Source organism: Calonectris borealis, chromosome 4 (genome assembly GCF_964195595.1).
Source record: "Calonectris borealis chromosome 4, bCalBor7.hap1.2, whole genome shotgun sequence".
Classification (NCBI taxonomy): domain Eukaryota; kingdom Metazoa; phylum Chordata; class Aves; order Procellariiformes; family Procellariidae; genus Calonectris; species Calonectris borealis.
In genome coordinates this window covers 28,847,039-28,919,127 of record NC_134315.1, presented here as the reverse complement: position 1 = coordinate 28,919,127, position 72,089 = coordinate 28,847,039, and positions in this window count along the sequence as shown.

Here is a 72,089-nt window from a genome sequence, read left to right as displayed (position 1 = left end):
AGCCTGCAGAAGCCTCTCTCTCTTGCTTTACATGACATAAGATGCTTTAGGAAGGACCCTGACTGCCTGATGGTGACCACATGATGTCACCACAAGAAAAATATTTTGGGAGGTGGGGGGGCTTGGCTAGGACAGGAGAGTCATTGTTCCCATCCACATCGCGACCGAGTGGTGCCAGACGTTCTCCTCCAGCATGATGCAAACCTGCATGTAACTACAGCTTGTCACTGAAGTACTCTGATCATGAGACTCTGAGCTCAACCTCAGTCACAAGCTTCAGATATCACACAGACTACCCTTATATCTTGCACGTAGACATAGGAAGCTCGTGCGCTGCTGGCACTTAAATAGAGGGCTTGATTTCCAGAGATGTCAATAATTTAGTGATCTCAGTGATGTTCACTGAGAAACTGGTGCTCAGAATTTTTAAAAATTAAGGCATTAAAATTTAAGTGGCTAAATATGAATTTAATCACTTAACTACAGACAGAAAATATCTGAATGTTTCTTCTTTCATTCTCCCTAATATTAAGGAAAGTATTTTTTTCTCATTATAATAATGACTTCAGCAATATACCGTTAAGACTCAGTCATGTAATTTGTACTCCTGTTCCAGGCGTTCAGGTTATGCTTACATATCACAGTGCAGTACCATATAGAAACAAGCAGGTACTCTCTAGAGGAACTATGCTGGGACCTGGAAATATTAGGGCCTTTATCGTTCAACACTTTATTGTGAATTTTATATCCTTCATCTGACAAGTACATGTACCCTGCATGGTGTTATGTGTATTTATTAGCAGTACTTAACACAAAGAGTTCCACACTGGAAGGACTTTCATGGGTAAATATTCATTAAAATTATCAGAGGTTGCATCATTAAGTCTTAACATCATAACAGTTTTCTATGTTTATACTTGCAAACTCATTTCTACTATTGTACCAATTATTTCATGTATTTTAACAACTAGACTCATTCAAGGTAAGCTCCTTGTTAAAAATTTGCATATACAATTGCAAGTTTATATTAAGTTCGTTATCAACGTTGTATAAAAGCCTTTAGCTTTTGCATCAAGGAAGTTCTATATAGGGCCAGATCCTGATCTTCCTAGTCATGTAGGTATTCCTCTTGCTCCACATTAAACTCACCCCATGAGTAAAAATAAAACTGTTTAAAGATCATTCAGGGAACAGAAAGGTTCCTCTGAACATTTTGAACCGTTCAATAACATCCCTATTTTGGAATCACCTTGTTTCTATTTCACTTTTAAAACATTTGACTAATGCTGTGTGTAGCATGGAACCATTACTAGAGTTCTACTTGAGTGCCTTTTCAGGGAACATTGCAAGCAACCACAATTAGCACTGGCTAAGGGCCTGTCTGGAAAGATAGACCTTCATATCATAATCTGGAATTTATTACATCAAGAACATTCAAGTGGTACTTATCTTGTTTCCAACGTATACAATACTAAATGAAAATGAAAATGAAAAAGTCACTGGCAAGTTAGTGGTAAAGAAACAATGATACTTGAAAAACAAAAATGCCCTTTCAAATTTTACTTAAAAGTCATTACTGCTAGGGAAAACCTTGCTGCCAAGATGCTTTTAAAACCAACCCTTAATATTTCCTGTTCCCACATAACAGTATGAACACTGAACACTTGAAGCCTACTGTGCTGTCAAACAACCCAGAGCAAAATATGCAACACATTGTTCAGTTTCCTAAATGTAAATCTGTAGGAGACAGAAGAGCTATTGCAAATCTTCTTTGAAACTATCAGCTCCTCTGAGACATGGAATTTTGAAGAAGACTCTTAAAGAGTGATTGTGCTTTTTCTCTCAGAAACCCAAATATCACTCAAGAGAAAAGAGAAAGCATAGAGAGCTCAATATAGCTTCTGCAGAAATAGTCGATAACAGTATACTTGTCACGATGACTACACAGTTTACAGGCAGAGAGCAAGAAACTAGGAATTCTTTTGTTGGTGTGTGGTTTTTTTTTTTTTTTCCAGATCTGTCATATTTGAACAGTAGGATGAAAAGTCTCTATCTAGACCAGTAGTTTGGAAAGAAGAAACTTCCATTAGGAATTTAGGAAGGATCAATGTGTTTTTGTGTGACAATATGGAAGTGAAATGTTGCAAACTGCTGGCTTTTAAATCCAAAGAAAGACAGGGAGCAGGAAAAGACATGGGACCTCAGATCTTTTCTTAAAAATTACATACTTTCCTACATTACTTTAAGAGGCAGAAAAGCCAAAGAAATTTGAGAGGTTAGTAGAGGTGTATCAAAGATACTTGCCTAGTCTTTGGTATATAGTCTTTCCATCTTTCTTAATCCACAAAAGCAAGTGATTACAGATTTTTATTCCAGGCACATGTGACCTGTATAGACCTATCATCTTAGTCTGACTATTTAAAAATGGATATGATTGGAAAGGTCTACTGTGTCAATGGGAATTAGAGTATTAATGGCATAAGGGGATGGATTTTATGCAACTCATTATGAATTTGAATATTTTAAAAATTAAAATGTTTTACAATACTTTCTACCCATAATGATAATGCATATTAAGTATGAATAAAAAAGTGTTCATACATAATACTTGCTCTTTATTAACCTCAGTCCCTGGGCATTTCAGTTTTAAAATTAAATTATTGTGTGTGGTTCTTTTCTGAAACTGATGTCATAGCACAAAGCCATTGTAATATAAGCATTACTGAAAGAAATACCTGTTGAATTCTATTTGTTTTTTAAAATGTATATAATTCAGAATTTGTGACAAATCAAACATAATTGTAGACTGCAGATTTTCAGATCATAAGGTCTGAAAGTGAATTAAAATCTTCGTGAAGATAGTACTTTTTTTTTTTAATGTCAGGGTCAGATAATAGTTTTCCAACTCTGCTTTTAATGACCATTTTAGCAAATAATAAGAAAAATAATGTCTTTTAACTATGTCAGGACTTTTCTTTCTGAGACATATGCACAATCGAAACCTAATTTGATTTTTTTTTTCCTAAATATGAAAAAAAGTACAGAGGGACTTTGGCCTGATACTGAGATCACCTTCAACAGCAAAAGAGTCTTAATGTTTTCTGCCAGCTATGGCTCACACCCTAGACAGTAACAGTGACCCAGGAATTGTGCCTAAGAATATCTATATTTTAGGACAACTTTGTTCTCTTGAATATTCATCCTATAACTGCTATTTGTCAATTGACCTATAGTGAGTCAGGCTCTTTCTGGAAAGATGTTTGCTGCACAGAAAAGCACACAAATCATAACTGGTATAATAGTGCATAAACAGAAATGAACACAGAACAAGGGAGAAAATGGGAGATGATGGCTTCAGCTTGCCTATTTCCTATTTTGTTTGAAAATGCTGAGTTTCCTCTTATAAATTAAATAGATAGATTAACTGGATCTTAAAAAATAAATGAGTGTTTAGCAAGATGAGGGTCTAACAAACTGGTAAATGAGGTGGTCAAAGAGGCATTCCAAAATAAGGCAAAGAGATATCTGTAAAATGAAGAGTTGAAGCTGATGTAATTGATGGAGAGGACTGAGGAAAAGGAAACTTGAGCTAGCTAAGGGTTACAGACAGCAGCGATGGATGCAGAGCTTAGGAATCAAAGGATGTTTTGAAACAGCTGCTCAGCATGGTGCCCAGGCAGTGAACTAGCGCAAAGAGAGCCACGGCAGGGCCTGTGTTCATGGGAGCTCAGTATGAGGAGCTGAAGAGGCTCCAGAGGACATATAAGCTCACGCCCTCCAGGGGGAACAGTTGGTTTGGTTTTCCAGAGACACAGCAGATAGGCAGTTTAAAACATCTTAGGAGATTTGGTCACAATCTCGACATGGAGAATAAAGGGAAAAAAAAGGATGATGAATTCATTCTGTATTTGATAAGCTGTTCATTTATGTCATACTCTTTCATAAAAAGCAAAATTTTACATGATTGGTGAAAATTCCCACTGGTATGGCAACAGAAACCAGTAGTATCGCTCAAATATTGCAGTAGATTTCAGAGTTCAAATGTGACAAATTCAGTTACTACTGCAAAGAGCAAGATTAGTCAAAAGAAAGGCATAAAATAGGATCAGCAATAGTGCTCAGGTAGCTTGTCAAGGCTTGCTTCTAGCATTCTAATAAAAAAAAAAAAAAAGTGGAAATGAGCTGAATGTTGATGTGTGATTAAATTCCAGCCTTCATTTTCTCTTCAGTTTTTGTTTTCTCTAATCTCTGTTTGGAGGGACACGTTGCAACTTGCTTACTTGCAACCTGTACAAGATGCACATGATTTAATATACACTGTACATAAGCCTGATTCCAAATTTGTAAATCAAGCAATTTTTTATTTGCCTTACTCTGTGAAATGTGGTAAAGTGAGTTTATGTTATTTGAAGTGCGAATTAAGGGATTTATATTCCACTTGACAATACATTAGTGCTAAACATTTGATTGGTTTTTGTAAGATCCTATTCTGACAAAAAATAAAACTGAGTTATAAATTATATTCAGTCACACAGGAAAACAGCCAAGACAACATCTTCAGAACCATGAGCACTGGACATGCCCCAGCTAATAGGTATGATATCTATTTCATTCTACCTGCAGCTCTTTGAAATGAAATGCATTATTATATGGTGTATTTCTAAAAGATGCTATCATGGTTTAACCCGGCAGACAGCCAAACACCACACAGCCGCTCACTCATTCACCCCCTCCCAGAGTGGAATAGGGAAGAGACTCAAAAAAAAAAGTAAAATTTGTGGGTTGAGATACAGAGAGTTTAATAGAACAGAAAAGGAAGGGAAAATAGTAATAATAATAATGATAAAAGAATATACAAAATAAGTGATGCACAATGCAATTGCTCACTACCCGCCAACCGATGCCCAGCCCGTCCCGAAGCAGCAATTGCTGCTCCCCAGACAGGTCCCCCGAGTTTATATATTGAGCATGACATCATATGATACGGAATATCCCTTTGGCCAGTTTGGGTCAGCTGTCCTGGCTGTGCACCCTCCCAGCTTCTTGCTGGCAGGGCCTGAGAAGCTGAAAAGTCCTTGATGAGTGTAAGCACTACTTAGCAACAACCAAAACATAAGTGTGTTATCAACAATATTCTCCTACTAAATCCAAAACACAGCACTATACCAGCTACTAGGAAGAAGATTAACTCTATCCCAGCCGAGACCAGGACAGCCCTACTGTCCTAAAGATTTCTTCCCCCACTCTTTTTTCTCTTTGAGAAGTGTGAATTTGCAGCAGTAGGTTTTTTTCTTTTCCCCAGCCCAGTGCTCCAACCTGTGTAAATTTTCTCATTTGTCTGTACCCTGGTTACGATATGTCCTCTTTGACTCAGCCGAAGAAACTATTAACGGCCCTGGAGAGAGAGTCTCTAAGCTTCGTCTTGGTGCCTGCTGTTGGTCTCCAGCCAGCATGGAGAACTCTGTTACATTCAGGTCACTCATGGTTTCTTTCTGAGCCTCTGCCATCTGAGGATACTGAGTGTTTGGGAGAGTTGGAATCACTTCGCTCTGTCCAGGAAACTAAATATAAGTTCTGCAAAGAGTGAAGTCTCCCTCAGGTAAATAGTATTCTGAATTATGATAAAAAACCTAGATGCAACTTTTTGTTGTTATTGGGTTTTTGCTTTTAGAAGGAGTAAAATATCAGAATATTTTACTTCAAAGCATTAAATAGTTTCCCATGGAAGTCATGTGGGGATGACACGGTCATCCCAATGGATCTGGGATGGTCAACTCAGCAGTTCCCAGATGACATGCTGAAAAAGTGGGGAACCGAGAATCGGTAGTGTCTGAGTTACCTACTTCCTTGGTATGCTTTCTACCTTGGTGCTACAGAGCAATTAGCCTGGAAACCCTAAGAGTTTGTAACCTAAAAGATTCAAATTTCTGGGAGGTTGAGGCCCTACATCTTAGAAACCAGGAATCCTGGTGTGCTTCCCCAATACCTTCTCCATGAAGACACACACAAGCCTGAAGAAAGTGTTCCTGGAAGAAAAATAAATTGTGATCTGCTGGCAGCAGCCCCCTGTAGCAAAGGACATAGGAAGTAGGGAGCAAAAGCATCTCCTGCTCAGCCTGTCTCTTCAGCTTCCAGTAAGTGAAATTCCAGAACCCACTTTGACCTGATCTAACCTCGCTTAAACTGGTGGGAAGACTGCATAGAGTCTAACTTCCCGAAAACTAAAACTTCCGAGTATGAAGTTACCAGAACACAAAAACATTTCTTTTACTTGTCTAAACTCTGTTTTGTTATTACCTGTAACTTGGTATGGCTTTATCACATTCTCATGGTGTTCAATTAGTTGTGGTTTATCACTTTGATCTCCAGCACTTCCAACTCAGATCGCCAATCTCCAAACATTACCTCTCTCATCTGGAGTTTTCTCTCACCAATGTTTAAGGTTGCCCTGCACTGTTTTTTCACTATGACGAACCTCAGGAAGTCTGACCTCAGCTCAGCTTATTGGCGGTTTTTTAATCTCATAGATGTAATGATAGAGTGAACCATGGCCAGCTAGTTTTCACAAAACCAAATTTTTATTTTTGTTTATTTAGAACAAAAATTTTCTGAGAAAACATATCCCAAACCAAGTTTACTATATATTATGTGCTATCCATATGGGACTCTGAGAAGCACTCAAGCACTTACTCAAGCACTTAATTTCCTTTATTATTCAACAGTACACACATCCTACCCCCTCCCTCAACCTTTAATATTTCTCTAGCATTAGGAAGCCAATCAGAGAAGTACATATTATTTCCCCCATGGATAAGTCTTGTATTTAGAAAGACAGATTTATTTCTGTGTTAAGAGCATCTCTAACATCTCTCCAGAATATTTTTTGAAGTTCATCAAGATGTCAAACTAGGAAATTCATATCAGTCAACTCAGTCGGTTAGTTTCCCTAAATGCAAGAAAAATAAGCACTTCCACAAAACATCTTCAGAACAGAAGCTTAACTTATTAGTTCTATTGATATTTCCTTATGCTATATGTCTCTAATGCCTAAATATTACTTGTAACCTTTACTTTTCATTTCTTATCCCCCTTCAAGTACTCTAAAGAGTCTTGTCTCACACAGCCAATTTATTAGACACAGAACCCCTGTAAATTTAAATTATTGGAAACTGGACTGGAATACATAAAATTTTATTCTACTGTTTGTCTGGTTTTTAAAATGCAGCTCCTGAATGTGTTGGTGATATCCTTACCATGCATCTTGTTATAAAATTTTCAAAAAGTATTTCCAAGCTTCACGACCATTTCCTTTTATTTTTTATGAACAGGACATAAGAAAAATTTCCATTATTACCAAATGTAGTATACCTACAATGTCAGCATTTATCTTTGTTTTGTTTTTTTGGGGAGGAGAGAACTAAAAGGCTGATAATTCCCATGCCAATATAATAAACAGAATGGAGGGCAAACTGTATCCAACTTACATTTCTTGAATACCTACTTCATCTGAAAAAATATGTTCTCCTGGATCACCATATCAGATACTTTCACAGGTAGATTACAGATACATTAGGTTTAATAAATTTAAATTCATTTAAATTGGTCTAACACAATCTACCTGCAATAGAACTTTGTTGTATTTTATCCCATTTTCTTTTCATCACCACATCCTTCATTGAGCTTCCCTTAGAATCTGTTCTAAAATCTTGTGTAGCAGTAAGGTCAAACTAGTAGGACTTTCATATTTTTGTTTTTTCTGTTCTACAGGCAGAAGATGTTGACAGGTTCTTTGAAAAATCCTTGCTAATGAACTTTCAGCATCATATGCCATTAATATTATAACCTAATAAGTATTGTTTCCTTAAAAATTTGCAAGTATTTGTGGACAAATGGCAATAAAATCTTTCCTTGCCTCTTTCACTTCTTGTGATTCCAATCATATGTCTCAGCATAATGAAAATATGTGGGTCCGAAGGACCTTCTAAAGGTCATCTAGTCAATATTTTTTTCTTCAGTGCAGCATCAGTGCATGTATACAAAATAGAATCAGCATACCATTTTGTATTTATGTTCAGGTTATGATATAAGTACCATTCTTGACAGATACTTGTCTAAGACTTTCACCGATGCAGACTCCATGCCCCTGTCAGGCAATCTATTTTGATGCTTTTCTTAATATCTTGCCTGATTATTACTTGTTTAGTTTGAATCTTCTGCCTGCTCTATCATCTTTCGTCTGGTCAGGAATTTATTTTCTGTCTCTTTGCAGTTATCTTTTGCATATTTAAAGAAGATTACCTTTGAAGCTTCTGTTCTTATAGCTAAGCAATGCCCGTACTCTTTCCTCACACATCATCTCTTTCAAAACAGTCTTATGGTCTGTCCTGTGGTTTTATCATTTAGTCCATACCTTTTTTGATGTGCAGTGTCAGAACCTTGACAAAATATTCACTGAAGCTTTATCAAAGTTAAGTAGAATGTAATATTTCCAGCATATATTGTATTGGTTAATTTCCTGGTTAGAGGGAAAAGTAAGCTGTAAGTCCTCTATTGGAAATAGCATACCATTTTGTATTTATGTTCAGACTGGAATCAACCACATTCAGATTTTGTTCTGAAGACTACTGATTCATCTAGTTCTGTGGTGTCTATTTACACAGTTAATTACTCCAGTTTAAATGTACAATTTTCCACTTGTCCCATTCTAGAGATTCAGCTCCTTTCCAGTTTGAAATTGCTTTGAGTTCTTGTCCAGACGTTTTGTCTCCCAATTCTTCCCAACAGCAGCTTGATGTATTCTGTAAGTATAATGAACATACTCTCTGTCCTGTCACTTAGTTTACTAATGAAAATATTAGTGACAATGGAATCAGAGGTGAACTCTGATTAAGCCAATTCTTTACACTTTAATTTTCACTGTAAACCATTAATACTTCTGAGTAGTTTTCGAACCAGTCATGTATTTGAGAGTAGTTTTTTCTGTACTGGCTTATTACTGCTCAAAGCTTCCTCGGTTTACTTATGAGAATGTCATGTGGGAGTGTGATGGGCAAAATCCTTACTGAAGTCAAGTTATTTTTCTTTTTTGTACAGCTCTCGTACCTTCCTAAAGAAGAAAATTAGGTCAAATTTTTCTTGACAATTCCATGTTAACTGTTACTCATCTAAGATGTTTTCTTTTAGGTGCTTATAGATTGTTCTTGTCCATTTTCTAGGAATTAAACTGAATACCCAATCTTTAATTCATAGAATAAAATAGAATAGTTTGGTTTGGAAGGGACATTTAAAGGTCATCTAGTCCAACCCCCCTGCAATAAGCAGGGACATCTTCAACTAGATCAGGTTGCTCAGAGCCCCGTCCAACCTGACTTTCAATGTTTCCAGGGATGGGGCATCTACCACCTCTCTGGGCAACCTGTTCCCGTGTTTCACCACCCTCATTCTAAAAAATTTCTTCCTTATAGCTAGTCTAAATCTACCCTCTTTTAGTTTAAAACCATTCCCCCTTGTCCTGTCACAACAGGCCCTGCTAAAAAGGCCTCAGACTTCTTTTCTTTCCTCCCCTTTTTGAAAACAGGCATTATGTTCATCCTCCACCAGCCATTTTTGCAATTAATTACCCCTCTTTTAGGGTGAACTGAACTCAAAATGCAATGCAATAGAATAAGTGGGAAATTCTACATTTAAATCAACTACATAAATGAAGAACAGGAAAGTAAGCAGTTGTTCCTCAGAACAGAATCTGAGCACTCAAAGGCAAACATTAAGAGATTTAAGAATCCTTCATCCTTTTCTTTTAACATTTAGAGACAATGTATCAGACCCCGGCAATCTAAAACATGGATCTTGCCTACATATTCTTTTTCCTGTTCGTATACTATTCCTGTATGAAATCTTCCCGGTGAGTCAGTGGTAGCAATTTCATTAGCCACATGATTGTGTTTTGTATTTTCCTGTAAACTCGTGAAAAGTGGCACTGAACACTGTGATTTTCTTTGTATCATCTACTGATAGCTTTCTCCTCTGCTCATAGCAGAACAAAGATTTTCCTGGACCTCTACAATATTTGCATAGTTATTTATTTTCACTTGTGATATCCCTGGATAGTTGAATATCTTCCTTTGCCATGGCCTATCTAGTTTTGTCCTTGTATATCTAGCCTTTACTTTTATTTGTCTTTAACAATCATCTGATCAAGTTTTTGCTTCCTGCATGCGTTGTTCTTGAACTTGAGCTCAGGGATCATTTCATGGTCAAATTGTTCTCTTTTAATACCATTCTGATCTTTCCTCTCCAGTGGGACAGTTTGTAGTCACGCCTTTGTTACTGATTCTTCAAAGAGATCCCAAGTCTTTTTAAACACCTATTTCCTGAGACTTGCCTCTCAACTTTCTTTATCAATTCTCTAAGTTTAATGGGGTTTGTCTTCCTGCAATCTAGTAGTCCAATTTTGCTCCTTCAATTTTACTTCAAAAATGTTTTCTAGATGTCCTAGATCTTTCCTAAAGCCTGGGAATGTGATATTATTTTTTTCTCCTCAATTCTTTTTTTCCTTCAAATAAAGACCTTATTTATGTCTTACTTATTTAATTATATCTTCTTTATCAAAAATACTGTAACCAGTGGATCACATGAACCTGTTGGAGACATTTTTTCCTCAGTAGTATTCTTTTCCAGGAAATATTTAGATAGCTAAAATCCTCTATAACCTCCAACTACTGTGCTATGTATCATTCGATCAACTGCTCAACGAAAAGCCATGTCCTTACATCTTTAATAGTTCTGTTATCTATGTCCCCTCTTTCAATCTGATACTTATTTTCCTCTTCTTCTCTAGTGCCATTCATTACTCTCTGACTTTTCGTTGCCATTTCTTTGTGCTGTCACCTTCAGTTACCCAATTTCTGTATCATACTCCACTGAAAAAAACAGTTTAGAAAGCAGTAGGACCACATTTCCATTTTAAAATCTAAGGCTATCTCTGTGAGAAGTGAACTTTAGAATGGGTTTCAAAAATGTTTTTCCAAGAAGTTAAAAATATTTGTACTTTACTCTTTTTTCCTATAATAATGCTTTTTAATATTTTTTTTCCTTTTTCTGTTGCATATCTCAATGATATGTCACTATTGTACCATAGGTATTACAGCCATTTTAGCTTGATTTTTCTCTGTTTTAAGTAATATTCATTCATGTTGCTAAATATTATGTATAACTGTACTGGTACCACTACTTGTGATTTAGGTACCTGACTTCATTTTAGAAACTACTGTTCATAAGAAGTACTCATCTTGGGTTTAGAACACGTAATGGATGTTCTTTCTGCAATCTCAGAAGAGAAAGCATTGTTCTCCAGAATCACAGAAATGTGTATGTAACATCTGTAAGAGAATCTCATCTTCAGATTAAGAGACTGTCTTTTGAACTGAGCACAGGACCAGGGAAATTATACAAACACCCAATCCCTTTGAGCAGAATCTCTTCTCACTTCCATCTAATTTTCATAAGCAAGGGAACTGACGATATAAGCTACACTGTGGAGACAATATTTTTCTTCAGAAGTTCACAGACAACAGGGCAACCCATTACACTATTGTACCTTTTCCGTTGCAGAATTTTTTCCCTTTATATCTAGTTGGAATTCCCCTTGCTGCAAACTGTGACTTTTGCCTTTGTCCTTCTGCTGTGCATCTCTGAGAAGAGACTAGTCCTGTAATCCCTCCTACGTCATGAAGACAGCAGTTAGACTCTCCCAAACCCTATCAGCTTTTTCTTCTCTAGGATGAACAAACTCTTATTGTACATCATGGGTTCCAGTCCTTTCACCACCTTGGGCATCCTCTGCTAGACTCTGTCCAACTGGTCTGTAGGGTGCTGGGGGCTTGAAACTGGGTATAATACTCCAGACATGCCCTTACAAGTACTGAGGAGGGGGAATAATCATTTCCTTTGACCTGCTAGTTATATTGTTCCTAATGCACACCAGAATACAGTTAGCCGCCTTCACCAAAACAGTACACTGTTCATTCCTGTTCAACTTGCCTGCCAAGACAAGGCCCCCAGGTCCTTGTTTTTTAAAAACTGCTTCACAACTAGTTGGTCCTCAGCCTATAGTTTCCACTTTGAGTTAATGCATTTTGAGTACCTTTACATTTGCCTTTGTTGGACTTCATGCAGTTTCTGCCAGCCCATTCTTCCAGCTTGTCAAGGTCTCTCTGAATAGTAGTCCTAACCTTCCAAATATCATGTCATCTGCAAACTTGCTCTCCTCTTCATCACCTAGGCCACTGTGCCATTCACCCTCACCCTCAGAGTCCTGTAGTTGCACTTGAACCTATCAAGGTCTTTCTGGGGAGTATGATTTCCTATAACAGCATCCAGGCCATTCCTTGTAGACTATTCTGAAGCTCTTTAATCAGTCTAGATGAAGCGCTCTGTTTTCCGCAGGCTAACAAAATAATCATTGGAAGAGAGAGGAAGAGAAAGACTACATTTGAACAGCAGCAGATATCATTCAGTAGGTGGGAGAGCAGAGCACTGGTATCCGCTTAGCTGTGTATTAAAATACTGTGTATATATAATTAAGCCTTTATTCAGATTTTAGATATTGCTAGCTCAAGACTGCTGTTCAAATTTCCAGGTATAGACACAATCCACTGCTGTTCTGAAGCAGTGATGAAACTCTACTGAGACTCCCAATTCAGCTGAAGATCAGGCTGTAAAAGTGAATCTATAATAAATCAAAGGGGATTTTTTTTCTTTCTAGCTCAAGTGGTTTAGATTTCCAGGAATCCTTTTTTGCTGATGTATTATACAAGCTAGGATTTTTCGTTAATTTCAGAAAAGACTGGAATGAAGGTTAACATCTTTCACAAGAATGTACAGTAGAAAATTATTATGATTATTAAAAAGTATTTATCCAGGCAAAGTATTCCTCATTTGTGAACATAAATTTGCAAAACCTTACATTTAAAACCTGGGGAAATTTAGAGGAATAATATATTGGTTCAAAAGGTGTATATTCTGGAATCTATTAAACTATTTTATATACTTTTATGAGATTAAACTCATTAAATGTTATTGCTTTTGTTGCAAAGTTCTGAAGCTTGCTTGCAGTTGAACTCATTACTTTGATAACATAAAAATATTCTGTGTTTAAAAGTAGTCTCGAGAAAAAACACATTGCCCTCAATGAAAAATCCATTCTGCCAGTCAACACAGATTGTTTAACCTCAACTGAAAGAAGATGGGAGAGAAAAGTCTTTATTTTATCTTATGATTACTTTGCCTTAACTCTCTGCCCTAAAGCAAAAAATAAAATTCAAAGAAAGGCAATGAAAAATAACAGTGAAAATGAATCACCAAATGACTTACGGAGTAATCACTGATGGAAGAACAGAGACTGATAAAGGCAATAACATTTCACTGTCTTCTTAAAAGAACCTGAAATTAACTGGTAAATACTAAATTCAACCCAAAAGATAAATCTGTGATTAAAAATATAGCTACTGTTCCATACAGAATTTTTTGTTTCTACAGACAAGCATTATATATGGTTGAAAGAAATGGTTTCAGAATGTTACATACCAGGAATGCAGAAGCAGCCAAATTCCACTCAAAACCAGTATGACTGGCTATGCTTAGGTAGCAATACAGCTTACAATCTTGGCCACACTGAAGACAAAGGTATAATTTCTATTCTTAGTATCAACTCAAAATTCTTATGGAGGCTTTGACACCATGACTCAAACTACAGCTAATTGGTTGCTTGCTCTTCCTTGAAGGTTTGTCATTTGTATTAGCTGGGGATTCCTGACCTCCCTAACCACAAACTCAGATTACACCAAATTCATCACTTAAGTTTCTTTTAATGAGGCAGTATAACACGCAGCAAGGCAGAGTACCAAGGTACTGCTGGACAAACTGTAAACACTGTCTGTCCAACAACTGGGATCCAAAGATGCTAGCTACAGCTTCCTAAACACAAAATATTGCTTTCCAATAAATATCACTACATGGTTGCTAATTGGCTAGAAAATAAATGTAAGTATTTGTCACCTACACAATATACATTAATCATATATAGGCAAAATATATGGATTCTTGGCTTGTTTGTACCTATCATAGGAGGGAAGTGACCATTGGAATTAGGTCTGTAACGCTCTGAGTTCCAGCTGAGTTCAGCTGAATGCTGGGATATAGTTATCATTATCTTCTCGACATTAATATTTCCTAAATACCTAATAAGTAGGTGAGACCTTCCCTGCAAATTATCATATACACTTTTAATGATCAGTTATGCACATTTACATCAGTCAGTTAATGATGTACACAAATATCTGTCCATACCTGAAAACAGCTACTTGAGTTTGTGAACACATTCTACTTTCCCATATAGATATGAATTTCCATTTTCGCTCTGCAAATTATATTATAAATCTATATGTAACGCAAGTCTAACATTTTCAACATTTTGTGTATGCAAATTGCTTGTCTGGCATGCACCATATTCTAGCACTGTAAGGAACATGGAGTAAAGTAGTGTTTCTGTCCTAATTGCTGGGAACCTAATCAGCAAACCTGGCACAAAAATAATCAATAAGTGAAAATGTTCCATAATTATCTTTTTGTTTGATTATCTAGCTGCAGTTAATAACAAACAGCCAAATATTAAAATTGATAATTCAGTTTGTATAAGCCATGAAAATTGCAGTTAATCATACTCCCAAAGTTTCTGAGCCTTTGGAAATTGTCTTTTTTGTCAAAAAAAATTAATCCCTTAATTAATGTTTTTTTTTCTGAAAACAAACTCTGCAGTGAGCCTTCCTTAATTTAATGGTTCTTCAGCTAGATTAAAACAGCGTCTGGTGGAAAAGACTGTTTTCATTCTTTTTGGGATACATCATAAATTCCAAAACAGTTCTAAAACTCATAATTCATCTTCTGATCTGGCTTTAGTTGTTCATTACTAACGCCTTAGTCATTATCTGTTTTGATTACTGCTGAAATGAACATCTCTTAGATTCTCAACATATGTATATGTGTACGTACTTAATGTAATACTGTAACTAGACCAATCAAAGGATCTGCTCTGTAACAAAATATAATGAGTAAATGATGCATCTTGTACTGTAACACAGATATCCTTTTACAGGATTATGCTATACTGTGGAGGGATTCCAGAAGGGTGGAAGTATAGAATTCTTTTAATTCAGAAAACACTTTGGTGCCAATATCATTATTCTAGCTGTTTTATTCATCATATAATAATCCGGTTTAGCACAGGTCCCAAAAATTTTCAGACCTGGAATGTCACCTTACCAAAACCATTCCCTGTTTTTCATACTTTTTTTTCCATTCTTTTCATTCAGTTCCATATACTCTGTAAGAGAATTTTTTTTTTTTTTTTAAACTTAAACACTTCAACCATTGGGTTTCAATCTGAGTTTGCATCTTATGAAGTTCTGCAGTTTCTTATCAAATGTATGGGTTTGCATTTGGTAATCAAATGTGGTTTTATGTTTAGCTTTTAGAACTAAAATAGTACTTCACTGACCAAACAGACCAAAATATCCTGCCCATACCATGGCCTGCTAATGACAGAAGGGACTGAAAGTTGTAAAATCTCTTTTTGGAGAGTTTTGAATGCACATCACACTTGCTCCAACTTTCACAGGCTCAATTACCCATTTAGCTTCAGTCAGACTCCCTTAGGCTCACACCCACTTACTGACACATAATTACATTTCATTTCACAATACCTCTGATATGACTCCCGGAATCCAACTGTGTCAAAAGGTCTAACTCACAGGCCAATTGTAAGAAATAATTGTGCCGCCAAAAAGAAGGAACCAAAAAAAATTAAGTGTATGTAAATTACAGCCGAAGAAAGCGCTTATACTCCTCTTTTTTGGACCTCCTAAGATTCAGCTTTGAGTGACTAACCCTCACAGAAGATCTCACACAAATTTGTGCCCTGAAAAGTTTTTCGGATTATTTATATGATTTGCATTATCTTTTGCTTCTTCATACATGTTGTTCTTTCTTCTTCCTTTTCATCTTCTTTTGCATTCCAACCCACAACATGTGGCAAGATACAAAATAAATACTATTTGGAGTTAAATAAATTGATACATCTTTGAGATTTAAGAAGAGCATTTCATACTGAAATGCTGAAGCCGTAAGCAGCATGAAGCAGGTGTGTTGATGTACGTATGGGTGTTACATGGATGAGGGAAATATGCAGCCCACTGATGCAATGGGGTAATATTAGTTGCATGTTACTGTTAGGCAAAGGCAGACTTTGACCTGTGATGATGAGTGAGGCCATTATTTAATGGACTGCATGGTTCAGTAGTAACTATTTCACTTTAACTTGATCTAAAGTCACAATAATGCTTTTTTCTTGTTCATATGTATATTTTATTTTCGTTAAATTAAAAGTTCAATTTCATTGCTGTGTTAGTATGTTATGCTATAATTGTGACAGTGACGTAAGAACCCAAGAAAGCAGGAACAAATGTCATACTTCAAGGACATCCCACACCAACATACTTTCCCCGCTAGGGTGCTTGTGCTGCCAATTCTCAGTTCTTTACAAAGAAGCACAAGAAATTTTGGATGAAACTCAGATATCAGAAATGTGATCCAAATTTTTCAACACATTCTTGACAGCTTCAGATACATGATAAAAGTGATTTTTCCTGTACTGAGCTCATAGTATTATTTGGAATCCAGCTATGGGATCAGCTTCCAGCTTCCCAGTGAGAACCCTCTGTAGGTTTGAGGCGGGCAGAAGCTGTCAGCCTCCCAGGCTGACAGGAAAGAAACCTGTATTGCGGCATAGTCTGGAGATTAAGGAATAACTTTATCGTGACTTTTTGCCCTTAGCACAATCAACTTTGATATGCAAATCCAACTTTAATTTGATAATATTTGGCACAACTGCTGATACAATATTGCTCATTGCAAATGGTAGGTAATGCAATAGATTCCAGTCCCTGTACTTCTCTGCTTATTCTAAAAGAAGAAAGGGACAATAATGAGAGAATTTCATAGGTAGCTATGATAGAAGATATACGCGAATATTGCTGCCTGGGACTCTGAAGGAAGAACATGTCATGTAAACTGAGTAAAGTTCTTATTTCATATCTAGCAGGAGAAATTCTGATTGTGATTTCTAAAATTGTCACTGGTTTCTTGTTGGCTGCCGGGATTTAGATTATACAGCACTATGCAGAAATAAAGAAATATTTAACTAAGCTCCTCATATTATTCATCAGTTTCTGACATTCAGTATGCTTTTACTTTCTTAAAAGTAGTAAGCTGAATAATTGTTAATTCCTTATTTTGCTAGCATCCCACAGAACCAAGAGCACACTTAAAATTGTAGCTGTTACTTTACTGAAAGAAATCATAAGCTCTTCTTGATCACCAAAGTTTGATAACCTTCTGTGTGTACAGTCTGACACAAATATTCCGATATGCATTTTTACTAAATCAGATATATTTTTTCAACCATTTTGATTTATATGATACATTAAGTGTGTATAGTCTCTGGGACATTAAGGAGAAAATTCAGAAGGTTAGTTAGTCTTCATGTTCATTTTAGGGTTCTCAAAAAGGCTGATAAAAGTATTAAGAGCTTGAAACTATGGTTAAATTCCATCCCTTATTTTCAGATCTGGAAAGGATATCTAAAAGTATAGATTAATCCTTTCAGAAGAGCATGAAAGTGTAACTTTCCACTTTGATTTAAAAAGAAGCTTTACATTTTCCAGGGCAGGGGGGAGGGGTGGTGGGGGGGGTGGGGTGCGGGAAAGAAAGAAAATTTAAACCTAAGACATAAATATAGTCAAAATCAATTTTTGGTAGTAATGTTCAGATTCTCATGAAAAAATGGAAACATTGCAGTGCATTTGTGATCAATGACTGAGTCATTCTGTAAAATAAAAAATTTTGTGGGACAGAAAGATAATTGAAGAGAAACTTGCAAACTTGTTTTTAAAAGCACCATCTCTAACTAGTATTATAAAGAAATCACACCAAGATAAGGATAATATATTTCAGTGAATTAAAATCAAAATTGGAGTGCAAAGGATGAAAAGAATATTAAAAAAAAAATCTTAAGATAAAAAGGGTTTAAAAAGCTCAACAAGTAACAACTAATTACAAGTGTTACACCAGTGTTTCTGAAAAAAAAAGCAACTCCTAACACAATAAAAATATTTTCATTTATGTAGAAAATACATCAAAGAGTTTATTTGTGTTGAAATTAAGAAAAGATAATTAGTTGAGAGAAAAGAGTCAAAAAGAAGCTGTCTTCAGTAAAAATCAAGATTTTCACAGTGATCTTTCTTTTAATACCCTCATATTTAATAAAGTTCACTTCAAACTGCTTTATGTGACTTTCCATCTATATTTACATTGTAGGTCAGATACTTCAAAACAGTACTACTTTCAGAGCAATGGCTAAAACCAGAGCAGTGGTATACTTTTGCCTCTACATAGATACGGTCCAACGCAACAGGAACCATATTACCCAGACCTAAGAACTGACATGCTGTTGTGAGTTCAGTGGGATGGACATAGATACAGAGATTTTTAAAATAAAGCAGAAAGAGTAAGAGAATAATTGATGATACACAGAAAATGAAATAACTAAATTTAAAACCCAACAAGTAACAACGGTAGAGAAATCAATCAAACTACAGAGGTTTACATATTAATATGCAACTGAAAGAAAAAATCTTTAACAAGTCCTAACAATTGGTATAACAATTGACATATTTGATAATGGTCTTCAGTAACACAGTTAAAACAGACTAGAAATGTGGTAGCCATGATATGCCTAAATACAAGGTTTTCATTAAGGTTAGCTATTTCATTTTGCCAAATGAACAAATGCCATCTTTGTCCATATATTTGCATAATTGTTATTTCATTAGCAATATTTCTCTGTGTGGGGGGTGGGAGGAAGGAAAGGTGAAGAAGGAAAGTAAGTGGGAAAGATGACTCAATAAGAAAGGTAAGGGTAGTTATACTGGTTAAGAAAAGGCAAAAACCAGATTTTTGATAGTAAAATACTTCAGGTGTTGTCTATATCTTTGTGCCTTGAATCAGAAAATAATTTAAGCTGGAAGAGAGTGCTAGAGATCATCAGGTCCAACCCTCTGCTCAAAATAGGGTCAGCTTTACAGTACTTTTCCCTAGAAGAGAGAAAATGTGTTCAAGTGGTCCTAGACAGTGTAAGGGAGTAATTGATACAAAGGGAATGCAAGTAATGACAAAAAACTAATCTGTTGGTGTGGAGACCAGATTAATACACATCGTGGGGAGGAGCTGTCGCTACATGTTCAGCAGAAAATCCTCAAAAGGAGGATCCCATTTTAATTTCTTTGGCAGGAAATGAGATATACACTTGATCTTATGGCTTACAACTTCAAATTTCCAGTCAGTTCAAGTTATCCAAGATTAAATTCAACTGCAGAAGTTCTACACTGATTCATTTAAATTACTAAATACAACGACAAACTGAGTTTCCAGTTGTATCACATCAAAATTTATTGTCAGAAAATGCTGAGATAAGTACTTGTAAAAGCATAGGGGACACACCTATTTGCCTTAAGATTTTTCTTGCTTTCCTTTTTCCACATCTTTCCCACCGCAGAAGATATGTAAACAATCTTTTACATTAGATACCTTTCTTTTATTACCAGATGTTCTTTTTTAATTTGTTTTCTGCACTCTTTTTGGAACTGTACAAAGAACTGGAAAACCATTTTTGCCATTGTATAAAATGTGATATAAACAAATCGTGGCATAATCAAGGGACTGAGCGTAAATGTGACAGTCACCCAGGAACCGCACGATGACTCACGATCACTGGAGCTGCAGAGATACACAGCACTGGCAGCTTGTTTAAAGTTAATCCAGTTTCTCTCTCATTTTTATCAGGCTTGGCTGATGACTTCAGAAATAGTCCTTGGGAAACAGAATACAAATCCAGAAAAGAAAAGGGGAAACACTGAAAATGGCCTAAGCTGTTTGTCATGTAGTAACAGGGACATGACAAACCAGAACTGCCACTTAGGAGAGGTGCCATTTGGAGTGAGTGTTATCTGCGAGTGTTTTCCATTGTCACTGGCGAAGCGTAAAGCTTTCCTTACATGGGCCTCATGCTCTTCTCTAAAGCTGAACTGCAAGGGAAGCTGAGAAATAATACCTTTGATGTAGAAAGCACAGCTATAGCCCAGCAGGCTGCCAGTCATTTTCTAGTATTGTATTCCATTTTTTGGTTATTTGTTTTTTAATCAATAAATTTGAAAAAACACAGACTCTGAAATTTTTGTCTTCCTTTATTCATCACAAACACTTACAAAGGTTTTCAATAGTTTTATAATGATAAGTATGGATCTTCTGAATTGCAAACCCTATTTATAATGCCTCTTGCTTTTACTGTTCTGGTAGGATATTCTGGTGCTTAGCAAAGTTTAGAGCATGCTGATACTGTTGTTTAAAAAAAAAAAAAACAGTGCTGGAGTGCACCAGAGTATCTTGGCCAAGTTTTGGTTACTAAATTACTTTGAATGCTGTGATGAGCAAATAGCATCTTAACATGGGCTATTTACTATGTGTTTAACGGCAATTTAAAGAAAAATCTAAGCAGTGATCTGTGAATCTTTCCTGGTTTAAAAATCAACAATGAAGATTATTAAGAATTTAATGTGATCTAAACAGTTCTATTGCACACATGTTCTTCCCCCAAAACTATGAACAATTAGTTTGTGAAATACTTCCTAAACCAGAGTCTCAAAATGCTCAAAAATCCAAAAAATCATGCTCAGAATAAGGTATTATTTTCAACGTGCAGGAACACTACTATTCAAAAAGACCTTAAAAAATTGATACAAATGTTATTGAACCATACATCTCTAAGGGACTGTTCAATACTACTCATCATAGTTGACGTATGAATCTGCTTTTCTTTAAAAATGGCTTCTTTCACACAATAGATCTTAAGTAAGCAGTATTTCTTTGATATAAAAAGGAGATACCACACAAACAAAATATAGCACAAGTTGTGATCAAATATTTATCAGAAATGGAACAAATGTGGCACACACCATGGAGGTGTGCTCTCAGCCTGTTCTATTTCTAGATTTGAGAAAATATTAAGTACTACATTGCTTTCTTTACTTTCTTAGGTTCTGCAGTTTTTGATTGCTGATCTGTGACACAATCAGATTTAATTAAACACCAAGAATTCCATTAGCTAGACACCTGGGACATTTCTAGAATAAAAACTTTTTTGTGGAAAAGAGATTATTAATAAAATGAAATTACTACAACCCAATGAAATTATAGTGCTTTACATAAAGGATAACATGCTTTTCATCTACATTTTTTACATCTTTACACCCATTTACACTTTTAATCTCTGATTTTTTCTACAATAAGTGCAAAATATTAAAACCAGGTAAAGTTTTATCTTTAACTCTTGCCAACTGCCAAATTGTTAAAACTGGAAAAAAACAAGCACAGTTGGGAGCTTACTGATAATTACATATTCTTAAATCTGAATCTAACTATATTTCCACTATAAGCTAGTCCTTGAGAAATCATTGAAACTGTATACCAGATAAATGATGAAAGCATTAAGCAGGCACACAAAGTATACTAATTTACAAAGGAAAACTAAATTAAGTAATTAAAACTATTAGGTGAAATTCTGTTTAACAACTGCTAGGTTTGCCTTTCTTCATAGATTTACTTTCAGTTTAATGATTCAGTAAGACAACCAACGACTCTCTCATACCAGTGTGATGGGTTACAAAGAATATTTCATACCATTAAAACCTTGCAAACAAGCTTTAAATGATCCATTCTGGCAGCTCAATATACTTTTCAGCATTTTGAGAAGACTTGTTTTGCTGAAAATAAGCTTGCAGCATTAAGAGAATGACCTAGCTTTTCTGTGACCTAGCAGATTCTGTCAGAATTCTGCACTTTTCACAAAACCATGAAGACGACTGATACAATGTGTTTTAAATCTGGCATCATAAATAATCTAAAAAAGCCTCCGTCTCTTTCTGGATGTGACAAGCTGATCTGTCCTCAGCTGTTGTCAAGAATATTGCTAAATTTTACCCCATAAACCGAGCTGCAATCATCATTCTGGTTACAGCAAATTTAACTAAAAATGTGATGTCCGTTTTCTCATCCTACTCTGTGGGCTTTTTTATTGGAAAAGTGTCATTAATTGCTTTGCTATCATTATAACTATGTGCTTGATTTTGCTTCCTAATGTAACAGCCAGGAGTCAGACGATTGTCACTGATATGAGCCCTAGAGGATGGAAATGAGACCTCTAAGAGCCAGGGAAGCACTATCAGAAAGCGTGATGGTACAAATAGGAAGTTCCCTTCCAGAATAATAGTGAGCATATCATTATAAGCAGGATGCATCATCCAGAATGAAAGCAAAACAAAAACAACCCCCCAAAACCACATGGTAAAGCATGGGGTTTTTTTTTGTTTTAGGAGACATGATGAATCGATTTGGAATGCAAGAAAGAAGTTGGTGCCAATAAAAATAGATAAAATTGTTTTTTTTCTGTAGGAAGTTGTCACCTGGATTTCAATAATGGTAGTTATGAGTGCTTGTCTTAAGTATAGAAAGCAGAGGACATAATTTGCAAGTCAACAAAATGAATGCATTCTCTAAGCAATGTTATAGACTATTAACTTTTCAGGTGTTTTATTAAGATGTTTTATTTACAAAATTGTAACTTAAAAGCCATTGTGAAACTCATACAGCTGCATTACACAGAACACAAGAACAGGTTTCAAAGCAAACACCTTTTTGTCAAGCAAGAGGCAGTCAAACACAGTGGCACTGACTTTCACAGCCATATACAATGATGCCACAAAGTTTTTATCAATAGAAAGTATTGATACCTATAGGAAAGTATAGTACAAATATACAAAAGGTATAATAGTACTCCGTTGAAGGAATGAGTTTGTTATGCTCTGCTCTCTAGAGGTATATTTCATATTTACCCCTACTAGGTATATTAAAGCTCCTTGATTCTTCTTAGATGAAATTTGCCAGATTTTAAAAATGTTTTCCTGATTTCTGTCTAACTAGTTGAAAACGTGGTTCTTATTTTTCACCCAGCACCCTGTTGTGCTGGTTTTGGATGGGATAGAGTTAATTTTCTTCACAGTAGCTGGTAAGGGGCTATTTTTTGCATTTGTGCTAGAAACAGTGTTGATAACACAGGGATGCTTTAGTTACTGCTGAGCAGGGCTTGCACAGAGTCAAGGCCTTTTCTGCTCCTCACACCACCCCACCAGCGAGCAGGCTGGGGGTGCACAAGAAGGTGGCAGGGGACACAGCTGGGACAGCTGATCCTCACTGACCAAAAGGATATTCCATACCATATGATGTTATGCTCAGCAATAAAACTCGCGGGGAGGTGGGCGGGGGCAGACTGCTGCTAGGGGACAGGCTGGGCATCAGTCAGTGGTGAGCAAATATTTTCATTTACATCACTTATCTGTGTTGGGTTTTATTTCTCTCTCTTTGTTATTTTCCTTTTATTTACTACTACTAATAATAATAATTTAAAAAAGTATTTTATATATAAATAAAATAAATATTTTATTTAAATTATTAAACTGTCTTTATCTTAACCCACAAGGTTTCTCACTTTTACCCTTCCGATTCTCTCCCCCCATCCCACTGTGGGGGAGTGAGCGAGCGGATGGGTGGTGCTTAGTTGCCAGCTGGAGTTAAACCACAACACCTGTCTTCTGCAGAACAGGACTGCTCAACTAACATGATTTGGACTTTCTAAGTGTTAAAAATATGAAACTACAACCTTCAGAAGAAGCAGCAGTACCTCTTAGCAAAAATACTGTTATGTGTTTTGAATGAAAATAAAATAGTTTCTTCTGTTTGTTTAAGGGTCAACTTATTAACATTTTGAAACAAAATATTTCATTAAAAGTGTTCAAATAAAATACAGTGACATCTCTGAAATGTTTACTCCATTTCTGGAAGCCAAACTATCTGACTTCCATTTTACTCTTCCTTGTACCCTGTTCATAAAACCATTTTTTCCTTGCACTCTGGTAGGTTTATCTAGGTAGAGGACGGAGACACAAAATTATACTAACTGCAGAGAGATCACAAAATCAAGAAAATGCAATACAAACTTATCTCTGATCTTTCTGTCTCTCTGGGCTTTCAATATAACTTTCCATGAAAGCATTGGGTGAGTTTTAAGAAACAGTCAGAAAAGAAAGCTGAACGTCAGGAACTACTGATAAACAAATAAAGAATGTAATTATGCCACAGTGTGGATCCAAAGTGTGGATATTGTGTAGAATCCTGGTCAACCCATCTCAAAAAGTACTTACTAGAACTGGGAAAGCTTTGGAGAAGGGCAGCAAGGATGGCAAAAGCTGTAGGTCAGTCCCCATGGAAGGAATGACTAAACAGACTAGGTTTCATGAGTAAGGGGCAGAGATTACAGGAAATATATAACAGCCATGACATCTACAAAATGACGAGTGGCATGACAAGGGCAAAGAGGGAGTACTTGTTCATTGTCTTTTCCAAGATCTGAACTTAGAAGGCATCCAAAGAAGCTAACATACATGCAGTTTAAAGCAAACAAGAGAAGCTTCTTCCTGTATTAGGTAGGTAAACTGTGAGTCTCCTTGCCACAGAAGGCTGCGGGTATTAAAACTTTACATGGTTCAAGTGGAAACCAGACAAACTCATAGAAGAGAAATCTGTTGAGGATGTTAAAAAGTTTCTTCTAGCTCAGGCAGAACCTCAGCTACTCATTGCTGGAGTTTGGAAGAGTATTTAGGACCAGGATCAGTATATTTTTAATCTGTTCTTATAGTCTTTGTTAGGCACCCCCTCTTACCCACTGTCAAAGGTGATACTAATCTTGCTCTGACTCATTATAGCTATGCTTAGAAGTGTGCCTACCTCTCATTACCAGTAGCAGCACCAACATACATGTGATATAATACAGCTGAACTTCAGATTATCCTGAAAGTCTAAATGATACATAGACAATTGAAATATAAAAGATTGGTGTCGGAGAAATTTCCTTTGCTCCTTAGCCAACTGTGTAACATCCAATACAACTGGTCACAACATCAGTTTACAGGTGAGAAGAGAGGAAAGAACTTCTACAAAGTGATTACAGCACACCAATATGTTCTCTATAACAAGTTCTCTATGACAGCCCTTCATCAGAAACACTCATTAAATCAGGGTCATGAAGCTGGGGTGGCACTGAGTCCCTGAGGATATTTGCTTTCCACTGTGCCTCAGTGAAGCTGACAAGAATAAAACCCAGAACCATCCAAAATAGACTGCCTATGCCTGTCCACAAGAGACAACCCAAATGCATTTCTAGACTAAATATTCTATTTCAATAGTCCCTGTTGTGTGATAAGATCCCTGAATATAAGGCAAGAGTGATGTCAATGCAAACCAAAATTGCTGTTAAGGTGGGTGGGTACGCAAGCTGTTCCTGCTAGAGTCACAGAGGTGTATGTTTTCTCCTTCAGATAAAATATTTTTACTATTTATCCAAAACATTAAAGGAGGTTCATTAAATTATGTGTGAACTATTTGCATAAATTGCTGACTCTATACTTTTTTTGAATCACTGTCAAAAAGTAGGTTGCTTACAAAATCTTTAGCAAATTGTTAACATGTTTCTACCAAGGGTCATTTATTATTTGTTCCCTTGTTTTTTCTTTTGCTTTTTCTTTTCTTTCCTTTTATACATGTACCATTTATCAAGGCATTTTAAATTATAACAAGGCATTCAGTTGCTGTAGTATATCATCCGTAGCAGCATCAAACATTTGTTTTTTACAATCATGGCAACTCTGGCAATGTCAAGGTTCAGAAGAAAGTAATAGTAATGAACATCAATATAACTGAGACATTCTGTAAGTATTTCTTTTATATGAAGGCAGATTAAAACTGCAAACAGACATCCATATGAGATCAGTTTTTCACTTTCTAATGTTTCACAAAGATCTATGAATTTGACCTCTCATCTGTCAAATAAAAATAGTGCTGTTATTGACACTGCTGGGTAAAACAGGATTTCTTATTAGTCATCTACCTGGAAATGATGTTGACTCATTCAGTCAGTGGCTATCAAACTAAGCTTAACCAAACAATCTCCACTTCCCTCAAGGCTTTTTTTTTTTTTTTTTATGAGCTTGCTCATTGTTTCTATATTTATTCAAATAATAGTGACATTGTAAAATATCTTTCTTTCAGGTTACATTACTAGACTTCTTACTGTTAGAATTTTTAAACCTACTTTGAGCTCAATTCCAGCCTCACCCAAGTAAATCTATAAAATATTCTTTTATCTGTAAATTGTTTCTAAACAATTGGTCAGAATAATTGTGCAACAGTTTTTATAGGCATAGTTTGAATGATAACTCAAACCATCAGTGTTTATTGCATATTTTAAGAACTCTCCTAATAGGATTCATAAGGTTGCCTTCCAAGAATGTACCTCAAAAACAAAGAGGACTGTACGGCCATCACATGCTTGAATACATTGACACCCAGAAGAGAGAAAATCATCAGTACAACAATTAAAATTAACTAGAATGAAACCAGTCCAACAGTCTAAACAATAACATTGTCAATCAAACTTATCCACAAGATGTTATTGCCTGCTGGGAAGAAACAGGTTTCAAAATCACAAGACTTCACCACAACATAGAGTCCAGAAGCCCTGCCTGGACATAAAAATCAGTAAAAGACCAAAGGGTTTCTCTTCTATGTGGCCTGTGTCACTGACGAGTACAATAATAGGTCACAGCTGTTTTCTTCTCCTCAGAAAGCCTCAAACTTCAGCTTTCTTTAAGGAAAGATGAAAGGTAGCTCATTGCTTAGTGTTATTGCTCAATATCTTAGTGGAGAAAAAAAATAAAGCACATGTTAAACAAGCATGGACTTGCACGGTAACAGAGAGCTGACATGGAGAAGTACTGTACTCAGAATGGAAAAAAAATGTAAGGTAGCTTGTATCAACACACAAGCCATGTGCCCAGAAAGCTTGAGTTCTAAGTGTGGACTTCCTCACTATTTAGAGGTGCTGGAAATTACAGTTCTGCCCTGCTGAAAAGAAATTACTTCTTTTCTCTAGCTGAGAAATGGGCAAAAGAAAACATACGTTACTTAACCGGCAAGGAGATGCGATATTTCAGCAGTTAAAGTGCAGAGTAATTTGATATCCTGTGAGGAAAGGTATGATACATTATAATTTCAAATTATCATCACTAATTATTATCACTACCAACAACTTGCCACTGAGATAAAATGGTGTGTTTATTACAGGTGAACTGTATAATTCATGCACTTATATGCAAACTCTGTTGACCAAAATTTTTTTCTCCTTAATGTCCACATAAGATTTTGTTCCCTGACAGGGTTAAAATCCACCCTACTCCTAAAGCTGCAAGAGGTAGGACAAAAGAAAGAGTATATTCTCATCTTGTTATGTAAAAGCAAGGGTAGGTCGAATTGAGAGTTCTTGAAACTCTTAGATTGCTCCATTCCATTATGACAATTAAAAAAATCCAAGCAACTGACCCAATAAACAAAAATGTTATGTTCAGACTAGAAATACATTGGACAGAGAGTATCTCACTCTGATTTTTAAACTCCTTTGTTTTCCTTTCTTGCCCAGTCAGCATGTGAGTTGGAACTCCATAATCATAAGACAACTATAGCACAAGGCAGATGGTGTGTGGGTAAGCCAAGAAATGAGTTTCACAGAAATGCATTGGTGGAAAAAAGCTTCCTGAGACTAATCCACAAGAGAACTACTTTCAGTGATACAGTTTGATTTTATTTTAGTCATGAGTACACTTAAGGGTTCTTCTGCTCCCTATTTTTATACATGCCGGTGTGAAGGGGGACTGTTTAAGTGCAGCAGGTTTGGCGGAGGTACTCCGTGCATGGCAGTACCATGCCAAGCATGCTCCAGAAGGGGTCATTTGCACATAATGTAAGAGGTCTCCTTTCCACCAAAGGACGGATTTGGAAGGAAAAGAGGTTTCATGATCACCACAGGTTTCCACATTCCATTGATTTATGCTGGAAATATCTTACACGTTGTGCCCAACCTGAGAATTTAATGGCACATTCCAATTCTCCTTCCTTCTTTCAGGTTCAATGTTCAGCCAAACCTCACATCAGTTCCAAGCACCTCAGCACAAGGAGCATCTACAGACATACAGAAAAATGTCACAGGATAAATAGCAGACTCAGAAAATGTCAGCAATCATCATCTTCACAGAAACTACCATACAGGGTAGGATAATGCCATCAGACTCAGGTTGTTTTACTGCCACACATTTCAATGTGGTGGGTTATCCAGAATATTTAAATCAAACATGCAAGTCCCAGGCGATGGGAAGGAAAGATCAAAAAAATAAAAACAAAGCACTCATTTTAAAAACTTGGAGAAAAATCACGAATCCAGATACAATTGAGTTGTAATTTGCAACTGTCTCTCCATTGCTCATTTCCCCTCAGAAGCTTCACTAACTTTAATGGTAATTTGCTTTGGCTTAGGGGATTGTCCATACCAAATTATTTTGGGACTGATTCTGGGTAATTGGATTAATATGGATTCAAAATCCACAGTCACAAAGGTATTTAAGGAAATGATACTGTAGCAGAAATGTTGGTACCTGAATAAGCAACTGTAATTAGTATTTCAATTACATTGTGTTCCCTGATTAATTACACATTTTACAAAAATACTACATCTCCTGAAAATGAAAGATCAAGCTCTCCTGGGAGAAAGGAGGAGAGAATAGCCCACAGAGAATTCATCATTGTCAGATGAGTCTTCACATCTTGGCATGCCAAATTTCTCACAAAGCCATGACCATAATTTCAATAGCTTGCCTAATGCTTTCTATAACACATCCCAAAAACACCAGGTACAGAGAACACAATTTGCACCAGAAGCTTGATGGATATTATGTTAAAGGGTTCAAGTTATCTCCATGTGTACTCAAATTTATTAAGTTGCAGTCTATAACCAGGAGACAGTTTCATGGAGCCTTTGTTTTATGGCAAGAAAAAAAAAGACATTAGTGCTCTTCTACAAGACATAAGAGAGATGAAATCATTAGCATTTGTACAGCAACCTTGTCAATCGAGTGATTTAGTAACAAGTTTGCATCCTCTTTAATTATAAAGTTCACAGAAATATCACATTACCTGAAAAACAAAAGACAAATTCCCTCCTAATGTAGGTCTACTGAGAGCTATTTCCATGGATAATTTGACCCTAAATTCTCAGCTCCACTGACTACAACAAGCTGCCTAATTCACACAGTTATTTTAAATTAATAGTTATCTGTTGCCCAAACAACAAGAAACTGCTGCAAGAATTTTCCTGAGGACAATTCCTATCCAGGAATGCCAGAATAGACATTTAATCCCACCTCGACCATTTAGATCTTCGTGCAATCCCAGCAGGCATGCAGGAGCTGAGGGAATACTAAAAGATGTACAGTGCACACCTTTGCTTCAGGAGGGGAAAGGGGAGAGACCAGTTGTGTGAAAGAGCTGAAAGAGAAGCTTAGCTAATGTCTTCTCAGAGCTCAAGGGAGACAGGGCAAGCAAAGGGAAAATCTGAAGAACTGAAGTTCTTCCTAGGTTCAGAGATCAGAGTTTAAGACCAAGCTATGAATAGGAGACATCGTTTTATTTTATTAGTCTTTGAAAAAAGTTGTTGCTCTTTTAAATGTATCTGTATTATCTTTTTATAGCCTGTTCTTATCACACGGCCTGCAGATGGATATCAGTTTAGCTTCAACCTGCTAGATGAGAAAATCCAAGCAGAGAACAGTTCAAAACAGTGCAGGACAGGATATCCTCTGCAAGGTCAGATGAATTACTGAAAAAAGGAAAGATACCATTGGATTTTACCACATTGATTGGCAAAAAACCCCAGTTTTTTAATTAGATGGAAGTTATCAAACGCAGATACATCGTTGCATTGTCATGATAACAAAGGAGACAATGAAAATTGAGCAGTGTTACTTTTTCCAAGCACGCCAAGTATTATTTTTTATCATGTCGTGGCTACTCTGGACACTTAAGTGGCAAGTAGAAAATAGAGCAAACATATATGTTTAAGTACTAATACACCCACCCCACCCCCCAAGGGGTATTATTTGCTGCCTAGGACTCCAGCAACAATCAGGTGTAGCAACTTTGACAATTCAACATTTGCTAATCTTAAGGACTGCAAAAATACAGCTGTTCCAAATTAGAAAAGAAATTAATGCAGAATAATATTATAAAATAATTGAAAAATTATAAATACTGAGCTTGAAATGGTGCTCAGTGTAATTAACATGTTGCCTTACATTTAAGCTATAATTCACTTTGGTTTAAAACATATCTACACTACCCTTCTCTTTCTGGAATAATACATACATTTGATTGGGGTATTTTTAATGAACTGCAGCTGGCAAATTGTAATTAAAGAAAACAGAGCTGGGAATTAAGATCTGAGTATGTCATAGTGTCCTTAATTCATGCTGGGTGCAAAATTAAGGCAAATATTTGCACTGCCGTATTCTATTGTTATTTGTAGAGAACTGCAAATCCACATAGAACTACAGAAAGACATTTATGAAAACCAACACTTGCAAAGGCTTTACAGTGTAAAGAACTAGATTCTTCAACCTCATTATACCTATGCTTAGAAAAGACAGCGTCTCTTTGTCTGCGTGACCCTGATGAGACTTCTATCAAGGCTTTTGAAGGCGATGCTTGTATGCAAGAAGGCATGCAATGTTGCAGTACTTCTCCATGGTACAAGAAATGGAAGAAGGAGGCAGAAATGCAGAAGGCCTGGAGGGTCCTTTGGCTCCTATACACCACCACGATGGCCAGGGCTGTCTTTGGACACAGGCAAAGTAGGCATTGCCAAGCACCAGCTATTAGCAAGCAGGCTCCGCTGCCATTTTGACACTCCAATTTTGTTTCAGCCAAAGCCTTGGAAAGCCAGGGTAGACCCTGATGCTGGGGGTAAGATTGTATAACTACTGCTAGATGAGGAGGTCCTAATTATCTTCAGTGGTGACCAACCTTCGCTGTTCCTTTAATAGCGGTAAAACAAGAAACCAAAGTTTCCAGTGCTCATCTCAGCTCCTCCTCTGCTTTCTTTCATAAGAACTGGCTTCACTATGGCCACCCATCCTTTAGCTGGCAAAACTCAACTCTGCATATGTCTTTTAAGACTCTCTGAGCTGGTTTTGGCTGTCACACTAGCAATGTGGTTGTGCAGGGTGAAGTCAATTTACTGCCCTTGGTAGGTAAAGCATGAAAATTACTCCTGTGTCTCCCAGGTCCAGAAGAGACTCTCAAAAAGACCTGTGCCTCAGAGGCGTGCTGGGAAAACCAATCCCCCGATGCTCTGCTTCAATGCAGTGTCCCAGTACTCCCGTCCGTTCATTCCAAAATTAGGTGCTACGAATGGGGAGCTGCAGGCACTAGGGCTTTATTGAAGGCAAAGCCTACATAGGCAGGCTTCTGTGCCAGAATTGTTTTTCATGCAATATTTTAAGGAAGGTAAGAAGGGCATTTAGCTCATTTATTTCTACCAACAGCTTAAATCTAGTCTGGCGCTATTAAGTTTCAGCACTTATTCACAGCTTCAAGGTGTGGCATCAGAGAACTGGCTATATTTAGGTTAGACAATCCATACACTGTGCAGAAGTGTTGGCAAGTTTTGATTCTTTTGTGGTGTACCATGGTCATGGAAAGTTTTCTAGTGTTGATAACTACATAATATGACTGCTGAATTTCCACTACACTGTATGGATTTGTGTACTTAGACTGAAACAAAAAAAGTAGGAAACATAACACTATCAATGCAGCCAAAATCTAATTTCTTATATTTCTTTTTCAAATGCAAGTATGTAGTCAGGTATGCACCACAGTAAATCCACTTAGCATGAGGGATTTTCAAAGACTATCTGACCACCGAAAGAAACCCTTTTCCTGACAATTTTTGTTTATACCTGAATATTCTTGAGAAAAGTTCCTGCCAACTCCTTTCCCAGCACCTGGCTGAGATCTCGTAGGAGAAAGTGTTGTAGGTTTTAAATTAATCTTGCTGCATAGCTGTTCATGAATATCTAAAAAATACCTGCATGCATGCATGTTTAATTGTGTTACATGTCTTCCAATTCGCAATACTTACATGACTCTCAGTGGTAAGATGTGTTATAAACATTTTCTAGTTCAGTAAAGTAAACAAGGCTTGAATTATTTGCATGTGTGCAGACTCTGACAAGCCCAGAGTAGCACCCATTTTAAAATATGCCTATGAGATTTCTGAAGGAGTCCCTTGTACCCTCCAGTGTTGGAGTTATGTGGCAGAATAGAATTATTCTGTAAAGTGTTTCTGCTGTCAGTTGAACTATACTGAACATTGTGACACACTTATAATACCTGAAAACCACAGACAAACTGCTTCACTGATTATATGTTTGTTCTGCATTACCTGCAATATATAAATACGGGCTGTTCAAAATCCCTGTCTAAATTATTGGATGTAAAATTGATTTTAGCTAAACCATTTTTTCCTTTTCCTTCCTCTTTTGTTCTACCAAAGTTGCTATTTTTTCTTGTGAGAATTTTTTCTCTGAAGCTGAAGCAAAACCAAGAAGTATCAGCACAAATACCAACTATTTCCACTACGTTTGACTTCTGTAGTGCCTCATCATAACTACTGTTTGTTTTCTTTCTGCCCTCATTCACACCCTTTGCTATGAATGAGCTTCCCCGCTGGTTTGCTTCTCCTGAGAGCATTGTATGATGGCTGTGATTCAGCTGCTCTCTTCTGCTCGCACTGGAGAGGTGACCACAGCAAACCAACAGAAACGCTTTTGGAACCCAGCACAAACAAAAGCAGGGAGAAGGCAACCATCCCAAATCTCACATTTCATGTGTTTGCCTGTGCATTGTTTTTCTTTCAAACTCTTCCACAAACAGAAAAGTTTTCTTGTTGACAACATTTGCATTTTGAACCAGCCCCTGTTTTTCCCCAAAGCCCAGGCTGTTAGAACTATACAGATTTCAAGGCACCGTAATGCAGGTGTGAAGGCAGCCGGTGTACTCCTACACTCATAGTGTATGGGTGCTGCTTGCAGAGTTGGCTACTCTCCTTCTCAGGGAAAAAACTAGCTTATGGAATAAGAATGCTCTTTTATTTCTTTAAAAAACCAAGCTATATGCAACATCACTACAAAATTATGCAAATTACCTTGTCATACATATCAGACTGACGGTTCTAAAGAGACTAGAAATTGCCAAAAGATTTCTACCTCTAGGCAGACAATGCCATTATAATATGGCTTAGAGCCATGTTGCCTTACCCTGCTAAAAACTCACTTTCCTTAGACCACCGCTGTCACGGACTGTTATTTAAAAAAGATGTGCTCGGCTTTGAGGGCTTTTTTGTTAATTTTTTTTGTCTACATATGGTATGCAGTGTTTAGACTTGTAGGCAATGGCATGAAAAACAGTTAAATTAACTAGAAACAACTAGACATGTACTATTAAAATTGTCAGACAGAGCTGCAGGTCATGGCACAGATGGGCTGCCAAATATTTGTCACAGCATGTGGCCAATCACCAGAGCGTGTTTCAGATAGAATTGTTAGTGAATCGAAATAACTAGCCAAGCTATTTCATGGAGCTGAATTAAACTATATTAATTCTTTGTGAGTACAGGATACCAGCTCAAGCTAACCTTATTCTTGTTTGTGTTGTATACAAAAAACCCCCAGTTATTCAACTTAAGATAATTCCTTCCATTTCAAAGTCTCTTCATTTTAGGTGTGTTCTCCAAAGAGCTGTAGCATGTGTATTTTAGAGCTCAAAGGAAAAATGAGACATATTGAAATATTAGATAAGAGAATCAATCACATCATAGTTACAATTCTACACAGACTTTTGATTATTGGCAATTTCTGTTTGATTTCCCCTTTACAGAGCAGGGAAGACAGGGCCAGAAGTGAACAGAAGAACATACCAATGGGTCTCACCTGTGTGTTGGGCAGAGGTAGGAAAGAACAAAGTCTTCCCATGGGAAGAACACGTTTTCTGTGGAAAGTGCTCTGGTGATACTTCACAACAGCACAATATTTGGGAAAAGATGATACAAAAATTGTGCTCATAATTGAATTTATTGAAAACATGAATATTTGATAAGTTGTCATGAAATCCCAGTTTGGAAGTTTGTGTGGACTAAATGTATCTATATCTATATTGATATTTATATCTGTGTCTATATAATCTATACCTATCTAGATCTATATAAAAATAAACTCTTTACTCACTCTGATATACCGGTGTGAGTTTTAGCAGCTTAGACAGTTCAGTCTTCCATTCAATATGACAAAATAAAGCAAAATAAAACAAAATAAACCTAATGATTTCATTAAGGCCTGCAGCAGGATAGTTAACTTACTGTATGAAAGTATGCAGAAAATCCATTTGTCAATTTGAAAGCACTAGTATTACATTGCACACACAAAAAATGCCCGAGTGAAAATCTAAGCCGCGATCTATAGGTAGAAGTGATGAAAAGAAAGCAAAATAATGAAACAATTGAACCTGAAAATGAGTCACATTTTCATCATACTGAAGTGCTATGCTCTTCTCTGAAAACACTTATGCCTGTATTGATGATCAAGACTGAGAGTTTTGCAGAAGCTACATTTTTAGACTGTTTTCAGCTGATAGCGCTCTATTACTGCTATCATCTTCATTTAATCATTAGGTAGAGTAAAAAAATGTTAGTTTCAGTAACAGATAATGCATAGGTTCTTCTGCTGGAGAAGCTGAAATGTTTCTGGTTTTCAGCTGTATCTTGCTGTGACAGGCAGTTTTAAGGCAAGGTGACTTGCTCTGCTGGCTCTGTCTTTTATATCTTATTTCTTTTACAACAAAAAAAGAAACTAACCTGGGTATCCTGACTTCTGCATCCCCTAGAGTGTCTTCAGCCAGAGAACTGATAAAGAGCTGGTAAACTAAGTTTAAATCATCTCTAAAGTTTTCATTTTAAAGAGCAAAAGCCTAACTGAACTCCTGTTCTTGGGCAAAACTTTCACAAAGCAAAAATCTTCTCAGTTTCCACATACAATAACTATTTTTACAGCCACGGGTGGGACAGTACCTGGGATCAATAAAGGGCTGCAGGCCCACCCAGAGAGAAGAGCTGAGCTGCGGCACCTGCTGAAAGACTGAGTCCTTCTCTAATTCCCAGGGGAATGCCACCTGTCAGCTGCACTGGGCTGCAGAAAACTTCATTCACCTATGAAAACCTGACATTGCTTTACAGGATTTTCCTCTTCCCTACCTCATTCATTTTATTGCTTTTTTTTCCCCTTTCTTCTCCACGCCACTGCCTGTGTCTCTGCCACACCTTGGCAGGGAACAGAGCCACGGGCTGCTGGCTCAGGGGTTTCAAAATGATGCCATGGCGTCTCTCACAGCACCGAAGAGCAAAGCTGTCTGTGTTCAGAAGAAAGGGGGTGCCCTGGCAGGGGCTGAGGGCTGCACCCCACTGACAGCAAGCTCAGGGTGAAGGGGGCTGCTTTCCCGGCCAGCAGCGCAGGGAGAAGCCAGCAGAAGCGTGTGCGTGGGACATCCCCACCCACGCTTTGCTTGATTTGCCCTGCTATTATTTAACTCAGCTTCATACCTCCATGTCCCCTGCTGTCGCCCTCACTGCTCCCCCCAAAACTGGCCTCAGATGCTACCATAATAACGGCGAGAGTGTGGGTTTCAGACTGTCACAGCTGACAGCGCCGTGTGCGTTGGTTTCCTCACTCTTTAGTAATGTAAGAAAATAAACGGGGAATCAGGCAGTGGCTGATAGTATTTAAGGTTCAGGTTCACCTTATGACTTGGACGTGGCTCAGGCCATCCAAACTAAAGCATAACATAAAAATAAGCAAGATCATGTTGCAAAATACAGATGCTGCACTGCAGCTGAGCTTTTCTAGTTAAGAGGTAAAAAAACGAGACAAACAACCCATAAATCTCAGGGGCCCCGTGCTCGCCTGGAACTGTTGCAGTACATTTATTATTGTTACATAACTCTAACAGGTTTCGTTGGCTCAGTTTTCACTGCCATGAACATTTTAAATGAAAATTAATACATGCATATGTAGATCAGTCCACTGCACGTAGCTACCTGGTGGATAATTCCCTGATGGGGATTTCTTGTTCTCTACATTGGTTTATTCCTTTTTTTTTTTTTTCAAATAGCTCAAAAATAGCATGTGGGTTATATAACTAATAAATGAAACCAGAGATAAATCCTAGCCTTAGGCGCCATGTAGAAGGGATGGCAACTGTCAGCCTTGACTCCCCAGTTGTCAAATACTGAATAGGATGTTAACTCCTGAACAATTCACAAGCTTGGAAATGTCACAGATATGGGTGAGTCAGGGTTATTGTCCTGACCCAAAATAAAAAAGTCTCTGTGGTAGCCAAGTATTTTATGTGTACAAATTAAGGTATGAGTTTAAATATGCCACTATAAATCACTGCTAAGGTGCTCTGTAGCAATTAGCCAAGAGAACAGGTCACTGTTCTGCCATTTTGCACTAATTGGGCAGAAAGATTGCTTGGTCACCAGAAGACATCCTACTGCCATTTCTAGTTCAGGAGGTATTCCCAGGGCTGTTTCTCTGCTACAGAATGATCTCTTAGCACTATCCTTACTTGCACTTATTTTGGATCCCTAGGACACTCAGCCCAGGGTGAAATTTGGAGAAACTGGTCCGTATATCATAATAATTCAGGGGTTCATAAGTGTAGAAAACTGTTCATAAGTGTAGAAAACTGTTGCTTTTCTTGGTGGATGAGCTCAGAATACCATGCAGGTATCCTTCACCTTTAGAAAATATGGGAGAATTTAAGACGTTGTTGAAGGAAAATATTATTGTGTCAAAAAATTACTGAGGAGCTTTTCAAACCTGTCATGGAGGAAACCCCCTATTGAATCATCACCTTTTTGGAGCACAATGTTTGATTTACTCTTAGAGGTATCCCATACAATTTCTGACTGCTTACAGGCTCCTTTAAATTGAAAGATCCAATAGAAATCTGTGAGATAACTTGGCTGAAGGCCAATGTATTTATGCCAAAGATAAATTTGCACATGAAAGGTGCAAAAGCAATAAGGAAGACAGAAGACAAAGGCAATGGAGATCAATTAGCTAATTAATCTTGAAGTAAACATTCCTAGCCACACCATCTTATTTTGTAAAAAAGTGAATACTGCTAGCTTGGTTTAACTGGAAAAATACATATGCAGATTTTTTTTGGAATACCAAGTAAATCTCTGATGTTTTAAACTGAGTAACATCAAACCTAACATGATGGATTTAAAAAGAACAGCAAAAAGTTTTAAAAATGTGATTGGTTCCTCCTTATTTTTTGCTTTATGAAGTTCTTTCCAAGTTGAATTTTTGCCAGCTCTTAAAATGAGTTTACGTATTAAAAAATGACTGGTTAAAATGACATGCTCATAACTGACAACGTACCATTTCTGCTTCTTGAAGCATCCTTTAACTGTGATTAATGCTAGTTATATTGGCAGAAAACAACGAAGTGGAACTGCTACACTTCTAAGACCAATCATTTAATGGAGGACTCCGCTGTATTTGCACGCACTTGTCCACTATCAAGTAAACTCCATCTGCAAAATTTCGAAATTGGTATTTGTCAATATTTTCTTTTCTGCGGTTATTGTTGTAATGATGGCAGGAGTTTGGCCCAATTCTCAGATCTGATAGGATCTACAAGGCTGGGAGATATATTTTCGATATGTATGCAGAAAAAACTGGACAGGGAAATAACAAAATGAGCATGGCATCCTCACAATGTCATTCCTTCAGTCCCAATGCTGACTGTAACTGCCTGTGGACTTCACCTTTCCCAGGGATACAAATTCAGTGTTTGCTGGGAACTTATGGCTCAATAAAAAATCCCTGAGTAGCAGCTCAGAAATTGGTCCCTGCATTCTTCTTGCTCATTGTGGTATGGTGGCTTTTCTCTTACATACTAGGAATGGAGCAGGAATGGAGCATGGGCTTGTTCTGCAATCAGCAGAGAAATATTTCGAGCCCAGGGGGAATTCGATTTTAAAGTCGCCTCACTTATGTTTCCCAGAGTCACCCACTTTCCCTAAGTCACCAACTTAGACTTCAAAGACGACATAGTGACGTTAAGAAATAGAAAGAAAAGGCAGGACATTTTAATCAATAAAAAAGTCTCCTTCCTACGATTTCTTTCAAACATGGGCGTTCAGAAGCAGTTATAAAATTGCTTTGAATCCTCTGTTCATTTTGAAGCAGAGGATGGTGATACATTTCAGTATGCTGAAATTTGCAGAATGAAATTAATTTGGGGAGGATAGTTGGCTGCTTTTGGAATAAACATCTGAAAATTTCTTAGTAGCAAACGTACTGCTCAAAGCATGAGTCGTAAAGGTAGCATAAAAGGGAGATTTGCAGCCCTCCTGAACAGGTTGGCCAGTCTCGTGTATGAATTCTCCACACAGAGCAGCCTACATTTTTGCTGGATTACCCAGTGGTATCTATAGAAACCTTGCACTTGCATCTTCAGATCCAAAAATAAACAAGTAGGGCTGCTGGTTTTTACCTGTCCCTTTCAAGAACAGGCAAGAAATAGCTCTCTCCTTCCCCTAAAATAAAACTCAAAATGTTCCTGAACATTCTAAAATGTTCAGTTAAGATTAAAAGAGGCCAGTTCCAGTTCATCGTAGAACATTTATGAAAGAGTACCCCATGACTTATATGCCAGAAAGAGCTAGTTTAATTTTTCTAAATTCAAAATATTTATTATCCATTAAATTTACTATAATTTCACACTGAACTAAGAAAGACTTTCCTAATTCAACAATGATTTAGTCAGAAATTTTTAATATTGAAAATGGGCAAATGTGATTCTCTTTTAATTTTTTCTCTTACATTCCTGCCATCATTAACTCCATAGAACATGAATATTAAAAACACTTAAGGACCAGTAAAATTCCTATGGACATTGGAATGTGACCCAAGTTCCAAAAAGACTTTGGACAGATCAAAATAAGAATCATATAATTACTTATTTATTGTCAGTTGAAAAGACTTGGGGGGGGTGGGGTGGGAAGAAGAACAGAGCTTGTTTCTAAGCTCCACCACTTCCTTAATAGTTTGGAGTTTTGCTTGATGCCACAGGAAGAGCTCCTACCTGTACTATGAATGAAGACAGCAGAGCTCCTTAGTCTTACAGTCAAACCATTCTCTCCAAAATCTTTTTCTCCTGCCTGCAGGGATTAATTTCAATAGCTCCTGTCACCTTGATCCAATAGACTGCCATGTTTTACAACGCACAGAGAATCCTGCAATCAAGATTTTAATTCCTGTTTGCTCTGCATCCCCCACATACAACTCTGTGTCCTTATTGTAGTCTTCTCTCCCACATCTTTTCACAGACTAAGCCTTACTATAACGCAGTGTGAACTATGGTGTTGTTAATGACCTTATGTTATGTGACCAAAGCACGGGAGATAAAACAGGGGGGAAAATATGTAATCCTGAGAGAAGGCATTTGATGTGTGATAGTCAATGGCTATTTCATCTACAATATAAAAACAGGATTTATGCAGAAGATGTCATAGTTTCTGAAAGCTGGGCTTTGGCAAGAATGACAGCACAAGCTGCTCAGTCCTGTGAAGCTTAGGCACTTCTACATCTGCTCAGAAACAAACCTTCAGGTGCATGGGACACTTTAAACGCATGTGCAGTGTCATCCTTGGCTCTTAGGTGTCCCTTGCATTAGACAGCCACAGCCCAGACCGTTGGTCTGCACCACCAGGCTTAGATGTTTTATTCTATCTAAAGCCTTTGCCTTTTCCATGGAAGAACAGGAGTCCTTAGCACCTTCTCCAGTCCTGCTCTCCGTTAGTACCCATCAAGGACCTATTTGAGCCCTCCATGACTCCTTTTAGGACCAAGCCCTTGAGTTTCTTTCCCATGGAAACCAAGGTGATGGGGTTGGAGGAAAGCACATATGTAGATCTCATCCTGATACTGAGTTAGGATACAGCATAACGGGGTCACATCCAAGTTCAGGAGGTAAGAAATGCTGCCAGCTCTTACAAAATAGACACCTTTAGTTCCTTAAGTTATCTGGACATGGCCCATATTGTTTCTAAAAATCCTACTTGATGCCTACTTTTTTTTTAATTGGCAAAAGAAATTCACAGTCCTTCTCTTTTAGCAAGTATTTCACCTTTTTTCGTGTTTGTTTCTGGAAACCTAGCGTATATATTTCCTTATGTGGCTGCTCAAGCAGGGGTGGCTGCTCTTTCAGGATCCTCTAAATGACAAAATTTGAACAAAAATGCCAGTTTCTTGTGGAAGAGGATCTGCGCTGTGAATTACAAGCTTTTGGGGACAACATCTATCTCAAATGATGACGCCTCAAACTGTCATTTGAAATAATGTGCCATTTTTAAGCTTTCAAAATAGATCCATGAAACAATATGAAAGGAAAATTAATCCTAGAAATCAGTATTGTAATACGTGGTTGTAAAAGAAAAGAAGACTTGATGAATAAGGATTTCAACACTGAAATACTCTGTTTGGATTACAAGCTTTTCTTGTTCTCAACGTAACAGAGCAGGGCATAAACCTGTGAAGCAGCACTAAAATTGTCGTCTTTATCAAACAATTAAAAAGCTGTACCTTATTGCAAGACAAGTGCCAGCATTTCTAAAAGTAACTTGTAGAGAAAACATCAATATTTCCTATTTCCTGAACGTACAGAAACATTCCCCAGCCACCTGTTGTCCCCTGACACCCATTTTGAGTGAGTTACATGCGTACATATTAAATACAAGATTCTTTATTGTGTTAATTTCTGTGTCATTTTATAGCCTCACAGATATCACTGAATATTCCTTCCCACCACCCCTTGAAGGTAACAAAAATACTCAGTTCAAAAAAAAGGAGCCTGGAATACTTTTGCAAAGGTGGCAGGCATACAGACATGGCAAGGTTAAGGGAGAAAGCACAGAGATGCTGAGGAGAGGGGAGGAAGTCTGAGGAATCCAGAGGTAAGGCTGGTACCAAAGGCTGCTGCCTTCCGTTCCGGGAAAGGACCAACATTTCAGCCTGTACGTCTTCCTAACCTTCTCTGGCAATCAGAAGAGTGATGAGTCCTCTCCTCTCCATAGTCCCTGCTTTCTTTCATGCCCCACTCCAATGATCTAATTTCTAATCTATCAATGGAGTACTGAGACCCAGGAAGATTTTAAGCTACAGTTTTCAAATGTCCATTAAGGAATGTTCAGAGACTATATTTATATAAAAGCTCTCGCTGTTTTATCAATACTCGCTACTATGACTCATCACTACTGTGGCAAGTAAGGCTTTGAAATCCTTTCCTAGGCTTTTCAGCTTTTTAAAATATGCACGTAAATAATCAGTAGTATGTCAACAAACATACCTGACTAATTTCAGGTAGAAATTAGGCACTTTGAGATATACCTGATATTGATGCTGACATTTTTTGCTGTTGATTCACCCACTTTTTGATTCTATCCAAGTGGGAGGAGAGAATAGCTTTTGCAAAGTAAGCACCTAAAATCCTTTCAAGGACAAGAGAAAGGTGAGGACCTCTCAAGGGAGATTCAAACTAGCTATGGGACTCTTCTCGCCTGTGGCTGGATTGGGACTGATAGGGAATTCCAAACACATACATCCATAGGAAATCCAGTGCTCCAAACCATGCTGTGAGGGCAGGCATCTCAAAAATACACATGGGTCTCAAAAAGAGAAAGAAAAAAAGGACTGCAGTGGGGGGGGAGGGGGGGAGAGAGAGAGAGAGGCCCTTTCCTTGAAACTGGTACTAAAGTAATGGGAAATATCAAGTGCAAAATGTTATGCGTGTGTATAAAGTTTAGGCAACTGTAAGAATAGGTCACAGTGTGAAGTGAAAGGACTGGGTCACCCTAGGATTTAGGAGAACTGCCAGGCATCCAAACCTCAAGATAGCTAGACAGGAATGTTTTTCTCAGCATTTCTGAGCACCTGCAGCCCCCATTTATGAACTGAATATCAAAAGCAATGGATGTTTAGATGACTATGCTGCATTTTACAGAGAGTCTGTCGTCACTTGCATCTATTCTACTCTGAGATATAATGCTTGTTTTCTTATCCCATACACCTGTGGAAGAGATGTTAATAGAATATTTGCAATTGGTACTTGGTTTACTTCATAAAATTCAATAGCTTTATATTTACAAAAACATTTGAATACAAAGAAATTTTCCTTTCACAATACTTTCTGGTATGTCTCGTCTCCCATCCTTTTGTACAGGAGATAAAAAAGAAACGGAAGATGGAAGAAATTGCCCACACTGAATTATTAAGACTTCTCTGAAATCCAGCAAGTCAGCAAACCTTGAAAGGGCTTGTATTTGAGAGAGTATTTACTATAGAAATGTTGGACACATGAGCAACAAGCGGCATATTGAATTCTAAAATGGTTTTGAATGTTGAATGTTCATATTTGCCTGAACTGTGCCAGAACAGAAATCCAAAAGCTTCATTAGAGTGTTTTGATTTGGTGCCTTTGAAGAAGTTTGTTGATCCCCCGCCAGAAGAAATAGCCATGCTGTTCATGTTTGAAAACATCTTACTCTAAAAGATGAAAGTACTTCTAAACTGTTACTTGTCCATATAGGAGAACAGAGGTCTGACAATTAAAAGACTTAGTATGGGTTTTGATGAATTTAATTCCCTTTGCCAAGAAACCTGGCAACACTGAGTCTGTTATTTCAGTAGAAAAAAGAATTTGACAAAATTGACATCTATATAAAAGTTAATAGGTTTGGATGGTTTTAGTATTTTTAATACATAAATAACATTCTAGATATACTCAAAGAAGGATCCACAAATTATAATGTAACATTGTGGCAATCTAAATGTAAAGCAACAAAAGAAACAGATTAGATCTAAATCAGTTGTCCAGTCTGTTATGTAACAATGGAAGAAAGCCATATCATGCTTTTGGAGCATAAAAGTGCAATTGTTTGAACAGAAATATCCACAAAAGTAAATTCCTCTTACCTCATGGATGAATCTGTTAATTAACGAAATATGCTTTCTATTGAAAGATGTTCCTTGATTATGTCTCATATTATTTCCTCTGCTAAAATTAGCAGAAAAGGAAGCAGAATTCAGTGGGGAACCTGACCAGAGAATATAAAAAGGCATGAGAAGTAGTTTTGCAGCATACCATTATCTTTCATTTGCTCTAAGGAAAAATGAGTTTTTGCAATCAAATTCTTAAGAATTTTATTTCTCTGTGAGAGGAGTCCTACCGCAGGCAGGACGGGTATGGCCAGAAAAGACAGTGAATAAGGAATTCTGTACCTACATCAAGGTAGAAAATTGTCTGCATAGTTCCTGAAAGATCACTCTTTGCAATGCAAAAATATGAGAATTAAAGACCTAAGGTCACCATATTTTCATTGTGGATGCCATACTACAGACCTCTTTAGCATAATGAATGAAATCAATATGCTGTTGGCCATTCCTCCCTCACTGGCAAATTCTCTCTGTGGTACATCTCACAAAAAGCATCATCATCCATTGATAGTCCCAAGTCAGAAAATACATTAGAAGATGCTGGAGCTACCTGCCCCTGCTGGATGTGCATCATGTCTCCATCCCAGTATAGACTGCAGAGGTGGCTGATGTACCTATGTAACAAGTTGCTCACCATAGAAACAGTCACTGAAAGTTAATCTCACAAATCCCATGGAAGTAAAAAGAACAGGTTTATTTCACAGGGAATTCAGCTTCCCACAGCAGGGTTACATTCACAACAGCTGGCCTTTCTAACAAAGACTGCAACTTCTGCTTGATAAGTGATTGAATCTGGTGAGGATGGACAGCATAGTCTTCAAGGAGCCACACAGCTCTGATGACGCAAACAGTAACAGTTTCCGATTAATGCACTATTCAGAATCGGACAAATATGATCATTCCCTCCTGCTTCAGGGAAAGGTTTATTATTTTGAAAACTATCTTGAATACAGGCTGTTATTTACTGGTACTTCTGTACTGAGTACAACAGCTTGTATCGATTTCAGAAGTCTACCGATTGCTTCGCACACATACACACACACGCTCACACACACACATTCCTATTAGTAGCAGCAGCATTCTTTAGAGCTAGCCAGGTATTATGCATGTAAACATTTTTTTTGTTCATCAGAAAATGCTAATTATTGAAATTAAATGTTTTAGGGAAATATTTCTTTTAAAAGTGAATTTTGCAACATTTTGGTTTGGGATTTTGTAAACAACAAACAAAACCCCCTCTTGGTCTTTCTAAAATGCATTTATAAATTATTACATAATAAGCTAATAGATGAATGAAAAGAATTTCACTGAATTTTGGATATGGATCTAAATACAGTTATTTGTAAAGGTTGAATTAATAGATATTTGTCCATGAGCTCTGATTTTCAGGTTCAGGCATGACTAACCAAGCAAAGAATTTGTATATACATCCAAGCATTTCTTCAGGTTTCTGCTAGCTATTTCAGCAAGAATGCTGTGGAATGAATTTTTGCGTAACACTCTCTAATTGCTTCTTATCATGTATTTACCAATCAAGTTAGTTACATGATTTTACAAAATTAATTAAAAATAAATCCTTGCCATGACTCTGTTTAGGCTTTTACCAAGAGTCTTCAGTCTTTTTTACATGAGGAAAATATTTTTTATTAAAAAAAAATGATAAGACAATAAAATGTCGATAAAATCAAAGTATTGCCAGTTCTACAGAGAATGTATTTTCTGTTGATAATTCATTTTGACAGAAGATTCATGATCAAGTTCTGCTATTTGTCATGAAACAGAAACTAGCGTAATTTTTGGATGTTTTCTTTCCATAGTTATATAGATTTGAAAATGTACAATAGTCAAATCTATTTCCAAGCAAAGAGTTAAACCATGGTTTATAATCTTGAGTATATTGGGAAGAATTTCTCACTGACTTATTCCTCTTTAAATCTCCATTGTGAGGAAACACAGTGCATTATTAGTCTAGTGTTTCTGACGTCAACATTAGTATAGAAACCTTTCATGAGTTAAAACGAAACCCAGAACACTAACACTTCATTTTTTTTAGTGAACCATGATTTCCATTCAAAACTCCCCAATGGCAATATCGAAGGAACAGTTTGCAGAGGCATTCATGAAAACTCATCCCAATCACACAAGCGAAAGACTTTACAAGACTTTTCTCAGTCTTATCTCTATTGAGTTCTTGCCACCAGCCCTGCACACTATTATTTCAGCTAGGTGCTCTGTGCTCTAGGGGAGACCCAGCACAGGAACAAGAATGGTGGTATGGATCAGGATTCGGCAGCTAGGTGGAAACCAGTTAGGGGAAACTCACAATATCAGTCTGAATTAGTCTTGCCAATATCTAGGGCTACTTTTGGGTTCTGCAGAGTGATCGCTAATGTATACCATTACAAAATATAGGGAAAAAAAAAAACAAAACCAAAACAAAACCCAAACACTTTCTATTTCACTGGTTTATCCCTCCTACACTACTCCCAGGTCAACAAACCTTTAATTTATGTTTTAATTTTTGTTGTAAAACTAGAGAAGTACTTTGAGGCACTTTCTCATTTACTAGCTGTCAGAATATTGAAATTTGCTGGAAAAATATGAAACAGTTGTATTCATACCTTCTTTTTCCCTCCGTATGGGCAATGGTACCTATGTCTGCCAAGAAATGAATGGAATCTGAGCAGAGACAATTCACCTGAAGAACTCCGTTTAGGGCATGCATTCTCTTATCTGGAAGGCAGTGCCAAGACAAGGTGGTAGCGGGAGCACGGATCCTTTCCTGGTAACCCAGGCTGCTGCTCAAGTCCATATACAGGAATGGACCCTACAGGGTATTTCTTTAGCAAATGAGGACCAAAAGAGAAAATGCCAGAGCCCACGTGACTGTGGGTCAAAGTCCACTTGGCTTTCATCATGAGCTCCCTAGAGACAATCTTCAAGAACAAGGGCTATTGTAGAAACTTTGTTAAGGAGCTCCTTCCCTCCAACTGCTCAAAAGCTTCCTTCTGTAGGGCAAAGCCTGACTTTCCTCAGCAAAAGGCAACTGTAAAACCACCACCACTGTTTCCCTGCTACCTGTCTTAAGACAGAGCCTTCCTCTCTTCTTTTTCCTCAAGAAAACCTGATGGCTCTCTTTTGAGACAATTAACCTGAGCAGTATGGTTTGCCTGAAGTAACACAGTCATTGTCTCCGTGTTCTGGTAGCAAGAGCTCAGCAGAGGTGACCAATCTGGTGGCATAGGATGACATTCCCAGTTTGGACCAGTTATGGCCTTAACAAATTGCTTTTACTTCTTCTGTGTTAGTGGGAAAGGCACTGAGACAAATGCAAGGGGCCTTACCATACCTGCAAGAAATTTCAAATAAAACTTGCAGCTAGTTCATCTTATATTTCCTAAAGTGCCTGTAAAGATAAACCCTAAAATCTCTCTAAAGACATTCATGCATCTCATGCAACCTCTCATTGAGACCACCCTAAATGCCACAACCAATAATGCTAAGCCCACTGAGAGTGTCCTCAGTTCTTATAGGAAAGTACTCTAGCTTAGAGTGGAAAGCTGGTAATCATGACAGCCAGAAATGAGAGTCAATTTTAGCAGCCAGATTCCCTAGCAGAGTTCCACTCACTGCAGTAGGTACTTTGCTTTTTATATACACTGGAACATATCTGGTTCTCTCTCTCTCTGAGCTGCATTTTGTAGGGAGTTTTCTGCAAAACTTTTCTCCTGATTAGTCCATAAAGGTAAATTGGGCTTCAGTAGAAGTGTTTTGAAAACCAGCATGGAGCATGCACAAGTGATCTATTTTTCATCCAATTAGGGAAAACAAGATGTGTCTTAGACTTCCTACTGTGCCTAGAAGCTACCTCCTACTCATACTTACATTCTTTATTAATTCAGCTGTACTTCCTGCATTAACTCCATCCTCTTTGCAATTTCATGTAATTTGGTGTAATTCTCAGCACACAGACTAAATGACAGGTATGGAAAAATCTGTTCTCTGTTCAAAAGTCTTACATTATAAAGAATTGTAAAATCCGTGTGAAGGAGCTTTGCAATTGTTACTTGTCAGCCAAGCCCAGGTGGCCTAGCACTGTACCCAGCCTTTAGGTTCCTCCTCGAGTTTTGAGCCTTGTGTACTGTGTTCAGTTCTTCAACTTGTTTTGCTTCTTGAGCTTCCTTTTTATGTTTGAAGGGTGACAAGAAAAATACATTACGGTATTGATAGTATATTGTCATGTTCTCAAGCAGCTCTGCTGGTGTGTATGTGATGAGGGGGAAGTCTTCATGAGATAAAATTAATAGATTTGCAGCCCCTGTTTTCCCCATCAGATACGTTGCTGTGATTCTGGACTGTCCCATAGGACCAATTAAAATAAGTTTTGTTGATTTTTCCCTGGTAAAATCCTTTGAGTAGAGCTGCAGAAGCTGAGAACTTCATAGTCTTTCTTTATATTTCCTGTAGTAATTGTGTCTGAACACCAAAGCCCATGTCGGCAATAGGAATTTTCCATATCACTTTCCCTCCCCTGTAACAGCAAACTTCATTAGCTTCCTCTGTTTGGTTGGGGTTTTTTTCAGCTTGTACCTCAATCTTTTGATATCTGATCCTGGACAAAATGAACACACAGTATGCTGTCGAAGATCATTCTCGAGGCTTCAGTCTAACACGTTTATTTCCAATAGATTTTACATCCTGCCTTTTACAGACAGTTCAATATAACCTACAGAGTGTAATCTATAATGGCGAATACCAAAGGTAAATACACATAATTTCAAAATATATGTGAAACTTATAGTTAGGGAAGAACAATTTTTTTTTTTAGTAACTTTTCTTCTCCTCTTTAATTTCATTTTAGTTCCTGTATTTTCTCCTAAAACTTAATAAAACAATCTTATACTTTATTTGGAAAAAAAAAAAATCACCATCATGTATAACATTGCTTATCTACTGTTTTAAAGTAACTTAAAGAAAATTGCATGATGTTCTGTTGCATTGACTTTGTTTGAAAATGTTTTTCCTAGCTTTATCTGAACTGCACATGATGTTTTGTGAAATTAAAAATTATATGCTTTATTTTCGCAGGTTTCATATGGTTTTTCATTCCTATTGCAATAAAAAACTGATTTGCATTAACTTCATCTGGTTTGATTCCATAAAATACTATTAACACAGTAGGAATCAGCCAGAAAGCAAGAAAAATATCAATAGAGAAAAAATGACAATTTATCAATTACCATTTCGATTCTGAAGCATTTCCTCTCTTCTCTCTGATAGTCCTGGAGTGATGATAATATTTTATAATAAAGAAACAGGTAAAAGTGCAATCATCTTCAGATACTGTGGATGTTCACGCAAAAGAAATTGCTGCTGAAAGGAATATAAACATTCCAGAATTGTACAGTATGTTAGGAGGAATTGGAGTTGGACTAGATGACCTTTAAAGGTCCCTTCCAACCCAAACTATTCTATGATTCTATGAATTTGTCCAATTTCTTAGGCTTCATATAACAAAGCTTACATTACTTTTGTTTTCCACACACGTAAAAAATTCTTCTGGGTTTAATGGAATTTCAGATAACAGAATCAGAATATCTTTTGAGAGGAATGAAGGGTTCCAAATAAATCTATTTCAGGTCTAGTCATTGGCTGAAAGACTCTCAGAACTGCATTTCACACGCTTTATTTCAATACCACTGGCTAATACGGTTAGTCTTGTCTGGAATTAAGATTTGGCCAAGCTGCAAGCGTTGTTTGTTTTATCAGAAGACTTGGTTTGGTATAAGTACAAAAAGTGTAAGTGCAAAAAGCGGCAAAATTGTTTCTAAATTGAATATGTCTTACAACAAAATAATTACAAACCAATTTTCTGAACTTAAGGAAAAAGATAGGGACATTTTAGGTCTTTAAAGTTAAAGCCCATTACAGTTTATCAGAGCCAAGTAAGTTACTGTTTCCTCATTTGCACCTTGGTCCATATTGTAGTCTTTCCTCTTCTTTTTGCTGGAAGTATGGAGTATTCCAGGTTTCCTTGTTTTAAGCAATGATGTGAGGCTTTTTTCCAGGATCTGGCCTGCAGCCATCCTGATCCTCTCTGTGTCATGGAAGCAGCACAGATGATAGAAATGAGTACAAAGGGACTAGATGCCAAGTGCTCTCTAAAGATAGGAGAGTAAGCTAATGGGAACGCCTTGGTCTCTTATCTGGAAGCAGAGCTTTCAGAAACAGGCTGAGCTGGAATTCAACCTGGTATTTTTCAGGCATATGGCAGCAGGTGAAGTTTCAAGGATCGTCTCAAGTTAACCCAAGCTCTCTGTGTAGACATGTGTCGTGGTTTAACCTGGCAGGCAGCCAAATACCACGCAGCCGCTCACTCACTCCCCCCACCCCCAGCGGGACGGGGAGAGAATCGGAAGGGTAAGAGTGAGAAAAACTCGTGGGTTGAGATAAAGACAGTTTAATAGAACAGGGAAAAATAAGGGAAAATAATAATGATAATGATAAAATATACAAAATGAGTGATGCACAATGCAATTGCTCACCACCCGCGCTGACCGATAACCAAGTAGCGATCGGTACTTCCTGGATCACGCCTACCCTTCATATACTGAGCATGACGTCACATGGTATGGAATACCCCATTAGCCAGCTGGGCTGGCTGTCCTGATTATGTTCCCTCCCATCTTGTGTACCTAGCTCAGTCAGTAGGCACGGGAGCTGTCCTTGGACTAGGAGGGCACTTAGCAACAACTGAAAACATCAGTGTGTTATCAACATTCTCCTCATACTAAATCCAAAACACAGCACTAGGAAGAAATTTAACCCTATCCCAGCCGAAACCAGGACAACATGACTTTAAGACACCAGTATCTGAATGCATGAGTGCTAACTCACTCCAAGAAATCACTGTGTTGTGAGTTCTTTAAACATCTTAAATCGTTAAAGTTTAAACCTAAACTAGCTTAAATTCTTAAGCACCATGAATTTCAAATGCTGTGTAGTCAGAGGCATGAGGAAAGTCAAGGAAAGCTTGCCACAAGAACTATTTCTCCTCTGGCAATTCTGCCAAATTTTAATGGGTCTGATATAACAGAAAGGGAAGCCAAACAGGCTTCACTTTATGTTTGTTTCGATGCAGAGAAACCCAAGAGTCAAGTTAAAAGGTGAGTTGTGTCATACCTGTCAGCACCACCTGCTGACCTGATCTGTCAGCATCCTTGCCTCTATCGAATCTAGGAGGATTTTATTATTTACTTAATGTGAGAAATCAGCTGAAGTCCAAATGCCTTCATCTAACTGCGCCTAGTTGTTAACTGCAGTTAGGAACAGGATAATTGTATTTCCTGAATGTATCCATTGCTAGTGAATCTCATACCATGCTATGCTATATTTGACATCAGAGTTGACAGATATGATGGGTAAAAGCCAGCCTGTGGAAGAAGGCCAAGAAAAGGTCCATGTTCCATTACAATCCCATTTAACTATTCAGAATAGTAAGACAGAAGTATTGCAGTCATTTTATCAAAGTTTTCTCCACATGGAAAGATTTTACATTCACTAATGGAAGTCTCAGGATACTCATAAGAGATGAATATGCATACCATCATGATAATCCAGCTCAACAAAATAAGTAAACTTCATGTTTAGCTGAGCTTTTGTCACTTGTTTATAGACCTTTTTTTTCCAATTTCAGTTGATGTATTTCTATATTGTTTTCCGTCTGAACAGTACACTTCTTATCCTTTTTGTCATGATTGAAGATTGAATCTTTCCAAAATAAGGGAAGACTGCCTGAACATAAATTTGCTCCTTCTCATGCCCTAAAGGCAGTACGTTCTTATCCTGCACTGCTGGTTTCACTGAAACACCTCCCATGGAGAGGAAAAAGGGATGCACTCAGAGTGTTCACATGTGAAGATAGGGAAAATCAATTTCTATCCCCCAAAAGGCAAAATTACTTAGTGCAAAAGTTCACTAAATGTTACCAGTTATGTTTTATATTTCAAGAAGAGAGGAAAGAGAAAAATAGACAAGGACTGGAAACAAGCGTCTATAGATTTTACTCCTGTAGGGCAAAATTTCATCCCTTGCATTCCCTAATGAAGAGGCCAGATAAAACAATCATGAAGGGTACATAGTTTCATCTAAAGAACAGCTTTCATTTTAACATATAAGAGAACACAGAATGCCAGAAGTTTCTTTAGATTCCTCAGATAGACAAAATTGTATAATGGTAAGTACATTGTTTATATTCCTTTTAACACATATGTTTTTGAAGTCTAAAAGTGTAATTGCCAAATTAGAATCATAAGTATCATACTGTTAAATGCTGTAATTTTAGGAATATAATACATACATTCATATCATAAGGATAGTTTGTACATATTTTCCAGCTTTAGCTTTATAAGGTTATTGTGAGTCAAGCTTTTACAGCAAGTAACAGTATCCAATGATTCTTTATAGGAGATTTTTTTTTTCACATGCTAGAAAGATGATGTCTAGGAATCCCTAGATACCTAAGAATCTGCCATGTCCAAACAGACCTGAAATATTATTGGGCCCCCCAATTCCTCCTTTTCCTCCAATTCTTTCCAATTTTTCCTGTCTTCTGTTTCACTGCTTGAACAAAATTGGATAATATATCTGAATTTCGCTATTTATTGAGCTGTATTACTTCAGTCAGATGAAAATGGAAATATTTGTCATACCTAGGCATGTAGGTCTACAAAGTGAATTAAAGATTATGCTTCTGCAGTGAAAGTGAATCTACAAGCATCTGCCAAAGTGTATGCTATAAAACATGAACAAAGTAGTTAATAATAAAATTTTATAAATCTTCTGGTATCTGAAAGAAGTTCTTCATGTCCTGAGGGAAAACCATACTACACATACCTGAGAGCAGCACTGTCCTGTATTTTGCCACTTGTTTCTGGTTTTACCTTTAAAAACGAAACAAACCAAATCCAAAAGGCTTTTGCATCCAACTGCTAGCTAGTTGATTCATATTACTACAGCTTTTACAGAAATACTGTGTGCAATGGTTACAGACAGACAGAAACGCATTCAGTCCAAATGCATTTGAAAGGCTCTTTTGCAGAACATCTCTCTGAACAGCACAAGTATTCGGTATGCGTTGCTTGCAGGACTGCATAGATCCCAGATATTTTGTGCTGTGCTATGGATTGCACATATATTTTCTACTTTGTCCCACATTGAACAAGTTGAACACGTTGAAGGGAAGAGAACTAATTGCATTTCACAGTCAGAAGGCCATTTAAATATACGAGCATACTTTTAATTTTGCAAAACATATTTATATTATGGACTGTTTCTTTTTTATTTCCCTGATTTTTGATTCTGCTAGTAATTTATTTATAACTACCTGCATATTTCTCTTACCTAATGATTTATTGGGCATTCACACAGTGGGAAGCTTTGCATGTTTTACAATCTTCAAAGCTATGTTGGAAAGAGCTTAACTTCTGGCAATACCTCTCATACCAGATTTTGTATAGGCCTTTTCAAGAAAGAATTGAAAGGGAAGGACAGAGAGCAAAGGCCTGGTAAGGACTAGGAGTTTGCTACTGAACCTTACCTACAGAAACAAAAAGGTTACAGACCTTGCTTATACGAGACCATGTAAAGTAGCAGACAATAGAAGAGTCGTTCTGTTCTGAATGGAGTAAGAAATATTTCAAAGCAGTGGGTGACATTTTTCAGAGATGTTACTGAATACATTTCAATACGCAGGTAAGGAAAGGTTCATTTTGAGCCTTCTGCAAATGGCTGTTTATTATTACTTCTGCATCTAAACTTCAGGCTTTGGAAAGAAGAAAAGTGCTGAACCAGGATACAGAGCTAGTCCAAAAGAACATTTTCACCGACTAATTCAAGACATTTGTCTTAGTCATAGCCTTGTAAGAGGCTTGGGCAAAGAGCTACGCATGTCACGTGACCAAGTGTTCAAATGAAACCCTCTAAATGGAAAAAAGAAAAACACACAAGTGTAAACTGAACTAAACATATCATTCCCTGAAGTTCATAAGATTTGATCTAGCTCACCTAAGCACGCTAGGCCATCTTAAAAGGGAGAGACAGAGAACTTCAATCCTTTCTCTACTAAGGAAAGGATGCATCATTTCCAATAAAGAGCATACAGACTTGCAGAGGCTGCTAAATTATTGTCCTTTTACTTTTCTATTGATAGAACAAGGTAATGCATTTAAAGAGGTGGAAAAAATAAGGAAATAGAAGGAGACAATATTCAATATCTAAATAATAATCAAAATTCTTCTATACTCGTGCTAAGGCATGCAGGTTATACCATTTAAAGCACACTCCAGCCCCAAAACATAAAATTGGCACATCAAAGACCACACAAACTTTGGCATCATGTTAATGGTAGATGGCAGACTGCAAATAAATCTTCTGAATGACTTTTAAACACTACAAGGAAAGTAATTTTTGAGTTTTCACATATGCTGTACCACAAATAGGGATAACTTGTGTGATAAATTTTTAGTCTTACCAAGGACGACAAGAGAAATCCACGTCAGAGAAATAGAAGAGAAAGAACCATTCTTTCTGTAGGTGGTCCACGAGAGATCAAGATTCAGCTTGTTGAATGTTTACAAAACCAGCTTTTCATTTTGTGCCCCACAATAGCATGCAACTGTGAGTAAAGAAAATACTGAAAAAAGTACTATGTTCAGATGCCTATGAAAAAAATATATAGACTATTATAGTAAAGGAAATGGTAAATTTATGCCAACATACTATGGAGCCACGTGTCAATTTCTGTCTATAAATGAACAGCAATAGCAACGTTTATTTTCACCTGTGTGACTGCTAGTCCATTCCCCATGAAGGTAATGTAATTATTCAGAAGTGAACTCTGATAAGAATTGCTCTGTGTGCAGTTCATGTGAGGTTGAGCTGCAAAGTGCTTGAAACAACAAGAAACAGTAAGTGCTTTCACAGCATTATAAAAGCACACATATTACAAAAATCAGTCTGTAAAAGTAAGTAAAGCTAGCCATAGAATCACTGTATTTAACAAGAATTTCTGGTTGCACCCACAAAGTCCTGCATAGAAGTAAAAGGAGGACTCTTTGGCATAAAAAGCTCACAGCCTAAGTAGAGTATTAAACAGAATTGGCAAAAAAGGGTTCAAACTCATATTTTAAATCAAACATTAGCTGCCTCTGTCTCCTAGCATCATCATTATTGAAGTTAAGTCTTGAGGAGAGGAGGTGTACAAGAGAAGCAAATATAACTACAGATGCCTTGAACTTTTCAAATAAAACAGCTCTGAATGTCCTTCAGAAGACCTCAGGTTCGTAGCAGTTCTAACAAACACAATTCAGGTTCCAGTTGAGTTATTTCTAGATACCTACTGGATTGCCATAGAACCACAAACACTGGAACAACCTTGACCCTGGTCATAGACCCAGGACAAACCTCAACAGGTTTCAAGGCAAACAGGAGTCCCAGAAGCCCCCTGAGGTTTTTCAGTAAAAATGGTCTGGCTCTGAAATGAGTCTTCCAGCTTTTCGTTGAAAAAAAGGACTTGTTTATGTAAGTGAACCACAGTTCAAGAATGAAAATTAAGTGTTTAATTTCCCCATGCCCCCCTCCCCCTCAAAAAAGTTTGTTTGAATCAAAATTAAATCTTTCCATTTCCTCACTTTGTTAAATGCTGTTGTGGTTCAGGCTGAACCAGATCCATTTTCTGTGCAAACTAATACACACGTGACAAAGGGTTGCACATATGACTGATATGAGGGAAGAAGAAATAGCAGACCAACATCATAACATTTCCCCAGGAATTATTTGGATGAAGGAAGAAGGAGCAGAGACAGAAACAGTTTGGGAGGAAGATCTGGATGGCACTGAGTTGTTTCTGGGTCATTAACTTCCATTAGTAACATGTATTACTTAAAACCTTTTTCTGCATTGTTTGCAAACACCATATATTTTTATTGCTCCATATTTCTTTCTTTTTACTTCCCCTTCTTTTCCCCAAGAGTTTATAGCTTGCTAGAACTTAGAATCAATTTTTACTATAATGAAACTTCTTGTAAATTTATTAAAACCCTCAGAGCTGCAATATGAGGAGAGTGAGTGAAAGCTCAACAGTGGAGAAATGGAATTAGTCTACAGGGGCAAACCTAGCACAGGTGTTACTAGGGTTTTGTAAAATGAAAATGGGAGTTTTTTCTACTTCCAGGTGGTCTTTAGCCTCATATTTCACAGCTGAAAGGATGGCTGGAAATGCTTGTGAGAGACCCAAACCCTTATGAACAATGAATAATTGAATTATGAAAGGAAGAAAGAGCAGAAAGAAAAAGCTGGCTGAGGTTGTATCAGCAAGAAACTGAATTCCAGCTGTCCTCTTATTTTACACCAGTAGTTTACTTGGGCTACTTATTTCATGCAAGTTAATGACAGTAGGTTTCCCTTTTATTCCCTCTTTCCTTGCTACAAAAAAGAAGAAAAAAGATATCCTCCATCAGAGAGGCAAAAAAACAGCCAAAATACTTACTATATCTGCCTTTGGAAAACTTTGCAAAGCGAGGAACCATTAAGATCATGTTCTTTCTCTTCTAATAGGCAGCAATATAGAACAGGCTTAGAGCAGAGAGCCTTTCACTGCAGCCATGCTTTTGATGTTAGAGTCATGTTTTGTTTGGTTTTGTTTGCTTTACTTATGTTTGAGACAGGTTTGGAACATTTCTGCCTGAGATAAAAACACAGGCTATTTTTCCTCACTGTTCGTGCTGAACACTGACAAGTCCAACTCTGGAAAAATGCACGACTCCTTTTGGAAAGGAAATATTTTTCTAGTTCTTAATGCCCAGGGATCCCAGATTTATTCTGCTGAAGCGCAAAAGGCAAAATATCTTTTCTTTGTGATAACCACACAAAGGACTGCTTGGGAAACGCCCACCTAATGCAGACTTTGGGGAAGATTCCTCAGGAAAAGAGGGCACATGTAAGTGTGTTTAGTCTATTGACTGCTTTTTCATACATATATGACCAGTCATGAGTATACAACTAAGTCTGTACCTCTGTATCTTTTGCTTTGCTGTGATTTTCTATTATTATTGTTAATTGAAAAAAACTAAATACAAGGTTCCTGTGTAAGGATGTTTGGGGAGCTAGATGTTCTTGTAAGGGAAGCATGAAGACAGACTTTAAGGGTCTATGAGATCTAAAGCAATGAGAACACTCAAACAGGGAGGAAAGGCATCCTGTACAATTAGTATCTACGTTGTATTTTGACTTTGGAAAAGCCTTGCTGGTTACTAGCAATGTCTTTCTTTGTCATGATTCTTGTTTAGCGTGAAGATGTGATTAGACTGTTATTAAAAATAGACAGTATTGTGTACTGTCAGAAGGTTACCTGAGTTGTAATCAAACTTTCAAATAAATTCATACCAAGAATGGAAAATTTCAGGCCCAAAATATTTGTGTTTCAGGAAGTTAGAAGTAACCAAAATCAGAATTATATTATAAATAACAGACTGTTCTGAAATCTTAACTACATAAAAACCTTTCCACTCCAACTGATCTTAACTGTTTTATTTCAAAGAACAAGAATCTATTTTAACTCTAACCATTTGAAGGTCAGTGGTGCTCTTCAGAAGAGTAGACATGGGCAGGCAAGGGAATATTCACATTGACCAAACTCTACAGTTAAGGCAGGTTCTTATCCATGCATGTGTTAAACAACAGCCTCTTAAAAGAAAACTTCGATCACCACTTGTAAAAATCCAAGATGCTGTTACAGCAAATACTAAGTTATTTAGGATTGAATATAATTGACTCTTTCTTAAGTCTGCATAGCAATCTGTTCTCTTCCTGTTGCAGTACATCTGGAATATCTCAGAGCACTACAGCATACTCAAGCACACCGAGCAGTGTCTTTCCATTAATCAAGCTACACCTAATTGGAGATTTTCTCCAAGTCGTCCTCAAAAGTCCATGTTGCTGCTATGGCTTTCTGTTAGCACAGATCCCATAGATCCCATTATTCACTACAGCCACCACTGTCATCCTGACTATAACATGAACATTGTGCATACATGTACCTTAGGGCTCCAGAATCTTGATGAAGAGAATAAATGGCACTCACAAATTCCATTAGAAGTCTGAAACATTCACAGGTTGATCCAGAATCCTATGCTTATGCTGTAACCTCTTTCTCTGGGTAATCACAAACCGTCCCTTCCAAAAACACATACTTAGTCACTGAAGACTGATATCCTGTTCTGAAATCACACTCAAGTAACTTAATTCATGTATCCTGCTGAGATCACTGTGCCCGCCTGTATGAATAAAGTTATTCAAGTGTATACATTCCTAAATCTGTCTTTAAGGCAGCAGATTTTTATGTCTGAACAGAGAGATCTTTAGCTTGTGGGTTTTTTCAAGTTTTGGTTTTTTTTGGTGTGGTTTTGTTTTGTTTTGTTTTGTTTTTTTCCCCTGGGCTGATGACATTTTGGGGTAACCATGAGTCTCTCTCAGTCTTTTTCAAAAAGTTTCCAAAATAATAATATCAGGGAACATCTCATGCACAACCACTGCATACAAAAGTGAATTCATTGTCATTTTATGTGCTAGAATTCTTGAGAAAAATCAAACTGGCTGCAGCTGCTGACAACTCCTGAATATTCATGTTGTTCAGTGGGTGGTTTGGAGCCTGGCAAAAGCAAACAATGAATCTGTCACAAACAAAATGAAATAAATAAAAGCTAATTCTTGCACATATGTCTCTGCTGTGCGTTTTTGAGTTCAGATAAAAGAGAATAGTACAGTCCTTTAAATGTGTTGGGTTTTTTTAGTCAAAAACATAAGACACAATGAAATACTGGGTGTGCCTGGAAATGTTTTTATGTGACTGAGTTATATATATGAATTATATACATATCTTGCTTTTCCTTGATAGGCAGTGAAACATATGTTGTACAGAGTACTGTACTAAAAGAATAGTAATAACTGCAGTGGCATTTTTAGCTCTGCAGAAGTACTCTATTTGGAAACACTGGGAGTTTTAGGAAGCTCCTTGGAGCTGGAACCATTTGTCCTGTGTTTGTACAGCATAGCAGAATCCCAGTTCTTAGCACTGTGAGGCACTTCCATACATGCTCACAAATCACACTAGCAGTTAAACGAAAGACTATAGGGTATCTACATTTCTGCCTCAGAAGCATCTATATGGTGTGACAACAAGGTATAAATCATCCTTGAATATTTTATAGGAACAAAATTGGAAAGAAGCTATATCTTTGCAAAAAAGACCTAATATTTTGGTTTGCCCGGTCTGAACCGGTTGGCACTGCACCATTTTGTCCTACATACTTTATAAGAACAACCATTTTACCCATAACTGGTGTTCCTCCTGCAGTTTTCTCAGCCCATCTAATTCAAAATAACTAGTTTTTCTTCATGAGTTACTGAATTCTTGCTCTGCTCACTGAATTGACATTCTCTCTTTCGGGATTTGAAAAATGGATAATCTAACTCAGCTAGTTGCACAAGAATGATTGGTTCCCATCCAGTTAATCAAACATAAATATCCACGGGAAGATGCCTTCATTTTCTCCAGGTATATGCCTGTTTAGATCTGAGTCCCCTCATTAAAGGTGTCTACTCTGACCATTGTCTCCTGGGGCACAGGAGCAGACTTTGCATCTAGAGCCCAGCTGTCATGGGGACGTTTGGAGCCCCTGGGGAGCTGTGGCAGCCCCCCTGTGTGTGTGTCTAACCAAAGCATAGCTGCATGAGAGCATCTGTGGACATGAAAAGTTGTCAGCTGTAGACGCCTCTTGGGGGATGCTGACTTTGTGGGGTATTCCCACAATAATTGACCGGACAGGCAGCAAGTGTGGCAATGAGAACACAGAATCCAGAGCCTGAATATTCCATTTGTTAGTGTCCTTTGCACAGATGAAACACATGCTCGTGCCTTAGAGACCCACCTTGTGCCCAGGCAGCATTTGGGGAGTAGCTAGACTAAATCACTGTTAAAGATGAGGTCATCTAAAATAACACCTACATGTGCACAACGGGACAGAGCATCCATGTGTTAATGAGATGACACAGGAATTTCCCTTCTCTGTGACAACTTGTTTGCATTTTCTTAGAGTGCAGTTAATTAATAAAATAACCCAAGTTAAAAACAGCCTTAATGTAAAGGCCTCCTTGAGTAATTTGGACCATTTATGGAATGACTATAATGATATTAAGAATATGGAATAAATCCTTAGCAAAATCCCTGCATGCACAGCTACAATAGATCTATCAGTGAAGCAAACATGAGGAAGAATCTTTAATTTGCCTTTTTCTTTAAATAAAATTATCTCTTCCCCTTTCACTTAATCCTCACAGTTAAATTTACCTACAAATATTTGCACTGTTTTTCATGAATTCTTTATTCAGTCTAGTTCATCGTGTTAGTTTGTTTCCAAGCTGTCCGTGTTTATTTTTATCTGAATAATTTAGAACAAAAGCTGGCACTGTACAAGTCAAGCATTCATTATAACAATATTTGCTTGAATAATTTGGACTTCTTATTAATGAGACAGTAAATTAAAGAACGAAAAAGAAAGGAACTGCTTGAAAGAAGACAGGGAAATCTTAAAAAGAAAAAAAAAAAGAGGCTGGCCTTTTAAGATCCAGTTCTTGTATTTTCTGCAAGCAAAATAACAACTGGAGTCCCGAGGTGAAACTGGGGCTTGCTCTAGTCAAATGTAAAACTTCTCTTGATTCCAGTGGAGAGAAGATTCATCTTAGTAGAAAGCAAATGCGATATCGGGTTCTGTGGAGTGAACACCGAATGCTTTGAATATTATCAGAAAAGGAATTTCAGCTTCCAGTCTATACAGACATCTGTTACAACCTCAAAGGTGCCATTGAATTTGATTTGAACAAGTCAGCCAGGACTAAAATCCCTGTTTTGTTACATTCAGTGATTTGAGTTTATTATTCATAATGTTACACTAACTGTCCATAAAGCAAACCCTACAATTTTAACTTGTCAAAAAAAGTCAAGTCTGGCAACACAAAGCAGCTATATTAGAGGAGGAATCCACCCAAAAGTTGCCGAATTTGTGGTGCTCCAAGATTCGTGAAAATGATGCACATATGCAAAATTCTGAAACTGATTAAATCAGTCCTTTGTACTGGAATTTCAGCTACAGTGAAGGTTACAGGTTTTCAGTGTACATGGATGTTCAGTGTTTCAATCAGTTATTGCTTTCACTTTTTTTTTTTAAAACTATGTTCTGCCAGTCAAATTTCAACATGTATGTCACTATTTCCACTTAGGATTTACCTTTGACATTGTCCTAGGCTTCCCTTTCACTTCTGAGTACTGATAAGACTACTGTAAAGCTGCAGTAGACACCGATGTTGCCATAAAGGTCATAGTAGCTTTCAGCTCAGAACTGAATGACTTTCCCGTCATTTGAAAGATGAATTCTTCTCTCACATATCTTCATAAACTAGAGTACTGCAAAAAAAACCCCAAACAGTCAACAAACCACCAAAAAATGATTTATGCTGGCAGAGACCTGGAGCTCACTGTACATAGAGTTATCTGTAGCTGACATGCCCACATTGTGAAAATGAAACATAGAAAACCCTATTCATATTTACAGGTGGTGACTCTGGGATATGCTGACAGCTGCTTAGTTTTAAGGTGCACATTTTTGGGACTTGTATTGTAGCTAATGTCACCTGCTAATACCTCTACTTGCTTGCTTTGAGATGAGAGTGAGTTTGAAGAATTGTTGTCAGAACATGACAAGGTCAGCATCCTGGGGAGTGATAAACTAATGCTGCATAACATGATTTCAATTTCATAGGCTATTTTATTATTGGTAAGGTTCCTGAGAAGTTGCTCTAGTGAATGTGTCAGAAATTCTTCTGATGAGTATCACCATATCAGAGGGCTTTACACTTCTAATCTCTTAGTCTGGGTTTGGCACCATGTAGGCTTTTATAGCTGATCAAAATGTCTTCTACTTACTTAATATCATATTTTTTCCCCAGTCTTTTGAAACTTGCAAAACAGATATTCAGTACAAAATGCACCCTGTACTTATCCTGAGGAATACTCTCTTCATAATATTTTGATTAATTTAGGTTTTGTACATAAGTGCAATTTCAGAAAACTCTCCAGAGGTCATATAGAGTGAAGGAAGGTAATAATTCTGCTTGGGATATACTGTGAAAGAAAAGTTGAAAGTTAAACTGTTAGTGCAAGTTCTTATTTTTTCTCAGTTCAGTCTCCCTTTAACTCCTTGATTTCTCTCTCCTGTTCCCATAAGGATCAGAGGAAACTTAGATGAACAAATCTAAGCATGACCCTGGCATATCTACAATTCTTAGGCAATAGTGACTATTTCCTAGTCTCTGGTAATTTGTATCTCTTACAGTGTTCCTGTGTGGATGCCATCAAATTCTGCAGTTATCAGCTAGATATACAACTCATGTAGAGAGAATGTGAAGAAGGGAGTGAGGTACCTGTGGATAGGGAGCTAGAGATATGGAGAGGATTGAAAAACAAGGACGAAATCTTTCAATTCAATGAATGCTTTTGAAAGAAATATATTGCTGTTTACTAAAAAAAAAGGGGGGGGGAGGCAGCGGATTTTTCACCAGCTCTGTCCAAATACCATGACAAAAGGGTATACTTGTCTCTATTCTGCCTTGTAGTCTTTGTAGATTTACATTGGCCAAGGAGAGCAGAGATAAACTAACAAACACAAATACTTTTATTATTAGAATGAGACAAGAGAGACCAAACAATTCATTTTCTCCCTTATTCCCTGCCTGTCCCACACTCCAACCTTAAATTCTACTACAATAACGTTTATCAAGTAAACTAGAAACAGAATATTGCCTGGTTTACCATGCTTAGTTTTTTTATTTCTTACTTTACAGGAACCAATATTCTGAAACAGGTTGCCATAGAATTCTATCAAGAGAGTGTCTTTTGAATATCAACTTTCTTTGGTTGATGTTGGAGGAGCAACTGTGTACTATGCATACTATCTTTGATACAATTCATACTAGAGCTAAATAGCCATTCATGTTAAATGGTAGTTAGACACTTCCCTATTGTGGCAGAGTACCCAATGTGCCAACTACCAAAAACTCTATATGTTGTGTTCTTCTATGTGCAGCAAATATAGTATCTTCCTATCATCGTTCCCTATAAATAAGAATAAATCGTATAATCAGTTCCTGTAAATTTGAAGTGTGGCAATACAGAGATTTGCAACTAAGTAAAACCCACACACAGTGGAAATTTTAAGAGTGTGCTAAAGTAGTTGGAGGTTCTCACAGTGTGTTTTGAGTCCAAATGGCTTCTCTACAAAAAACTAAGAAAAGTTTGAAGTCTTTAAGAGATATTTTCAATAAATCTGATTCAGTAAAGTCTGGGTGTTTTCTACGCCTTGGAAGGTGTCTGATGAAAAGGCATCTAATACGCTAGTGCTCTGAAACAAAATATCACATAGGTTGTGTAAGAGTTCTTATACTTACTCCTTCTACTACTTATATTCTACTACTACTTCTACTTCTACTTCTTCTGTATACTACAAAGAGAATATTTCCACAATAGCCAAAAGGCAAATATTGACACTACATTGAGAAACTGTGCTTGGGAAATTATGACATGGGATGATGAGATCTGCCAGGTTTCTAAGGTCCCATAATCCCATAACTTCATAACGCTTTACTACATGTTATGCCTATGATTAATAAACATTTGTTATAATAATTACATTAAAAATCAAACCTTTGCCCTTTTTCCTTCCAAAAGGAATGCAGTCTTAATTAAAGTAGTATGTGATGGAGCTGGGATGGAGTTATGTCAGTATTAATGTTCTCATAGAAAAAGCAACATTCTTATTGGATCAGGATGTACTACATAATACATGACTAAATACAATTCACTACTAAAACAGTTGTAGGAGCGTATGACAATTTAAATTCAACTATTGAAGCAAGATGTAATTCAGTCATTAAAATAAAGCCTAAGTGTTATTACTGCCCTCTGAAGAGTTAAATGTCAGCTGTGGAAGATCCTCATCTTCCAGCAGCATCTGGCTGCTTGGCAAGGTCCGTAGGCGGCTGTGTGGCAGCATGAGAGTGGATCTTGGGACTGTCACATGGTTAAACTGCTGATGGCTGTGCTGCCTCGTTGACCTGGATATCATTTTCATTTGATTCACTTATGTTGGTGCAATTGTATCTGTCTGTGAAAAGCTTTCCAGATAAGATTAGATGATAATGTTAAATATTCTCATCTCACATTATCATTATACTTATCTGTTGTTCATTCTGCACATTTTTCTTCATACATTTTTGCCTTTGTCTCACTACCAATCAACACTGAATATCAGTATTTCTTGCTCTGCCACTTCTATTAATGCATGACAACTCCTTTTTCATCTTCTTTAAGACTTCTTCAGTGCATATCTCTCCACTCTCTTTCCTGTGGTTCAGCTTTAGTAAATAAATGTGAAGAGTTTGTCAGAAAAGAAAAACTAAATATGTTTGCTTTTGTTTTTCTTTTTTTTTTTTTTTTTAAATCTACATCCTGAGCAGATCCTCTTGTGATCTCAGGTCAGTCTGGGGACCACTGAATTCAAACATTAATATCTTAATATATTTAAATATTTCTTTTTTAAATATTTCCTTTAAACTAGACATGAGTCTTCCACTGAAGACTGTAAGAAATTTCCATATATGGCATATTTTTAAATGTGCTGAGATGAAAGCATCCATACTCCTACCCACTCAGATCTTCTCTTTCTGGTACATGTTACTGTAAAGATTTGTTGTACTCATTTACTACATGGATTCCAGGAAAGCCCTAAGGTACCTCCAAGGGCTGTGTCCTGTGACCCTGACATGGTAGGGCTTTTATAAAAACTCAGACATAAAACCTCAAAGATACTTACACAGCATTTAGTTACTTCACCACTACCGAAGTCCAAAGTTCAGATCATGCTTGGTTTCCTGAGGGCATAAAGTTCCCTAGGTGCCTACACTTCCTATTTTAAGATCAAATACCTCTGTCTCTCAGGTAGAGGTGAAATAATTCTGCTTCGTTCAGGACTGAGTTTAACAGCATAAACTGAATTTACTCCTAACAACCATCAGGATCCCTACCCTTAGCTCTTCATATCTAAAAGGCAAAGACACGTTAGCTTTGTGACGAACACCTCTTCCACAGGGGTATGCAGAAGCAGTCAGAAAATGAAGGGAGCTCCGCCCCCCAGCTTCAAGGTCAGGGGCACAACTCAGGATAGAGTCAGCTATCAGTCAAGAAAGCAAAGGAAGGAAGGTGCCCTTCTCTCCCCACTGCTGTACACCACGATGTGAAAAATCAAACCTTAAGACAAAGAATGACATAAAAGGAGAGAAAACAGGAAAATAAAATCCCCAATTAACACAGTGCATTTTGTACATAGAAGCACCCAGTCTTGCTCCTCTTTTCTAATACGTTCTTTGTAAAACTGAACCGAGTGTCATCCCTCCCCTTTGCCTCAGAACCCGTTATATTAACTAGCTGATTCTTCAGGGGCATTTGTGATGTAAGGCTGAGATTTTCCATACTGCCTAAAGGATTAGTTAATAGAAATTGAGCATGTAATTCCCCTTTGAAAATTCTATCCTTACACTTTGCCCTCTAAGAGTTTACAAATCCCAAGAACTTAATGTTTAAGATTCAGAATCACTTCATTATGAAAGCTATGCTAACTATTTCATTACAAAACACTGCTGATTTGTGAGCAAACCTGGAAACTCCTTTATCCCATATAAAGGCATTATTTCCCAATACCCATCCTTTCTGTGGCATCTTTACTTCTACAGAGAGCTGTGATTTTTGCATACTTGATGAAAACACAGCTTTCACCAGCTTAGAAGGCAGATCAGCATATTAATGTGTTAGCAAGGGCCGTTCAGCATGTCACCCTCTCAGCAAAGTTCCTAAGTACGGGAAGTGAAATAATGAATCGTTTCATTGAAGTAGTCCATCACTTGCTGACAGTATTTACCCTTCCGATATTTTGACTTTCTTTGGAGCAATCTGAAACTCTTTTAATATAAGCAGCTTATCTCAGGAGTGTTTTTATGAGCAGGAAGCAATATACAGGTACAATAAACTTCCTAGTAAACAAATTCATAGTACATTCATTTCAGAACATACATTTTGCTGAAGTATTAAAGAAATGTTGCCTTAAATCTCAATATTAGGTCTAAAATCTAGACCTTATTCACAACTATCATTCTTATTCTCAATAGACTTGCTTACATACACTACAAACGTATTTGTAAAAGGAAGTAAAACTAAGAACCTCCAAGAACTGATGAATATAGATAACACTGCGATATTTGACCCTTTGGTATTGCAGAGCATTTTAAATTTAGTATCCTGGAAGCAAAGGAAGGTAGAGATGAGAATGGGCAAGATCACGCATAATTGTTTATTCCAACTTCAAACACATCTACTCCAGGGCTGTTTCAGTAAAAGCTGTGAACAGTGTCCTGACAATTAATGGGAGGTGTAGAGTGATGAAGTTTGATGTCTGGAATATCCTTGTCTCATTTATTGCAGAAGTTAGGCAGTCCTATGACCTGGGCAGCTGCACACTGCTAAGCCCTATCCTACGTACAAGATCCTGGCCAGATAATTTAAACTAAGCCACTCAGCTGTCAAGAGATTCTGTATTCCTCACAGCTGGTTTTCCAGCTTCAGATAACTGGGGATGCCGGATCTGCAGAAGCACTGAAAATTTGCAACTTAAGTTAAGAAATAATGAGATTGTTCTCTTGAGAAATCTAGGGCTAGAAATCAGCAACGTATTTGGGAAAATAGTCTTTTCAAAGCGATACACAAAGCGATCTCTTCTGCCATCTGTGTGAAATCTTCTGTGAAGAAGAATTTGGGATCATAAGGAAGACACATTCATTGCTAGTCCTGATGTTAGTGATGTGAGGTATTGAAACACCTATGAGGATGCAGAATTTATGCACTGTGCAGCAAAAAAGGCAAGAGATATGCATTTGATGAGGACATAAAATGGAATGGTTGTTCTTTCAGTGAACACTATATATTTTTTGAAAGGAATGACAAGGAAGTCTTCTGGAAAACATTTTATAGTGATATCATTATAGCTGTGTACTAATGGATACCTAATGGATATTAATGGATACAAGGGAACAGGAACCAATTAAGTTTATGTGGACAACATCAATTCATGTATTATCTTAATGTTGACTGATTATTTAAGATCCTTTATATTCATATAAATATTCCATATGATAATGTATTTCATTTAAATATTTACATTTTCTCCTGAAAATCTGATAAGGATAAGATTTTTGTAAAAAGCCTCAGGTAAGGGCAGATTATGGATCTTTTCTAAGAATTGCATTTCCTCATACTGACTGTTTCATACCTTTGCAATTTGAAATAACCTGAAGATCCTCCAAAGATGTAAAAGCAGCCTCCCCAACAAGAGCCAGGATACCAACCCATATCATTGAAGGCTATTTTTAACTCTGAGCTTAACATATAGGTTAGCCCTAAAGCTCTAAACTGTAATTGCAAAATTATTTCAGGCTTCTGGTTTTATTATGGATTTCTTAAAGGAATATTGTGCTAATAAACTGAACACAGTCAGCTGTAAAATTTCAGACAAAACAAATCATATTTTGGCTTTAGGGGCATACTGAACTACTGTGATAATACACCATACACCATATTGTGGGGAAAAAAAAGTCAGAAAGCGTGGCTTAAAAACTAATGCAAGCCATTAAAGATCTTTTAAAAAAATTTAATCTTTTTCTTCATTCAGGGTCTTGTTATTTTCCTACATGGAGCTAGGCCAACACATCACGAATACTAAGTTTGTTTTGTCAGCTGACTAAACAAACCCTGCATCTAAATTAATGAGAGAATCAGCCAGCTAGCCTATTTCTCTGCTTCTGAGCATTGATAATGTACTGTGAGACAGTTCACAGAAATAAGCCTTCTTGCATGTTTTCACCACCCCAGATGCTATCAAGAGTGAATAACTTAGAAGTATACACATTAAAAACACAAAGAAGTAAACAGTGTATACCTCAGTCCTAGCTGAATTGAATTGACCTTTCCATGTCTGTTTATACATACTCACGTACACACGCATATAGAGATGTGTGGGTGTGTGATTTATCTGCAGAAGTACACAGGCATAAAGAAAATCGCTCCAAAGAATCAAAATGGCTAGCATTTGCCTAGCTTGAAATGTGACATCTCACAATAAAGTACAAAATCTTTACATATCACATATTTTGAGGATTCTCTGGGTTACAGTGCTATGAGGAAGACACTTCTGTCAAGCATTTTATACATACAACAGTACTCATGATTTCTTACAATCCAAATACACAAAGCAAACAGGAGATGGATAGCAGACTGGCCATTACACGGAATAGGTCAATGGCCAGTTTGGGGAACAGAATTTCAGTTTCTTGCCTCCCTTACCACTGTTTCTTTGCCTCTTATATTCCCTTTGTGCTGCCTCATATTATCACAGGAAAGCTTACAGCTTTTGATACGAAATTTCGTAGCAGAAAACAGGAATGTTCAATTTTTGATAAGCTGCTAGCACAATCTGCATTTGTGACATGGGGATTTTGTTTTCTATTTGTAGGCCATTACAAAGGATGTCAATAGCAGGCACTTCAGACCCACTGCAGTGTAAATAGCTCAAAGCTAGAAGGCTCACTAACCTGATATGAAAATGAAGAGAGAAATCATCATCTGAAGAAAGGAACAACAGAGAACATAGACAGAAATGTTTATTGTAGCAGGACAGGAGCTAGAGAGGGCTGTTATGAAAGGAGGGACTATGCGATTACTGACCATATCCTCCTCTATAGCCTCTCCAGCACACATACGCACACACTTGGTGTGAATTTTATTAAAGCACCCACTCAACTTTCGGAAGGTTTAGAGTCTGAACCTTCTTTCTGGAAAGCCTCAATCCAGCCTCCATCCAACAATACTTCAGGGGGTAACCCTGCGATTTGGTAGGTAAAGTCTCATTTGTTATCCACTCCTTAGGAAACAGCTAACCTCCTCATCATATCACTCATCCTAGTACAAGTCAAAATGCTGTGAGCACATTTCTCTTTCACTGTTGAACATGGCCCATAAAACATGCAATAAGGAGAAAAAGAAAGTCATTTTCATCATACAGAAGTCAAATAAATCACATATCCAAGATTTAAAAACAAGCAAGCACAGGTGCACTGGGCCAAGTTCTGATCTCTGACATAGGAGGAGGAGGTAAAGATGCTCTTTACTCCCACTCTAAGAGATACTGAAACAATGTACTAAGAAGTCCTGAGGACTATGAGGACAACTCACAACTGAGTTGTGCTATTTTATCCTGATCCAAACCTCCTCTTAGACAACACATGGAAGAGCTAAGGTGATCCTTATTTATTACTTGTGGCATACATTTATAGAAAAACTCTTCATAATGCTATAATTACATATTAATTAAACAAGAGTGAAAAAGAAATAAAAACTAATCAAGAAGTATTCACTGGCAATAATCCTCAAACTTTTGTAAGTGCGAAATATTAGGCAATTTCTTTCCAGATGACTTTTTAAACCAATGAACATCAAAATGTCATGCTGTCCTCAGAAATGTAAGGTGTCCCCAGTTAGTCAGTCAGAGAATTGCTATGTCCGTTTGGATGACCAGTTTCTCTGGAGAATGAAGGAATTGTCCACCAAGCAGAAACAGCAGATCTCCAATGAGTAGATTTTACGCCTCTGGTTTAACACCATGTATCTTTCATTCTTTTGACTAGAATTTCTGTCTTACTAGCAAATAAAGATTTTATGTGAATGCTGCAATAAACCAAAGTTTTTAATAAATACAATGTTAACAAAATAAAGCAGGTACTATCCTAATCAACATTATAAATATGAGTGAAAACTGGTATAAAAATTATATTTATGTCATTCCACACTTGGAAGTATAAAGGGAGAAGTCTTTGTTCAGCTTTGTCTTCCATTAATTCACAAGCTGCTGAGGCATTCTGCTTCCCTGTTTGTTCCCCGTCTGTTTTTTCCGTAAACTTTGAAAATCAAATAAAACTTGGATTGCTTATGTTATCCTATGTGAAACCATATAGGAAAACTAGATACTATAGTATAGAAGTATCTCTACAAAACACTTAGTCTCTACCATGTCAGTTCTAGAAAAAACTTATTTCCCACAAAGATAAAAATTTACTATTGGTCTCCTCCACCTTTTGATAATCACTAATGACAGCTTCAAGACAGAAGAGGGCAGATATAGCAAGAGGGTGACTATTGTGACCCTTTCCTAATAAGTGCCATGGCCAGAGGCTACATTTTCTTTCATAAAGACCTCTGAAAATGCAAAGGTCATTCTTTCTAATGACCGTATTCTTTTTCATCTCTAGGTATAAAATCAGTAAGGTAGTATTCTAGACAAGCAAAATTGGAAATATCTTCTTCAATACTTGAATAAATAACTCATCTTAAACTCCTTCTTCTACTAACATTAAAAAAAATCTTTACAAATTGCTTTTATAGTGCAGTGCCTAGTATTAGCTTACTAAATTCTTGCCAGTGCTTCTGATAACCAAAATACAATATTACAATTTAATGTTTGTGGATATAAATGTATAAATTCAACTTTTGGTTACTCCACTAAGTAATTCAGGGAATTCATTTTTGGCATTGTGTTCAAGCTGTTGCATTGAAACTCTTGAAAAGAGAAACTGGGGTAGACCAATTAAGGGAATAAACCCTTAATTTTCAACACCAGTAAATTCCAGCAAAAGAGTAGCTTTGCTTAATGATTCATTGACTCCCAAAATATGCAAGAAAAGACTTTATAGTAGCAGTAAGACCCAACAGAGCCTTGAGGATTAGGCTTAAAATACACTTGCACAGATAAGAAACTGTATTACAGATGAAGGTCTATGATTTACTCATTTATACACATTGAATGATAACCTCAGGTACTAGAAAATTACAAAAAGGGTAGTGTGGTTTGGTTTGGTTGGGGGTGGGGAGGGGGGGAAGGAGTCTCTATTCATTGTGGGTTTTGGTTATGAAAGATGCCCGATGTGAAGTGGGACAAAGCTCAGGTATTTCTGTACAATGTAGGTCACAGTTCAAATGCAAGCATATATAAAATCATGCTTGTGGGTTTTACACTTGTTAGGTACAACAGATTTCTGTTGTCATAGATTTAAGATTCTATGTTGCATAATCAGACTGAAAGGGGTCTCAAGGTATCACTGAGATCATCAATCTACCCCAATGTAAAATGAGTTGCTACATTCCTGACAGATGCCTCTCTCCCTTAAGTGATGGCAAATTCACAGCCTTTCCAGGCAGTGACTTTTTTTCCTGACTGGAAACACTTCTATTATCTAATCTGAATTCTTCATGCTGGAATTTAAGCTTACTGCTCCTTGTCATACCCATCAAGAATCAAGAAATTGATCCTTTCTTCTTTGTAACAGCTTTTCATGTATTTAAAAATTTATGTCTTTTCTGTTCTGTAGGTTAAAAATACTACAAATGTGTTCAACTTGTCCTCCTACAGCAAGGGTTTTTTTGTGGTGGGTTTTTTTCTGGGTTGTTTTTTTTTTCTAAACAACAACAAAAACCCACTTTAAGCCATTCTTGCTTCTCTCATCTGTACTATTTCCAATTGATTCAACTCTTTGTTGAAGTGAGATGACTGAATGGGGCACATCATTCCAGCTGAGTAGTGTTTTATCTTGCTAACCATTGTGTAACATCTTTGTGTGGTACACATATAAACCACAACTCAGGGTTTATACGTATAGAATAATGTACCTATTTAATTAGAAGAGTTATTCACAAATGGGACATTAAAAAAATGCATTGCAGCTGTTATATTCAATAATAATAACAATAATGAATAGAGAAGCATTATTTAATGGCTCCTCAGGGATACACAGTTTAGTTCCTGAACTTCACAGAAACAGCAAGGTGTGCTGCAGACTCCAAAACGGCTTCTTCAGTTCAGCCCCTAGCATATTTAACTACTACTTCTGCAGCTTCTGAAAGAAACACTCTGAGGATCAATACTGATATTCTTTTCTTGAGGAAATAGTTCATCAAAGGTAGAAGTTATGCATCTCTTTTGTTCCTATCAGGAAAATTACAATAATTTGAAATATTCCTCTGCTTAGGAAATTCCAGCATTTAATGCTGTCATAGTATGTGCTTGAAGAGCATTGCCTATCCAACGCCCTTCTCATATGACTAAGACTGTATACCATGCCAAGCAATAAAAGGTGGGCCTCTACTTTTTCACATCACGTACACATCTGGTGAATTTCCTTCACTCTGCTAGTAGTGAAAGACTGTGAAGTGGTCCTACCATTACATCAGTTCATCTTACTAACTTACTACGTTAGTAACAGATTTTACAATCTTATGATGAAACTTCCATATGGATCATGAGCTGGAGTCAGCCTTAAAAATAAGGGAACTTAAAAAAGCTTCTTCGTGGCAGCCACCCCCACTGCGTGCCAAGTGCACCTCTTCACAAACAGAACAAGGAAGATCAAACAAAACAGCTTATAAGGATGAACTCTGCTTGTTTATATTGTTTGTTATATTTTTGCTCAAGCTTGCCTGGAAAGCTCAAGATTTTGGCTCAGTAGGGACAGGAAACAATTAACTGTCTGTACATATCCTTCATAGGA